This window comes from Homo sapiens, chromosome 12 (genome assembly GCF_000001405.40).
Source record: "Homo sapiens chromosome 12, GRCh38.p14 Primary Assembly".
NCBI lineage: Eukaryota > Metazoa > Chordata > Mammalia > Primates > Hominidae > Homo > Homo sapiens.
In genome coordinates, this window is record NC_000012.12 from 74,498,893 (window position 1) to 74,570,981 (window position 72,089).

At 36.2% G+C, this 72,089-nt stretch overlaps 1 protein-coding gene across 1 annotated transcript, besides 4 other annotated features; it reads left to right on the forward strand.

Annotated features, from left to right (window-relative positions):
- Positions 9,834-10,400: an enhancer, noted in NCBI's record as "NANOG-H3K27ac-H3K4me1 hESC enhancer chr12:74902506-74903072 (GRCh37/hg19 assembly coordinates)". NCBI's record gives its function as "activates a minimal SCP1, AML or CMV promoter by ChIP-STARR-seq in naive H9 embryonic stem cells {active_cell/tissue: H9 hESC(naive)}" and the evidence as "EXISTENCE:reporter gene assay evidence [ECO:0000049][PMID:30033119]".
- Positions 10,401-10,966: an enhancer, noted in NCBI's record as "NANOG-H3K27ac-H3K4me1 hESC enhancer chr12:74903073-74903638 (GRCh37/hg19 assembly coordinates)". NCBI's record gives its function as "activates a minimal SCP1, AML or CMV promoter by ChIP-STARR-seq in naive H9 embryonic stem cells {active_cell/tissue: H9 hESC(naive)}" and the evidence as "EXISTENCE:reporter gene assay evidence [ECO:0000049][PMID:30033119]".
- Positions 38,943-46,538, forward strand: ATXN7L3B (ataxin 7 like 3B). Its single transcript, NM_001136262.2, has one exon. The coding sequence runs from the start codon at positions 39,221-39,223 to the stop codon at positions 39,512-39,514; it is 294 nt and encodes a 97-aa protein (NP_001129734.1). The 5' UTR covers positions 38,943-39,220; the 3' UTR covers positions 39,515-46,538.
- Positions 39,158-39,207: an enhancer, noted in NCBI's record as "active region_6665". NCBI's record gives its function as "activates an Ori minimal core promoter by ATAC-STARR-seq in GM12878 lymphoblastoid cells {active_cell/tissue: GM12878}" and the evidence as "EXISTENCE:reporter gene assay evidence [ECO:0000049][PMID:35858748]".
- Positions 39,877-39,966: an enhancer, noted in NCBI's record as "active region_6666". NCBI's record gives its function as "activates an Ori minimal core promoter by ATAC-STARR-seq in GM12878 lymphoblastoid cells {active_cell/tissue: GM12878}" and the evidence as "EXISTENCE:reporter gene assay evidence [ECO:0000049][PMID:35858748]".
- Positions 46,539-72,089: the final 25,551 nt, after the last annotated feature.

Here is a 72,089-nt window from a genome sequence, read left to right on the forward strand (position 1 = left end):
TCCGTCTCTACTAAAAATACAAAAATTCGCCGCGTGTGGTGGCAGGGGCCTGTAATCCCAGCTATTTGGGAGGCTGAGGCAGGAGAATCGCTTGAACCTGAGAGGTGGAGGTTGCAGTGAACCTGAGAGGTGGAGGTTGCATGAGTTGAGTGCAATCATGCCATTGCACTCCAGCCTGGGTGACAGAGCGAGACTCTGTCTCAAAATAAAATAAAATAAAATAAAATATAAAATAAAATAAAATAAAATAAAAATTTTAAAAAAGCTGCTGGGGTATTCTGAAAGATGTGCAGTGTATGATTCTAAGTTTTGTTGGAAAGATCTCACCAACTGAGAGCTCTCTCCTTATAAGACAAATATAAGAAGTCTTAGCAAGAGAAAAATATCAAATTATTTTAGTAACAAGATTCTTGAATAGAGCGAAGTCTATTTAGAGCAGAGGAGAAGGAAAACCATTTGCCCAGCACCTGGAGGCTTTGTGGTCTGTGCAAAGTCACAGATATTATGTTAGGAGGAAGGAAGTCATTGGTCCTGTGAGAAGCTGAGTTAGACTACCTCCTGAATAACAGGCATGTAAATTAATCATGGTGGATCACAAAACCTAAAATAAATAAAAAATAATTAAATACCTATCCACTACTTAGGAATGAAGAAAATAAAGCAAAAATGGAAGGGTATTTTTCTCAGTTATTTGATAATAAATTTTAAATGGATATTTTCTTAGAACAAGATATACTGCTACACTTAAAATAGAGCACAGGAAAAGATTTCTAAAAACAAAATCAGAAAATTGGCCAGAGGTGAATGGTTTTGTGGGAGAATGCTTTATAACCTTCAAGATACTTTCAATATAATTCAAAAGTAAAGAGAAATAAAAGATTTTCTTTTCATTTGTTATTGAAACATTATTTTATTTTTAATTGCAAATATGAATTTATTTTTTCAAATATGTAACGCTTTGGCAAGGAATATGTATTTGTTTCCTAGGGTATTTTAACAATGTCCCATGAACCTGGAGGCTTAAAACAACAGAAATGTATTGTCTTTCAGTTCTGGAGGCTGGAAGTTCAAAATCAGGTTGTGAGGGGGGCCTTGCTCTCTCTGAAACCTGTAGAGGGGAATTTTTCCTTGCCTCTTCCTAACTTCTGGTGATGGCTGTCAATCCTTGGTCCTCCTTGGCTTGCAGCTACATTACCCCAATCTCTTCTCTCACCTGCTATTCTCTCCATGCAGCTCCACATCATTTTCTTATAAGGACACAAGTCATATTGCATTAAGGGCCCACTCTATTTGGGTATGACCTATTGTCAACATAACTAATTTTAGTTGCAAAGACCACATTTTCAAAAAAGGTCATATCATGAGGTACTGCCAGTTAGGACTTTAACATATCTTATTTTGAGGGTGGTGGTTGCACAAAACTAAACCCATTGTAATATGGTAGTCAAAATTACATACAAAGTTATGCTCTATTTCATCCTTATATTTTGTTCTCCATTCCACCTAGCCCCTTATAGGTAGTAATTTCTTGTTTCTACAGCCAGTGTTTCCATTTTCAAACAAAAGCAGAAATTGTATGTGTTTGTGTGTGTGCACGTATTTATCTTCTTTTTGCTTGTGTGTGTAGCATATTGATACCCTCTTCAGCAATTTGCAAATTTTCACTTCACAAATATGTCACTCGAAATCACTACAGAGACCTCTTCCTGTACAAGTAAACAACAATCTACTTATAATCTCACTACAAGTAAACTACAAGTAAACTACAGTAAACTACAAGTAAACTAAAATCTCACTTATAATCAATAATGTAAAAAAATTACCTAATGATGTTCATGTTATTTCAACGAGTATACAGACATTATTTTAATCATTCAAAAACAATTAATTATAATGGCATCTATGTATATGTCCTCTCATACAGCTAAAACAAGCAATATAGTATTGAGGTTATGACCAGAAAGGTTGACTCACCATTTTATCATGTAATGTTTAATTAATTTGACACATTAGCTAAATTCTATGATGCTCAGGTTCTTCCTCGATAAGAACATAATGGTAATCTTCAGAACATAATAGGTAATGTACCTATTTCAGAAGGCTACATTAAAGATCAAAGAAACAATACACAAAATTTATTTGGCTGATTCTTGGCCCATAATAAGTGCCCAGTAGTGATTAGCTATTATTATTTTAATAGGAGTAGTGATTATTAGTAGGACTAGGTAGTACAGTTATTATTTTTCATGTAAAATGAGAAAAAAATATGATTAGGTCAACAGAATGTGAAAAGGCGCTTACCAAAATACAACACTATTCCTGAAAACATTTTTTTAAAACAGTTCATGGGTAGGTAGATAAATCTGTAAATAGAAGCCAACTTATGTTTACATATAAAATACCAAAAGGTGATGAGTTTGCTGCTATTGCCACCAATAGCCCACCTGAGTTGCTAAACAAAGTAATCAAAGGAAAAAATAGAAGATACCAATATGGAATAGAAAAGGAGAAATAACCATTATTTTTGGATAATATATTTACTTTAAAAGCATCATATAATCAATAGATGTATACAAGAAAATGTCCATTAAGAAGAATAACTCAAAAATAAGACTCATATTTATGAATTTAACAAGACTTGCATAGGCTTATACAGAGTGAAAGCTGTACAACTTTGCTAAGGGATATAAACATTGATTTTTAATGGAGAGATGTGGCTTTTTTCTGAAGAGAAAAACATAATCTTATAAAGATGTAACTTTCCCCAAAATTGAACAATGAAATCAAACCAACCTGCATCGAGTATAGACAGGGCTTTGTTTTTCTTGGAAGAATATATTTTTGAATTCTGGGAAAATAAATGAGTTACAATATGAGTCCTCAAAAACATCAGTAACACTTCTATAATTAAATTGTGTAGGTCTAAGTAGAAATATGCAAAAGAGTATATGAGAAAGGTCTAAAAAAGTTCTCTTTGAGATTATTTTGTTCTAATATGAAGAAAACAAATGTCAATTATGTGTATGTACCAGTAGAAGAAATTACTAAAATTGATATACCCAAAACACACAAATCTTAAGCTTTGTGATATTTTGATGTAATAAGAAATGCTTTTAAAATGTGGAGAAATAAGGACCATTCCCAGTTATATTATAGCAGTCTTGGGGAATATGCAACTTGGAAAAACAGAGCCCTGCTTTTTCAAATTGGAGTGGGAAATTCAAGTAATAAACTTGTTTCAAGAATGTAAGTGAGATGCATAAAATACATCATTTAACTCTCTGACTTTCCCCATGAAGCCCCATGTTGGAGATCTAGTTCAACCAGGTCTCCACTACTAAACTCCTAAGCAAAGACCCCTAATATTAAGGAATTCCACTACCAGGACTAAAATGAGAAGATGGTATGAGTGTCTTTGCTTGCTTTGAACTACTATCACCCTCTAGCAATAGAATAGACTTTAATTGTGTAATTAAATATACACTGTATAACATGCTTTAATTGTTCCTCATACACAGGGGACCACTTCTTTTGCTAATAGTGAGAATTACTTGGACCACTCATGATGCATAGTAAGTGAACAGAATAGAGAGCTCAGAAATCATAAGTATTCACAGATATCTTATATACAATAAATGTATATATAAAATTTGTATAGATATGATTAATTATTAAATAACTGCAATTAAGGCAATGGGCTAGTTATTTTAAAAATAGAAGCTAGGTTACCATTTCACTGCTCAGTTAAAAATTATTTCACATTCATAAAAATGAGATTAATACTATTAAAATATCAGAAGAAAGCATTGGTAAACAAGTTTGTATCAATGGACAGTAAAAACTTAAAAGTGAAACCAGAAACAATATCGTGGAACACTGATATATTTGACTATCTAAAATCAAATGTCTTGGATTGGCACAATAAATACAATGAATAAAACTAAAATACAAATCGAAAGTAGAAAAACAATTGCAGCATAGATACATATATCAAAGAAAAAAATTTAAATTATAAAGGGTTTTCACAAATAAATTATGAAATCAAAAATATGATAAACATGGGTGAAGGATGAGAATAGGGCACTTCTAAAATTAAATCAATTAACCAACACACAGGAGAAGATACTTATTGTTGCTAATATTCAAATAATGGTGACCAATATTTGTTAGTAGAAAGGTAAATTAATACAATCTTCCCAGTAGGTATTTTGGCAACTTGTCTCAAAATATTAACTAAATGTATTTCTTGATCCAATACTCTTACCCTATGTATTAGTCCATTTTCACACAGCTAACAAAGATATATCCAAGACCGGGCAATTTGTGAAAGAGAGGCTTAATTGGACTTACAGTTCCATGTGGCTGGGGAAGCCTCGCAATCATGGCAGAAGGCAAAGAGGAACAAGTCACATCTTACATGGATGGCAGCAGGCAAAGAAAGATAACTCGTGCAGGGGAACTCCTCTTTTCAAAAACATCAGATCTTGTGAGATTTTTCATGGGAAAGACTTGCCCCAATGATTCAATTACCTCCCACCGGGTCCCTCCCACAGCATGTGGGAGTTCAAGTTGAGATTTGGGTGGGGACACAGCCAAATTATATCACCCTAGTAGTATATTCTTTCTTTCTTTCTTTATTATTATTATACTTTAAGTTTTAGGGTACATGTGCACAATGTGCAGGTTAGTTACATATGTATACATGTGCCATGCTGGTGTGCTGCACCCACTAACTCGTCATCTAGCATTAGGTATATCTCCCAATGCTATCCCTCCCCCCTCCCCCCACCCCACCACAGTCCCTAGAGTGTGATATTCCCCTTCCTGTGTCCATGTGATCTCATTGTTCAATTCCCACCTATGAGTGAGAATATGCGGTGTTTGGTTTTTTGTTCTTGCAATAGTTTACTGAGAATGATGATTTCCAATTTCATCCATGTCCCTACAAAGGACAAGAACTCATCATTTTTTATGGCTGCATAGTATTCCATGGTGTATATGTGCCACGTTTTCTTAATCCAGTCTATCGTTGTTGGACATTTGGGTTGGTTCCAAGTCTTTGCTATTGTGAATAATGCCGCAATAAACATACATGTGCATGAGTCTTTATAACAGCATGATTTATAGTCCTTTGGGTATATACCCAGTAATGGGATGGCTGGGTCAAATGGTATTTCTAGTTCTAGATCCCTGAGGAATCGCCACACTGACTTCCACAATGGTTGAACTAGTTTACAGTCCCACCAACAGTGTAAAAGTGTTCCTATTTCTCCACATCCTCTCCAGCACCTGTTGTTTCCTGACTTTTTAATGATTGCCATTCTAACTGGTGTGAGATGGTATCTCATTGTGGTTTTGATTTGCATTTCTCTGATGGCTGGTGATGGTGAGCATTTTTTCATGTGTTTTTTGGCTGCATAAATGTCTTCTTTTGAGAAGTGTCTGTTCATATCCTTCACCCACTTGTTGATGGGGTTGTTTGTTTTTTTCTTGTAAATTTGTTTGAGTTCATTGTAGATTCTGGATATTAGCCCTTTGTCAGACGAGTATGTTGTGAAAATTTTCTCCCATTTTGTAGGTTGCCTGTTCACTCTGATGGTAGTTTCTTTTGCTGTGCAGAAGCTCTTTAATTAGATCCCGTTTGTCAATTTTGGCTTTTGTTGCCATTGCTTTTGGTGTTTTAGACATGAAGTCCTTGCCCATGCCTATGTCCTGAATGGTAATGCCTAGGTTTTCTTCTAGGGTTTTTATGATTTTAGGTCTAACGTTTAAGTCTTTAATCCATCTTGAATTAATTTTTGTATGAGGTGTAAGGAAGGGATCCAGTTTCAGCTTTCTACATATAGCTAGCCAGTTTTTCCAGCACCATTTATTAAATAGGGAATCCTTTCCCCATTGCTTGTTTTTCTCAGGTTTGTCAAAGATCAGATAGTTGTAGATATGTGTCGTTATTTCTGAGGGCTCTGTTCTGTTCCATTGATCTATATCTCTGTTTTGGTACCAGTACCATGCTGTTTTGGTTACTGTAGCCTTGTAGTATAGTTTGAAATCAGGTAGTGTGATGCCTCCAGCTTTGTTCTTTTGGCTTAGGATTGACTTGGTGATGCGGGCTCTTTTCTGGTTCCATATGAACTTTAAAGTAGTTTTTTCCAATTCTGTGAAGAAAGTCATTGGTAGCTTGATGGGGATAGCATTGAATCTGTAAATTACTTTGGGCAGTATGGCCATTTTCATGATATTGATTCTTCCTACCCATGAGCATGGAATGTTCTTCCATTTGTTTGTATCCTCTTTTATTTCCTTGAGCAGTGGTTTGTAGTTCTCCTTGAAGAGGTCCTTCACATCCCTTGTAAGTTGGATTCCTAGGTATTTTATTCTCTTTGAAGCAATTGTGAATGGGAGTTCAGTCATGATTTGGCTCTCTGTTTGTCTGTTGTTGGTGTATAAGAATGCTTGTGATTTTTGTACATTGATTTTGTATCCTGAGACTTTGCTGAAGTTGCTTATCAGCTTAAGGAGATTTTGGGCTGAGACAATGGGGTTTTCTAGATATACAATTATGTCGTCTGCAAACAGGGACAATTTGACTTCCTCTTTTCCCAATTGAATACCCTTTATTTCCTACTCCTGCCTAATTGCCCTGGCCAGAACTTCCAACACTATGTTGAATAGGAGTGGTGAGATAGGGCATCCCTGTCTTGTGCCAGTTTTCAAAGGGCATTCTTCCAACTTTTGCCCATTCAGTATGATATTGGCTGTGGGTTTGTCATAGATAGCTCTTATTATTTTGAAATACTTCCCATCAATACCTAATTTATTGAGAGTTTTTAGCATGAAAGGCTGTTGAATTTTGTCAAAGGCCTTTTCTGCATCTATTGAGATAATCATGTGGTTTTTGTCTTTGGTTCTGTTTATATGCTGGATTACATTTATTGATTTGCATATATTGAACCAGCCTTGCATCCCAGGGATGAAGCCCACTTGATCATGGTGGATAAGCTTTTTGATGTGCTGCTGGATTCGGTTTGCCAGTATTTTATTGAGGATTTTGGCATCAATGTTCATCAAGGATATTGGTCTAAAATTCTCTTTTTTTGGTTGTGTCTCTGCCCGGCTTTGGTATCAGGATGATGCTGGCCTCATAAAATGAGTTAGGGAGGATTCCCTCTTTTTCTATTGATTGGAATAGTTTCAGAAGGAATGGTACCAGTTCCTCCTTGTACCTCTGGTAGAATTCGGCTGTGAATCCATCTGGTCCTGGACTCTTTTTGGTTGGTAAGCTATTGATTATTGCCACAATTTCAGATCCTGTTATTGGTCTATTCAGAGATTCAACTTCTTCCTGGTTTAGTCTTGGGAGAGTGTATGTGTCGAGGAATTTATCCATTTCTTCTGGATTTTCTAGTTTATTTGCATAGAGGTGTTTGTAGTATTCTCTGATGGTAGTTTGTATTTCTGTGGGATCGGTGGTCATATCCCCTTTATCATTTTTTATTGCATCTATTTGATTCTTCTCTCTTTTTTTCTTTATTAGTCTTGCTAGTGGTTTATCAATTTTGTTGATCCTTTCAAAAAACCAGCTCCTGGATTCATTAATTTTTTGAAGGGTTTTTATGTCTCTATTTCCTTCAGTTCTGCTCTGATTTTAGTTATTTCTTTCCTTCTGCTAGCTTTTGAATGTGTTTGTTCTTGCTTTTCTAGTTCTTTTAATTGTGATGTTAGGGTGTCAATTTTGGATCTTTCCTGCTTTCTCTTGTGGGCATTTAGTGCTATAAATTTCCCTCTACACACTGCTTTGAATGCATCCCAGAGATTCTGGTATGTTGTGTCTTTGTTCTCGTTGGTTTGAAAGAACATCTTTATTTCTGCCTTCATTTCGTTATGTACCCAGTAGTCATTCAGGAACAGGTTGTTCAGTTTCCATGTAGTTGAGCGGTTTTGAGTGAGATTCTTAATCCTGAGTTCTAGTTTGATTGCACTGTGGTCTGAGAGATAGTTTGTTATAATTTCTGTTCTTTTACATTTGCTGAGGAGAGCTTTACTTCCAAGTATGTGGTCAATTTTGGAATAGGTGTGGTGTGGTGCTGAAAAAAATGTATATTCTGTTGATTTGGGGTGGAGAGTTCTGTAGATGTCTATTAGGTCTGCTTGGTGCAGAACTGAGTTCAATTCCTGGGTATCCTTGTTGACTTTCTGTCTGGTTGATCTGTCTAATGTTGACAGTGGGGTGTTAAAGTCTCCCATTATTATTGTGTGGGAGTCTAAGTCTCTTTGTAGGTCACTCAGGACTTGCTTTATGAATCTGGGTGCTCCTGTATTGGGTGCATATATATTTAGGATAGTTAGCTCTTCTTGTTGAATTGATCCCTTTACCATTATGTAATGGCCTTCTTTGTCTCTTTTGATCTTTGTTGGTTTAAAGTCTGTTTTATCAGAGACTAGGATTGCAACCCCTGCCTTTTTTTGTTTTCCATTTGCTTGGTAGATCTTCCTCCATCCTTTTATTTTGAGCCTATGTATGTCTTTGCACATGAGATGGGTTTCCTGAATACAGCACACTGATGGGTCTTGACTCTTTATCCAATTTGCCAGTCTGTGTCTTTTAATTGAAGGATTTAGTCCATTTACATTTAAAGTGAATATTGTTATGTGTGAATTTGATCCTGTCATTATGATGTTAGCTGGTGATTTTGCTCGTTAGTTGATGCAGTTTCTTCCTAGTCTCGATGGTCTTTACATTTTGGCATGATTTTGCAGTGGCTGGTACTGGTTTTTCCTTTCCATGTTTAGTGCTTCCTTCAGGAGCTCTCTTAGGGCAGGCCTGGTGGTGACAAAATGTCTCAGCATTTGCTTGTCTGTAAAGTATTTTATTTCTCCTTCACTTATGAAGCTTAGTTTGGCTGGATATGAAATTCTGCATTGAAAATTATTTTCTTTAAGAATATTGAATATTGGCCCCCACTCTGTTCTGGCTTGTAGAGTTTCTGCTGAGAGATCTGCTGTTAGTCTGATGGGCTTCCCTTTGCGGGTAACCCGACCTTTCTCTCTGGCTGCCCTTAACATTTTTTCCTTCATTTCAACTTTGGTGAATCTGACAATTATGTGTCTTGGAGTTGCTCTTCTCGAGGAGTATCTTTGTGGCGTTCTCTGTATTTCCTGAATCTAAATGTTGGCCTGCCTTGCTAGATTGGGGAAGTTCTCCTGGAAAATATCCTGCAGAGTATTTTCCAACTTGGTTCCATTCTCCCCGTCACTTTCAGGTACACCAATCAGACGTAGATTTGGTCTTTTCACATAGTCCCATATTTCTTGGAGGCTATGCTGGTTTCTTTTTATTCTTTTATCTCTAAACTTCCCTTCTCGCTTCATTTCATTCATTTCATCTTCCATCGCTGATACCCTTTCTTCCAGTTGATCGCATCGGCTCCTGAGGCTTCTGCATTCTTCACGTAGTTCTTGAGCCTTGGTTTTCAGCTCCATCAGCTCCTTTAAGCACTTCTCTGTATTGGTTATTCTAGTTATACATTCTTCTAAATTTTTTTCAAAGTTTTCAACTTCTTTGCCTTTGGTTTGAATGTCTTCCCGTAGCTCGGAATAATTTGATCGTCTGAAGCCTTCTTCTCTCAGCTCCTCAAAGTCATTCTCCATCCAGCTTTGTTCCGTTGCTGGTGAGGAACTGCGTTCCTTTGGAGGAGGAGAGGCGCTCTGCTTTTTAGAGTTTCCAGTTTTTCTGCTCTGTTTTTTCCCCATCTTTGTGGTTTTATCTACTTTTGGTCTTTGATGATGGTGATGTACAGATGGGTTTTTGGTGTGGATGTCCTTTCTGTTTGTTAGTTTTCCTTCTAACAGACAGGACCCTTAGCTGCAGGTCTGTTGGAGTACCCGGCTGTGTGAGGTGTCAGTCTGCCCCTGCTGGGGGGTGCCTCCCAGTTAGGCTGCTCGGGGGTCAGGGGTCAGGGACCCACTTGAGGAGGCAGTCTGCCGGTTCTCAGATCTCCAGCTGCGTGCTGGGAGAACCACTGCTCTCTTCAAAGCTGTCAGACAGGGACATTTAAGTCTGCAGAGGTGTTACTGCTGCCTTTTTGTTTGTCTGTGCCCTGCCCCCAGAGGTGGAGCCTACAGAGGCAAGCAGGCCTCCTTGAGCTGTGGTGGGCTCCACCCAGTTCCAGCTTCCCTGCTGCTTTGTTTACCTAATCAAACCACAACTCAGCAATGGCGGGCGCCCCTCCCCCAGCCTCGCAGTTTGATCTCAGACTGCTGTGCTAGCAATCAGCGAGACTCCGTGGGCGTAGGACCCTCTGAGCCAGATGCGGGATATAATCTGGTGCACCGTTTTTTAAGCCCGTCGGAAAAGCGCAGTATTCGGGTGGGAGTGACCCGATTTTCCAGGTGCCGTCTGTCACCCCTTTCTTTGACTAGGAAAGGGAACTCCCTGACCCCTTGTGCTTCCCGAATGAGGCAATGCCTCGCCCTGCTTCGGCCCGCGCACGGTACGCGCACCCACTTACCTGCGCCCACTGTCTGGCACTCCCTAGTGAGATGAACCCGGTACCTCAGATGGAAATGCAGAAATCACCGTCTTCTGCCTCGCTCACGCTGGGAGTTGTAAACTGGAGCTGTTACTATTCGGCCATCTTGGCTCCTCCCCCCAACCCACCGCCCCAGTAGTATATTCTTAAGGAGAATAATCTCATTAGTACAAAAAGGTATGCCACTACAGTACAGTTTCTTATCATAAAAAGTTGAAAGAACCTATTTTCCATGAATTAAAGTTTAATTAAATAAATTATTAAACATACATGAGATACTATGCCTATGTTAAAATTCATAATTCTACTGGAAGGAAAAAGCAAAAAAATTTATTAAAAGAATTAATGAAAAATTTGCTTTTAATTCAAATTATCTGACAACATGGCAATAAAAAAATAGTTGAGAATATTCCTTCTGGAGAAGTCTGTCTTTTAATCTCCAACAACAATGACCATAAATTGAAAAGAAAATTCCAGGATCAAAGGTATTTAAATCCCCCTCTTCTCTCTCTCTGTCTTTTTTTTTAATTTAACTACATAGTTACACATGCATGTAGTTCTGCAAAAATTTTCACTTGCTAGGAATTTACTAGCTCAGGTCTTCTGTGTGCAACCTATATGCCAGCAGGGTTTTTCCTGCCTTGAGAGTTCTAAATAAACTGCAGGAAATCCCCAATACATTAAAAACACTACAAATTACTCTCTATAATGAAAAGAGTCCTGTAGGCTGATTTCCTCCAGTAGCCTTTCTATAGGTCCTATACATCATATGCTCATCCTGTTTTTCCCTAATATTGGACAGGATACAATATACAGCCCCTCTGCAATTTTCAAAAAATTAAGTTGCAACATGCATTTTATGAATTTAGTAACTTTACTTGAGTTTTGAGGTTTCATGTTAATTAGTCACCTTTACAGAATTTGTACCATGAACCTCTTCTCTAAAGAATTAAAAACTTCCTCTTATGCAGGGTAGTTTCCCTGCCCCCTTTGTTTGACATCTGGATACAAATTATCCATTCCAGAAGCACACTCACATTCTCAAGAGAAAAAAAAATCCTCCCTGCAAACTGAATTTCTTTATAAGAGAAAATTTTCTACCAGATGTGAAGTTGAATAGAGTAGCCCAAATGTAGCAAATGTTATCTATGTTTTTTATTTCTGACAATAGATACCTTAAGCTTAAAGAAGTCATAATACCATAGTTGGCTTATAACAGTGATGGCAGGCAGCGTGGACTTACTACCCCAATAGTAGACTCTTTTGTTTCTTGCTTTCCTTTATGTAGGTGGAAAAAGTAAATACTTACCTTTCCAGACTCGTCTGAAGTTAGGGATGACTACTTTTAATGAGGAGATGAAAACAGAAGTTCTTGGGTGGAGTCTCTGGGAAAACTGGCAAATAAGATGGAATGGTACATTTACCATCAGCTCTTTTATTCTTCACCCTTCTTCCTGCTTGAAAAACTAAATAAAATATTTGGAAATGCAGCATCATCCCTGATTCTACAGAGATGAAAGCCACACACAAATTGGCAGGTCAGGATGGCAGAAAGATACTCAGTCCCAGATGTCATTACTGAGCTACCATACAATTCTAAGACTCTGTGACTCTGACTTCTTGGTGAAGGAGACAAATAAATGCATTCTACTGTAAGTCCAGGCAAGTGGAAAAGATACAGTAGGTTTCTATAAATATGTAAAGATCATCATCTGAGGTTTAACATTTATCAACAAGTTCCTAGTTTCCCTTATTTTGTAGTTAAACTGGATAGTCCATTGATATGGTTTGGCTCTGTGTCCCCACCCAAATCTCATCTTGAATCATACTCCAAAAATTCCCACATGTTGTGAGAGGGATCCAGTGGGAGATAATTGAATCATGGGGCAGTTTCTCCCATACTGTAATCATGGTAATGAAAAAGTCTCATGAGATCTGATGGTTTGAGAAGGGGAAACTGTTTCGTTTGGTTCTCATTCTGTCTTTCCTCTCGTGATGTAAGACATGCCTTTTGCCTTCCACCATGATTGTGAGGCTTCTCCAGCCACGTGGTACTGTAAGTCCAATTAAACCTTTATTTCTGTATAAATTACCCAGTCTCGGGTATGTCTTTATCAGCAGCGTGAAAATGGACTAATACATCCATTCTTGAATAATGTTTTGCTTAATTAATTTTTTCCTCACAACCCTAACAAGCACTACCGGTCTTATTTTAGTGAATTGACTTGCTTCTGTGATTATTGCTGATTGTCAGCATATAAAATATTAATAAATGCATTAGTAATATTAGGTCATATACAATAATATAATGAATCATTTCATTTAATTTCAAAATGTAATGAACTGCACGAACTACAGAACCTCATAAAACTGTTCTCAAAAGTCGACATATTGTATGTTGGTTATTCTTTGAAGTAGCCTTGCAATAAAAGCAAAAATAAAGCTTAGTTTGTTAATGATTCTAATGAAATTTGTATTTTTATCTTCTCAAAAGCCTAGTAGTATAAGTTATAACAGGGAGATTGCCAATATCACTTTGGAAAGTCAGTCATCCTTTTCACTTCTATAAAAAATAATTTATCATCAAAATATATAATAATAAAATACTACATTACACCAGAACCTGTGATGAATTAGGTCAGATGTGCAATGTGTGAACATTAGGAATTTTATCTCCTCTTATTGTGTGATCCTATTATGGTTCATTTCTTAAAACAGACATTAGAAAATTATAATTAGAAAAGGAAGTCAACAAAAATCTCATTTTTCTGAAATTAATTTATCAGAAAAAAATCTATGTGAAAACCTAATATGTTTTCAGAAATAATCACACAACACAAACTGAAATTGGTGAGGGAAGATACATCATCATATCACCAAAGTGCTCTTGTTTTACAGTGCAAATCATAAGGTCTTCGTTATGGGATTAAATTTTAGCCATAATAAATGTAATACTTTAAGAACTTTTTTTAAAGAACTTTTACTTGTTTTTTCTGATTTTTTGTGGTTTTCACATTTACTGATTTATTAGGGTTTTTTTTCTTCTTATACTAAAATTCTCTTAAGTGATGAGATAGAAGTTTGCATAAAAGATATTAACTTTCCCAGTCTCATTTTATGTTTCCCGTTTAAAGCAGATCATGCACATAAAAATTCTATTCCTGCAGTGTATTCCAGGACTTTAAGAAGTAACATGACTCTCAGATGGTATTTTACGTGCATAAAATGAGAACATGAAATAATGGTCTCTACTTGTAGATTATTGAGCCTAGGGAAGTGATTGATTTAGTGGATAATGTTTTGATTTATTCTCTTGTGTATTTTTCTTTCTCAGTAATACCTTTGACTGTATGTTCCTTTTCCCATTTAAACTAGACTTTGAGGTGATGCTTATTATCCAAGGAAAGGGTATACTAAAAGGTATAAATATAAATAGTCTTGATTTCTTGGGTACAAATTCCAAAATAGTCTTGAAAATCATACTCACCTTTCCTGATTTTATGCAGTAAAATATGACTTTTTTTTCCACAATCACATACTGGCAAAATATAATAATTGTTTGGGATTCAAAGGGTTTGGCTTAGAATATCACAAACAAATTTTCAACGAATTAGAGCATAAATTTTATACTAAAAATCAGAGGTTTTTAAAACTTTTGCAACAGCACGAATATATTCCAAGGGTGGGTGATAAATATGCCAAAAATATTGATGACTATAAAACCTTTAGAGTGATAAATTAATAGTGATGCAAATTTACTTTTAACTAGTCAGAAATTTCCATCATTGAAATAATAATAAAAATATATTTATGTGGCAATTCAATGTCCATCCATCAATAAATAACTGCTACTTGACTTGCCCTTCCACTGTAAATAAGTGTAAACTTGGACAAAATATATGAAGTGATTATTTTCATGCATTGAACAATAGGCAAAGCAGGACTATAATCCTCGACAGAAGACATCAACAACATTCTGAGTAGGGGTACTTTCTCTACTTGTCTTACGGAAACGGAGCTCAAGTGACGCAGTGGTATTGCTGAGCCAAGGAAGCAGAGTTTGGAATTCTATATTGCTGAAGTAGACGGAATTTTCAAGGCAGGTTCCTAGAAAGAAAGAAGTTGAACAGAGGGGCCCCACATGTCTGTGAGGACTCACACTGGGGTATTATTATTATTATTATTATTATTATTATTATTATTATTTTATTATTATTATTTTGACTGAGGGCCTTGTTGTGTAATGCTCACAGAACGACTCAGCGACACTTAGCAGAAATGTGCTGGTGCTGGGCTGAGAATGAATGAAGATAACAGAGATCACACCAGGATAAAAATATTGCAATTCTGGCCCATAAAGAAATGAGACACATTGCTGAAGATTGCAGATATTTAATTGAGAGTCAGAAAAGACATGGCTTTGGAATAAAGGTGCACCCTCTAACTAATGACAAAATCAAAATCGACCTACCTTAACAGAGACTAAAACCAAGACTAGCAGAAGCAACAAAAATCCGGGGTAATTTAATCGTCTGACAAAATATAATTAATACCCTATAAAGAAAGAAAATATAATTCAACCATGTAAATTAGCAAGGAAGCATGGTCTATTTTTTTTAATTGGTCAATAGAAACACAACCTAATATTGCTTTAATATTGTCTTTATCACATGAGGAGAGAAAAACAGCTTTTTAAAATACGTTAAAAGACTTAAAATAAACGGTAATTATGACACAGAATTATTTCAGTGCCACTTCACCAGCTGGGAATCTCTGTGGCCCGTGGCACCTCTGCCTGGGCTTTGCTCCAGCCAGTTGGGCTCACTCCGCCCACTCAGTCTGACAGGCTGTCCTCTGGTCATGCTACCAGCCAGGATCCCACACTCAACATGGGGTTGCTGCGTTCAGCTCACGGCTGGTCCAGGGATGCTGCCACCGACTTGCTACTGCCTTGGGCGCCAGTGTCTGGACCAAGGGGATGGAGTGACACCCAAAAACTCAGAGACGCCAGTAACCACAGAGCCCCATGGGAGTGTCACAACTTCTGCTCACGAAGTTCTGTGGTCTGAGCCACTAGGGAATGCCACAGGTATCTCTCTCATTCCAGCCTCTAGCTGCTCAACAAATGGGAACATGTTATAGCTTGTTCCTTCCCGCCACTCATGGCTTGGTGAAGAGGGACTTGTTATAGCCCTGGCTCAGGGAGTCCAGTGGTCTGGGCCCCCAGAAGGGTCACAGCTTTTCACTTCTGTAGTACGGCAAACAGGAGTATGACGCAGCTCTTTTCATTCATGCTGTCCACAGCTCGGCCAGGAGCTGGCCGGGAACATTTTTCAACCCTTTTTGTCCCTGCTGTTCTGTGGGTTCCAAGTTCTTGTCATGTGACCAAGAAGAATGAGGTACATGGACACCAGAGAATGAGCAAGGCAGAGAATAATTTTATTGAGCAACAGAAAAGTTCTCAACAATGTGAGGGGAACTGAAGTGGGTAGCCTTCTGTGTGAGAGGGGGTCTGAAAGCGGGTAAACCTCTGTGTGGCTGAGTCCAGGGTTTTTACAGGCTTGCAATGAGGAGGCACAGACTGTATATAGCCTTGGAAAAGGCAACATTTGATTGGTTAAAAAGCATTATTCAGAAAGAACCAATCAGAAAAGAGTGGGCAAACAGGAATAGAAATTCTCACTGTGGTCGTGGACTTTATCCCAGACTGGCAACTCAGTTTTCAGGCTTTAAATTGTCTTTGGTTTGAAGGTAGGTTTCACTGGGAACCCACGCCTGTCTGCCCATGAATTTATCTGTCTCCTGCCACTATCAATTATAATAAGTAAACCAATGAAAGAATCAAGATACAGAATATAATCTATAAAGAAATAACTACTTGAAATTCTAGAACTGAAAAATAGAATACCTGTACAGTGTGTGTTCTAAAATGTGACTTTATTTGTAACAGTATAGAAAACATATAAAAGAAATGAACTTGACCCAAAAAGTACAACACATTTAAAGAACACCTAAGTAAATGAAAAGACATAATATGAGCTAAGATCAGAAAATTCAATATTGTTAAGATATCAGTTCTATCAAAATTGATTTGTACGTTCAATGAAATACAAAATCTAATTTCATCAGAGGTTTTTATAGAAATGGACAAAATGATTCTAAAGCTTATATGACAATGCAAAGGACATTGCAATGTTGAAAAAGAAGAATAAAGTAAAAAGATTTATGCTACCTGATATCTGGAATTACTACAAAGATATGTGATAAAGACAATGTAATATTATTGTAAAAATAAAGAAATATATAAATAGAACCTAATAGAGTCCAGAAAGAGAAGGAACATGACATATGCAATACATTTTTCTTTTCCTCCTTTCCCTCTCTCATCAATATTTATCAACATCATTTATCAACTTTCTTAACAAGAAAAGAGTCTTACTTTGTCAACATAGTGCAGGGAAACCATTCTTAGGCTAAGGCAACAGATAAGTTTCAACGGAGGGAGTCTTTTGCTTCACCTCTCATACCGTAAACTGGGGAGACTAAGGATTCTTTTCAGATGCCTCAAGTCTAGTGTTTCACCAGAGAAGCAGAATAGCAATGGTTAATTGCATTGCCTCAGGCTGAATCATTTGATAAGAAACCTAAAACAGAAGGTCACACCCTGAGAAAGGCAGCCTGTGCCCCAGAAGAGCTAAAGAAGTGCTTGAGAGAGTCAGTAGAAAAGAAGAAGCTATTAAATCTTGCTAAGGAATCTCTATTAATAGACAGAACAATGGTATTTACAATACTGACTATAAATGTCAAAAGCAGATGTATGAGGAAGTCAAAATTACAGAGACAAATAAAAATGAATGGCTGCCAGGTATATGGGAATGGGGGGAGATGAATAGGTGAAGCCCAGTGGGTATTTTTAGGACTGTGATACTAATTCTGTATAGTTCTCTAGTGGCAGATACACAACACTATCCATGTGTGAAAACCAATATAATGTTACAGTGCAAATATTAAACCTTAATATGTGATTTTTTTTTAGAAAAAGATCAAGTGGAGGGTGAAGGATTACAAATGGAATGCAGACTATGGCAAAAAAATCTAATGGTATTAAAAATACCTGACATAACCTAACTGTAGGATGTGGATAAAAAGAGGTGCTGATCTCAATAACTTTGGAAACTAGACTGGACTGTAGGACTAAAAACAAAATAAAATGTTCATAAGCATTATTCTAGTTGGTAAAGTTGCCTCCAGTGGTGGTACAGGTTAAAAGATGTGAAGTCACTATTCATGTATATTGAAATTGAACCAACAAATAAATACACAGAGAACAGTGAGAGTGAGGTTTTTATTCTTGGAGAAGTTATAGATAAGCAAGATGGAAGGGTTAGAATGAATCATGTGGTTCTGGATTAGAGCCATAAAAATCTGTATAAGCTCATGTTTAGCTTAATAAAGATACTGAAGGATACGCATACCAATAGTTATAAGTATCTCTTTATGCACAGGTTAGTTATATATACATACATGCCTTAGCTCTGTTCACAAAGAGGGCCAAAACCAAAGACACCTCAATAGGAATGAGCACATCTAGAACCCAGAACTTGATTTTTAAACTCGTTCTTCAATAAAAGGAACCAGGAATACTTAAAATGGCTGAGTTTAAAGTAGCAAGTATTAGACAAAATGAGCCTGGAATAACTGTATGCCAGAAAATGAGTGCTTAAAAAAATAAGATAATTGGGTTAAGTCAAAAGGGCTTTGAAAGTTCTCCCAATAGCCAAAGATGAAACAATCTGAGCAACAAAATAAGTGGCATATTATATTAGTCAGGGTTCTCTAGAGGGACAGAATAGGGTAGATGTTTATACATATATATACAGGGGAGTTTAATAAGGAGTATTGACTAACACAATCACAAGGTGAGGCCCCACAATAAACCATCTGCAAGCTGAGGAGCAAGGAAGCCAGTCCGAGTTCCAAAGCTGAAGAACTTGGAGTCTGATGCTCGAGAGCAGGAAGCATCCAGCACAGGAGAAAGATGTAGGCTGGGAGGTTATGCCAATCTAGTCTTTTTATGTTCTTCTGCCTGTTTTTATTCTGGCCGCACTGGCAGCTGATTAGATTGTGCCCACCCAGATTATGGGTGAGTCTGCCTTTCCCAGTTCACTGACTCAAATGTCAATCTCCTTTGCCAACACCCTCACAGACATACCTTCAGTCCAATAAAGTTGACACTCAATATTAACCATCACACATAGCATTGGATTATAATCTAAAACAAAATAAATATCCACAATTCAATACTATGATCAATCAACCAAGGAGTACAAGTCTACATGGAAGAAGTCCAACTAATTTATGTAGATACTCCCTTCTCTACCAATTATGTGGGTTTAGTGACTTAGTTCCACAGAATAAATTATGAAAAGTGTGTGTCAGGGGCAAGGGTAGGTTTACAGTGAAGAAACCTAGCAAATATTACCTTAGACAAGTAATCACCATTAACATCAATGGTAAATCAAGTTGATAGCATGTGCCTTTTACGTGATATGCTATGGTCTTCCTCACAAAAACTCCAAAGCCCTGTCTAGCCATGAGAAAATAATCAGGCAAATTTTAATTGAGAGGCAGTCTTCAAAATATCTGATCATTACTCTTCAAATCTCTCAAGGTTGTCAAAAAAAGGAAAGCCCAAGGAAAAACTGTCACAGTCCAGAGGAGCCAAAGAAGACATAAGGATTAAATACAAAGTGCTATCTAGAGAGGATCCTCTATCAGAAAAAAAATTAGAGAAAAACAAATGAAATCTGAAAAACAGCAAAGAGAGTAGTTGATAATAATGTATCAATTTTGGTTCATTAGTTGTAACAAATGTACCACACTAACATAAGATCTTAATAATAGGAGAAACGGTGTGGGGTATATGGAAACTCCACTATATTTGCCACTTTCTGTAAGTTTGTAACTATTCAAAAATTTAAAGTTTGTTAAAAATAGTAAACAAAAATATATATACAGAAGGAGCAGTGCTTGGCAGTACTGTAATACAGATAGAATAAGCCATACCATGGTTGCAATTAATGAGATCAGAGACTGGCCCAAAAAACAAATGTTTTTCCCATAAGAACATCCTGGAATTAGGTGACTTTTGGGCAAAAGAGAGAGAGAAATAGGAGAGAATCAGAATCATCATAAAGACCACTATTTTTAACTGGAAGAAGCTAATTTATCTTGATTGCACAATTATGATTTCTATGACCAAAGTAATAGAGAACTCAAAACTACATTTACTTCAGCGTTAAGTGATAAAATCAGGCTTATATTGGATTTTGTGGGCAGTCATAAATTTGAAAATGTATACCTTCTTACTCAGATATGAAAGGAACAATTCATGAAGGGTGCAAAAACAGAAAATAGAGGGTACCATAGCATCAGAAAACAGAGTTAACTCACTGTGGGGATTCATTAAAGATCTGCCCTGTTTCTTGGATGGAAAAACATAGGTTTAGCACCAGATGAGCTATATTATTGGTGCAAGTTAAATAAATATATTGAAATGTCTCAGGAAAGCAGAATTGAATGTACCTAGTGATATAAATTAGGACAATAATAGGCTGATGTGCAACATGAGTAATCAAAGACAGTGGGAAGGTGCAGGGAAGCAGGCTGCAATTTTAAATAGGGCAGTCCAAGTAGAACTCATTCTTGTGGACTAGAGCACATTGAAACAGGCTTGAAGAAGATTTAAGTGTTAGCAATGTGTGACAGCCAATGAAAAAACACTAAGTCAAAAGTGAGTTTGCCATGTTTAAAGAACTGCAAGAACAGTGTGTTTTGAGGAGAGCAAGTGTGAGTGAGAGTAACTAGCTATGAGTTCAGGTGGGGGTTACAGACTGTAGAGTCTCGAAGGCAAAGTAAAAATCCCAGCATTTACTCATAGATAGAAAGTCACTGCAAAGTTTCTCAACAAGAGTATCATAATCTAACATTTCAATAGAATTATTAATTCCACAAATGATTTAGAAGAGTTTAAGGAAATGCATGTAGAAAACATGAAGAAATGACCTATGGAAGGTTTCATTTAGAGTACACAGATTATGAGCTATGGATATATTTAACTATATACACCTTGAAATGTATAATGTATAATTTCCATGAACAAGAGGAATCTTTTCTTCACAAATAAATGTAAATGGTCTGCCACTGTGGGCTTTATCTTCAACACTGTCTCATCTCTTCCCAAAATGAGTTTATTTGTAAATTGCTGATTTATTTGGAACATTGTCCCCGTAAACTTTTCGTAAAGCATCAGTGATTTTTATCATTTTCTGCCCAAGCTTAGCCATAAATTTGATGTTTGCTCCTTCTTCAATTTTAGCAGACTTCATGTTGCTCTGATAAGGGCTTTGTTCAAACTGTTGTCTTATCCTTCTTAGTGCTACAATCTGGATTCTGTTCAAATATGTTACAACAAGTTAGTATGAATTTATTTTGGTACAAAAAATTTTAAAATCTATGCATAGCTTTTTTATGATATGTATTTTCCATGAACTTTTTGAAGACCCTTTACATGATAATGCTTCAACGATTATTTCTGTCCTAAAGTTAGTGTTTCTATCATGCTGCATTGTCTTTACAGCTATATTTAAGAGATAATAAATTTAACATAATAAGTTTAATTCAAGTTGCCACCATAATAACAAGCTCAATTTCAACATATTACTATAGTATCTCCCTAAAGTTCCTGAAAATATTGAGAAATTATTTCATTGGTAATTTCTCCAAAGAGAACAAAGCTTTCAATTTGTGCTATTCTTTGCTTGAATCTTAAGGCTGAATTTTCTGAACTTGTTATGAGAACCAATGATCAGGAGACATGGAGCTAAATAAACCTTCTCATGGAAGCTTATACTCACAAGTCTGGTTTTCAAAAGGTGATAAGTCCATTTCCTTACAAGTTCATTTTTAAGCCACACAGAAAATGACTCCTTTAAACTCTGAGTCAAGTCATGACAGACTAAGGTAATGATGTCTAATATCAGAGGCCCATTTTGCAAATTGTTTTCATGGAAAAAATATTTATGAAGACAGAAACTTTCAGAAGAGAAGTACATTGGGAATAGGAGTTAAAGGTTACTAGAATACTTGAAAAGTCATATTTATAACTGTATTAGTCCATTTTCATGCTGCTGATAAAGACATACCTGAGACTGGGTAATTTGCAAAAGAAAGAGATTTAATTGGACTCACATTTCTGTGTGGCTGGGGAGGCCTCACAATCATGGCAGAAGGCAAGGAGGGGCAAGTTACATGCAACGTGGATGGCAGCAGGCAAAGAGAGAGCTTGTGAAGAGAAACTCCCGGTTTTAAAACTGTCAGATCTCATGAGACCCATTCACTATCATGAGAAGAGCACGGGAAAGACCAGTCCCAATGATTCAGTCATCTCTCACCAGTCCCCTCCCACAACAGGTAGAAATTATGGGGGCTACAAGATGAGATTTGGGTAGGGACACAGAGACAAACTACATCAACAACAAATCTTCCTACTGGGAGAAGAAATGTTAGTCAGCAGAACTTTTAGCATTCTCAACAAGCAGCCAATGAACTATATGGCCTGACGTGTTATGTAATAGAGTACTTTATCCTTAAACAGTATTTTCCTATTTTATTTTCTCCATTTCTAATAAACACAAAGTTGTGTTCTAAGTTTTATGGACTTTGGTGTACTTCACAAGACAAGAATTTTAATACACATTTAACCATGATATTACTAACTTTCTCTCATACATAGCCAACATTTTTGAATTTTTTAAAAAAGTTTTATTTTAGCTTTTAAACAAAAGTTAATTTCTTATGTCCCCAAAAAGTATGTCTATACCATTCAAAATGAAGAAAATAAGGCACAATGATGTAATTGACATACTTATGGCCACAGGAAATACAGAGGCAATAGCATCTGTCACCTATGCATACTTCACACAATAAACATACCTGATTAATACAGTCAAATGTTAGAGTAAAAAATGAGAGCAGAAAGCAGAAAACACAAATTCTAGATGAAGTACAAATTATTCAGTTATGCATGCATTCAGCACTTATATATTCAGTATTAGGTGTGTTCCAGGTTTTGTTCTGGATGCTGAAAATATAGTAGTTAACCAAGACGGTGTCTGATCTTCTGGTACTTATATTCTAGTGAGAGAGAGGAGTGATAATTATATAAATTGTAAATCATATAGAAATTGGACATATTTAAGCAAGATAAGTTGAAAGTATGCAAGGGGAGAGAAAATGGTGATAAGGAGGTTATATTCGATAAGTCCATTGAAGATGACCTCTCTGATTAGATATTTGAGAAAAAACCTGGATATTGAGAAGGAGGGAACCTTGGAAAAGTGTGAGAGAAAAATATTTCTCACTAAGTGGATAACTAGTTTAAACTAAGGTGAAAATGAGTTTATCAGGAATAACAAAAAGGCCATTGTGGCTAGAGCACAGTGAGTAAAGGTCAAGAGAATGAAGTTGGAAAGGGAGCCAATAATCATATCACGTGAGTCATTGTAGGCCAAAGAAGAGTTTACATTTTGCACTAAATTAAAGGAAAAACATCACAGAGTTTTACATGTTTGTGTGTGTATGTGTGTGTGCGTGTGTGGGGGTGTGTGTGCATCACTTGGGTTGGTTGCTGTAGGTCAAATGAACTATTAAGAGGAAAGAGTGGAAGCAGAAATACCACTTAGGGGAAAATTGCCCCAGTTGAGGTGTGACATAATGGTGGCCGGGTCATAAGGATGGTGATGATTTAGAAAGTGAAGAATAATACAATTTGGCATATTTTGATTTTCGAGCCCACAGGATTTTAATAGATGGATATAGATTGAACAAGTACAGAGAAACCAAGATTGACTCAGATGTTTAGATTGTTTATCTGGTTGAATGGTAGTGAATGAAATGGGATAAGAAAAATGGGGAAGAAACAGTTTTGTGGAAAAGGTGAGAGGAAATCAGCACAAAGTTATGTTTTAGATATGTAAAAGTATTTGAGACACTCAATAGATATCCATACTGGAATGTCATCTAGACTTTCAAGGCAGTGAGACTTTCAAGCCTGGAGCTCACAATAGTGATTAGAGCTCAAGATCTAATTTAGGAATTGCTTGTCAAAAAAATTGGATACTTAACCTAAGTTTTTTAAACACACATATGAGAGTTGACTATGTGCTCAAGTGCATAGATTAATTGGAAAAAATACAGGCCCTATTTGGAACTCTTTTGAGTTTAAAAGACAAAGTTTTGTTAAATTCTAGAACAGCATGTCAGAATAAGTGTGCATGGGGAATAAGAGTAAGTGTGCATGTGTATATGTGTGTAGCTAATAGGAGGAGCTGTTTCACCATAGGATCTCTAGGAAATGTTCTATTTTATCCAAAGTTAGTTAACACAATTTTATTTCAAACATATTCACATTATTCTAATTTTCTACTTCCTTATACTGTGTCTTAAGTAGTACCAGGTATTACCACAAATTTTAAAACATATTTTACATTATTATCTTATGGATATAAGTGTATTTCTACATTGAGGATTAATTTTAAAAATCTAGCTCCTTTGATGCACATTAGATTTTATACGGAGGTAATATGAATATAAATCCAACAAACCTGTTTATATAGGAAAGACTAATAGCATTTCTTCTAAACTTTCCACTGTCTCAGTAGATTGAAAAGGTGTTAGAGCAGTCGTTAAGGATAAGGAAGGAAATCTAATTAAGAGAAATTTTTTGACCTGTGGATATGATTAGGAATTACTTCAATCAATCCAATTAGGAGCCATTCCTCCTAGTTGGACAGAATCAAACTCAGTGGAAAAATACCTTAATATTAATACAACATTGTACACAAATCTTGTCAGCATTTGAAAAAGGAATTTATAAAAATATTTTTATTAAAAAATCTTATTTTAACATATGTATGAGGATATTGCTTTCTGTACACCCTAATCAATTAATATACGTGTTTTCTATAATTTAAACCAATGGATATAGTATTTGCTTAGTCTCATATGAAGACTCATTTATTGGGTAATTGTTACCCGACAATCTGTCTTTATTTAGAAAGCTGTTTTTATTCACATCACATCTTAAAGGCTGAGAAATAAAAGTCATAAAAATATCAGTGACAGATAAAACAGAGAAAATTGCTCTGAACAAACTCTTCTAGAATAGTGTGGTGCATATAAATTATGAAAACACTAAGACTTGATCAAAAAGGAAGGTCTTTAACTTTCATTTAAATGCATGAACAGATGTGGCAGACCTAATGTCAATGGATAAATGGCCCCAAAATGTGGAATATGAGAACGAGATCTCTGAATGTTTTTAAACTCATGCCAGGCATGGCTGGATTCCTCCCACAATAAATGAAAGACCTAGGGTGCATGTAGGGCAACTGTCAAGGCTTATAGAGCTTTGGCCACGAAAGAAAATTGAGATGGCTTTGTGAAGAGAATTATTATCACTTAAAAATTAATTTACTGTTTCACAGTCAACTGTACATATGAAGCATATAAAGACAAGTTGAACCCCAATTAAAAAATGCATATCATGTAAGTCTATTTTGAATTATGTCTCCAATTGTATTCTTTATTTCCTGTATAATTTCATATATGCTTGCAAGCTAGCTAAAGCACCAGAAAATCTATTTGCAGATTTACTACAACAAGAATTCCTTATGTTTGCCCCAATTGTTTGTGTTTGTGTGCACATTGTATCTTCTGGTAAAATTTTCAGGTTTGGTTAGTCTGACCTGATGTTATAAGTATACTAGAAATTTTAATTCTGTGGAAGCACTTGTGTCACTATGGCATATGTTCCTCCCAATACAAGGATTATTAGGACAGTCTCCAGATGGATTTAAAAGTTGTTTTAACAAAATTCAAAGCCTTAAAATGCTTAATTTTAAGAGCAGGTAATAGTTACATTTGTAGTGCAACATACTAAATTGTGTCTTTAGAGGCACTGATTATATATTCTTAAAAGTAGATAACAACTGACAATCATATGGCACTTTATTTCTTATAAAGCAACTTTATTTAAATTATTCCATTTCATTTTCTCTGTCATTCTGTGAGGTTATTACTACTGTGACCCAAATAAATTGTATCAATTTGACTCCCTCTGCATTACCATAATCATTCCCTTTTCTCCATCTTCAATGCTGTTGTGTTAGTTCATGAATTTTTGATCTCTCACCTAGACTAGAACAATAGTCTATGAGTTATTTTTCTGCCCACGGTTTCATAACATTCCATTTCATCTTCCAATTGATGCCAAATAATCTTTCTAATCTATCTGGAAAAATATTTAAAGGACCACAAGTTTCTTTTTTCCATCTTCTCCTTTATCCCATCTTCAGACTTTAAAACCCATATTTCCTTCACTCCAGGCTTAAGGAGTAATTTACGGATAATAAGCATGGTGTGCTAAGCCATTCTTGTGTTGCTATAAAGAAATACCTGAGACTGGGTAATTTATAAGGAAAAGAGGCTTAACTGGCTCATGGTTCTGCAGGCTGCACAGGAAGCATGGTGCTGCATCTGCTCAGCATCTGGGAAGGCCTCAGGGAGCTTTTACTCATGGCAGAAGATGAAGCAGGAGCACGCACATCACATGGGGAGAGCAGGAGCAAGAAGGTGGGGAGGTGCCACACTTTTAAACAACCAGATCTCCTGAGAACTCATTCACTATCATGAGGACAGCACCAAGCCATGAGGGATCCTCCTCCATGATCAAAACACCTCCCAGCAGGCCCCGCCTCCAACACTGGGGATTACATTTCAACATGAGACTTGGGAGGGACAAATAACCTAAACTATATCACATGGTATGTAATTTCATACCTCTATACTTTTCATCATGCTCTTCTGTCCATGTAAAATGTCCCTTATTCCACCTATATTTGCTGATAAGCTATATTCTTTTCCCAATTCCTAAATAAAGGGTTTTATTCCTATGAAATTTTTCCTTCTCTGTACATAGAATTGACCACTTCATTTTGGATATGCCTACTGAATTCTACACATACATTTATTGTAGTTCTCCTAATTATTGATTTGATTAGTTTATGTTTATTTCTCTATCTCCACTAAGTATCTCTTTGGAAGAGAGACTGGACTCATTTATCATTGTATCTCTAGTTCCAAACACACACATACACAAACCTCAATATTTACTGAACATAGGAGTAAGTGAAAACTGGGGTTGTTTGAATTCAGAGACTAATATTTCCTCCACATCATTATAAGAAATAAAAATATGATTATGTTTAATGCACAATGCTCTTTTAAACAATTTACACTTTATTTTATTTCACAATACCGTTTCATGAAAAAGTGCTATTTTAATGTCCATTTTACAGATGATGTAACTAAGTCCCAGCTGTTACTAAAATTGCCTAGGGCTATACAAATAGTACATAGCCAAGGCTCTAACTTCAGAGTCTGTGGATTTAAATGCTACATTATGCTTTTACATAACGAAAGTGAAGATAAAAAGTTAAAAATGAATGAAATCAGATTGTAGATGTAAAAAATTTATTGTTTTGAGACCTTAATGTAAGATGGATATTGGCATCAAATCTGAACTCAGCAAGATCTCTGCTACCTTTCTCTTTTCTCGTCTTCTTCCATGGCACTGTTCCCAAAGAAAAATCTACATTATACAGATTTATATAGAATTGCAATTAACTCTATGCAGGAAAAAGTAGATAAAAATGAGAAAATTTGGGGCAGTTTGCAAACTGCCAAATTTAAGCCTGAAACAATTAGCCTAACTTCTTTCCCCTCTGCCACCGAGTTTTAAAATGCACAGTGTGTCACAGATCAACTATTGACTTAAATTATTTAGGGTATAAAAAATAAATTTTAAGCATTATGCTTTTTTTGTTTATCTTGATATTGAGAGTATTTTTATTTATTGTATGTTGTACCATATTTATGTATTTAGAATTTTATGAGGGAAATATTTTGGTGTTACAAGTATAGCAACAACAACAAAATGCTGTCTTGTTATTTTCTTAAAAGTTCCATGAAAAAAATCATCAAAGAACCAAAGGTAAGCATACTATAATTTGGCCATGAAAACATCTCCTTGAATTGGAAATACAGCGAAAAGGCAGGAAAAAAAAGGAAAAATTACAAATCAAAAAAATAACTCCTGGAACTTGACATTTGCTTTGGAGAAAGATGGTAAGAGCATCTATGTTTAAGTGGAAGATAATCTCACTGCACTAAACTGTGTCAAAGACACATTCCAATTGTGTGTTGCGTAATGAAAGTTGTTTATTAAGCCAATTTATATATGTTTGAGATTTTGTTTGTGAAACAGAGACAGGCTCACCCTCCCAGAGAAAAGCAATCACAAAATAAAATATAAAAAATACATAGATTAAAACCACTAATTCTACCTTGCCTAAGTGTATTTCTTCTATTTGTTTTGTGTATCTTTTCTGTCACTAATAATTAACCTTCAAGGTATCAAGAAAATCATCACCATCATTTGCCATTTGGGTTCAAAAGGAAGCCTTTTAAAAATAAATTGGTGTTTTAATAAATAATTCATAGAAGTAAGAATAAAGAGTGGAAACACTATCTTATTTATATTAGAAACTAATATAAATACCTAATATAATTGATTTATAATTATATAAGTAATATAACTTATATGAACACTAATTTGTATTAGAAATTTTAAAATAAATTTCACCATTGCAGACCTCTTTATAACAAATAAACTTTGGCATGCAAACATCATAATGGCTAAAAAAAATACCATTACATCTCCCTTTAACAAAGCAGCACAGAACAGGTCCTTGCTGCACAGCATTGCCTAATGAAGCCTTTTCTATTTAATGCCTAAGTAGAATAAATTATTATATTCCTTTTTGTCCTTGGAAATATGTTTTTCACTTATAGATACTTGAGTTTGAGAAAATTCCTCTTGTTATTGTCACCTGAAGACTCATTGTATCATTGCCTGAGATTTTACTTACATTATCCATTTCACCATCATCATTAGAGTATTACTACCTATTTATTTGAATAAATCTTCTGATTCACTAATAATTGTAAAACATCTTATTCATCAATTTTATTATATATCCCATCAGGATAGAAAATGAAAAATTCTGAATTCTCAATTATGTTCAATAAAAGCTAAAAGAAGACTATAAAGATGGTATCTCCTGACTTCTTTTATGCCTTTTTAAAAGATGACGCAACATTTTGGGCAACAGAATAAAGAAACTAATAAGTCTTTCACTATTACTTTATCCTTCTAAAGGAAACGTAGCACAGGTAAACATTTTCTGAAAGGGCCATATGATAAATATTTTAGGTATATGGGCCACATGTTCTCACTTGTAACTGTTCAACTTTGTCATTGAAACAAAAGCAGCTATGAACAAAATAAATAAATAAATGTAACTGTGTTCAAATAAGTATTTTTCAAAATCTGTATTGGTCAGAATTTTCCAGTGAAACAGAATCAATAGAATGTGTATTTGTTTTGTATCTACATAAAGATGTTTATTATAAGAAATTGACTCATGTAAATATTGAGGCTGAGAAGTCCAGACCCAGGAGAACCAATGGCATAAGTTTCAGTTCCAGTCCAAGTCCTAAGGCAGGAGAAGACCTATGTTCCAGCTCAAAGACAGGCAGAGATAGAGAGCATTCTAACTCATCTTTTATTCTATTCAAACCATTAAGGAATTAGATGAGGCCCACTCATATTGAGGACAGTCAGCCTTACTCAGTTTACCAATTCAAATGTTAACCTCATTCAGAAAAATTATCAGAGACACATCCAGATTCATGTTTGATCAAATATCTGGGCATCCTGTGACCCAGTGAAGTTGACATACAAAATTAACCATCATAAGTCCAACCTTTATCAACATGACACCCATACACATCTCCTTAAACCATATTTAATCTTCAAATAAAGACAATAACAAGGTCATAATTCCCTCTAGCATGATTCAACTTTCTTATGTACAACCACAAACATATTATGTCCCTTTCCCAGAGGACATAAAGTCTTTGAGTGATGTTTACTCTCCTCTTGGATATCCTGTAACTTAAGTACTATGATAAAGTTGACACATCTTATGTTACATGACAAGGGAATAAGAACAATTCATAAGAGTTTAATAAGAATAAGGAAATTTGGCCCTCAATCCATATCATTTCTGTGGATATAGATAATTCCATCATTCTTCTTTTTTTTCTGTTTTGCCTTTTAAAACACAACTAAGAATAATTGATTAATGATGAAAGAGTTCCTATAGTGATAAAATAGCAAAATATTTCAAGATATAAAAATTAAGATTGCCAAGATTTCATAATGTTGCTTAGATTTAGAGATATGTACAATAAATTCATAAGATAGAATAAGTTTTATTCTATTCTAAAATGATTAAATTTTGCACTTTTCTTTGACAGAGTGCTTTAAAAACGTGACGAAATATCAATTTTATCAATAGTTGAAAATACTAACATATGAAATTCAAATCTAAATCCTGGGACAATAAACTCTGTAGGCACATCAAGTGTTAAGAATCTCCTATATATATGACATCGTGCTAAGTGCCATTGGTGATATACTCATCTATGTTTGTATCTTTTCCATAAAATGCAAGGCATTTGCCTCTTCAGAAAGCAAAAGCCACTCAGTCAGGAAGTGAGAGAAACTATCTAAGGGCTACGTTAGGGATTTACTGAAAGTTGACTAAAAACACTTTTAATAGCAGTGGAGGCTGGCTAAGGAAATTAGTGACAAAAGTAGATGCTAATGTGAATAAAGATCAAAGATTGGTAAATTATAATAATATAACTAAGAAGGATGTTTTAGGAACACACAAAATCAATGAAGCTAGAATAAAACTAATAATCTCTTATAATTGGAATAAATCAAGACAAATTATTTCGAGAATTAAAAACTAAAGAACAGGTTCTTTACTTTTGTTCTGCCTAAATAAACAAAAAAGAGGCAAAATGCTGGCAGATTAAGTTTCAAAACAGTAACCAGTGTTACTTTATTTATTTATTTATTGAGACAGAGTCTCACTTTGTCAGCAGGCTGGAGTGCTGTGGCACGATCTCGGCTCACTGCAACCTTTGCCTCCTGGGTTCAAGCGATTCTCCTGCCTCAGCCTCCTGAGTAGCTGGGACTACAGGCATGCACCACCATGCCCAGCTAATTTTTGAAGTTTTTTTAGTAGAGATGGGGTTTCACCATGTTGGCCAGGATGGTCTCAATCTCTTGACCTTGTGATCTGCTCGCCTCAGCCTCCCAAAGTGCTGGGATTACAGGAGTGAGCCACTGTGCCTGGCCCAGTGTTACTTTAATAACAAGTATCTGTAATTAATATATGAGAAATTCTGAGATAAAATCACGTTAGTACCTTAATTTGCTCTTTATTTTACATTTACTAGAATTTTTGCAAGAAAATTAATCTCTCACTTGGTGGCACTTGCCAGATGCCCGTCTGTGGAACACAAAACGTAAAAGCATCCCACCCACCAGTTTAACAGCTTGACTTAAGAAAATATGAGACAGCTCTTCATGAGAGAAGAAAAACCAAAACAAACCTAATGGACATTAGTAAAATTAGAATAAAAAAGTGTGTTCAATTATTTACATGAGTTCTTCTTTATAACTTGAAGGCAAATAACTATGGAAAAAGAAAGGAATAAAGAAAGATAAAAAGAAACTTAATTTTTCACCAAACAACACAGAACCAATTTGGCCAAAAAAGTTGTAAAAATAATACTACTTTTGGGCAGAAAGAAATTCTATGTGAAAATCTGATTCTTAAAACTCTCTCAAGGTATGTTCGTAAATTAAGTTTATGTACTTTTTGTGGAATGGATGGTTGGTCATCTGAAAAATGTTCCTTGTGAATCTCCAGCATAAAAGAATTAAAGAGCACATTGTGTACAGCAACACTGTATGTGTTTTAGCACCTTGTGGATAGGCAAAAAGTGCATAGGTTGTATTTTAGGACTTCAGTCACTGGTACATTCTACATTGGCAGTAAGATTTTGATTTATGATATATTAAGATGATTCTAAAGTGGTTCTATTTCAAAATGCATTATAGAAAGTAGTCATTACTGAATATTAAAAAGTAGACATTATGTAAAAATAAGCCAGTAAGTTACAGAGGGAAAAAAATATTAGGAGTTAGAAGTCTTAACACTTAGTCCTAACTCTGCCTCCAATTCACTTAACATATCTGACCTTAGTTTCTTTATCAGAAATGAAGATATTATTTCAGTTTCCTCCTTTTTCTCTCAGATGGGAGAAATGAAAAAATGCCATGAACTTCTCTCAGGGTCCTGTATTCAGCTGTCCCTTGCCATTGGTTCACTCTGACATGTACTAGCAACTACTAGGCATGTTTCACTAATCAAGACAAGTCCAAGAAATAGTTTACATGCCATGGTAGAAATTCCTCACCAACTGTGAGGGTGCATGATTGTGTTTGACAAAACTAGGGTTAGCTGGATCAAGATCTTCTAAAAAGTTAGCGGTGGAAAAAGCAATCAGTATAACGCCATTAAACATATTAAAAATTGATCTAAAAAAAGTTCCAGAGGATATTTATGTCTAGAAGAAACCTAGGTTGTCAGCCTTATAAACCTACTCTAATGCCTGAACTTTCTTCAGAATCATCTTTGTTTTTTAATAATACAGCATCCTAATCTACTAAGATAAATTTTTACCCCAGGTTTTAGACATAATAGGGTATTATGTCTGCAACTTACTACCAAATAGATCAGGAAAAAAATAGTTCAAATTTGTGATAAGGAAACTTCAGTGAGAGAAATGGAAAGACATAAAGTAAAAGTGGCAAAATGTTCATGAGTAAATCTGAGTAAAAGATAGGTATATAGAAAGTATATATTAATATTCTTGCAATTTTTAAAAGTTTGAAATTCCTTTAAGATAAGGGTTTTTGGTAGTCTCCTTTAACTGTTACCTATTATGCTGCCTAATCATAAATTATTTTCAGCATTCAAATGTACACTTTTCTAGGCCCAACCTTATATCTACATAAATTATAAACAATTATCTTTTTCTATACTACTATGTAGACTTTTTCACAGAAGAAGAGGACATCAATAATAGTCTATTTTTATTTAACAAATAGCTTATCACCTTCAGAGGCAGTTTCATACGCCATTTAAAACATATTTTAAAAATGCAACTCATCCCCAACTAACAATAGTTCAACTTATGATTTTTCAACTTTATGATGGTGTGAAAGTGATAAGCATTCAGTAGAAATGGTACTTTGAGTACCTATACAACCATTCTGCTTTTCACTTTTAGTAGGGTATGCAATAAGTTACATGTGATATTTAACTTCATTATAAAATAGACTGTGTTGGATAATTTTGCACAACTGTAGGCTAATGTAAGTGTTCTGAGCACATTTAAGGTAAGCTAAACTAAGCCATGATACTTAGTAGGTTAGGTGTATTAAATGAATTTCTGCTTTGTAATATTTTTTACTTATGATAGGTTTATAATGACATGAGTCTATCATAAATCAAGGAGCACCTTTATGCTTATATATACAAATACATAGAAATTTTTCTAGAGATCTTTTGAAGCCCTTTTATAGATCAAAGTGGCTCTGAATAACTGATACATTAAAATATCAACTTTTAAAAATATTTTATTATGCAAACTATTAAAATTGCCACATTAGTATAATATTCTACTTACTAACTACAGGTAGCTTGGAATTACTGTTTCTTTCTCTTTAGCAGATTATAATCTAGAGTTGTCATAAATACCAACATTCAATAAATTGCCTTGATTTCAATTTAATAGGGCAGATTCAAATCATAAATTTATTTTAGACATTGTGATAGTAGCATGATACCTCAATTTAATATAAAATTGTGGCACTCTGAATTTCATGTAAACCTTAATAATTATTTCCTAAATGCAAATTTTGAAAACTGGATTTCAGCAGAGGATGAATTTGAAACTTCAAGCTAGCTATGCCTGGGAAGATATGCCAGTATTTACAGTTGAGTTATGACACACATACATATATTTTACCAAATTATTGACAAAAAGGCATAAAATGCCATAGCTTATTTCTGATATATAGTCTAATGAAAAAGTACTGTTTAAAAGAGAAGATAATATGGCAAAATATTCCCTCCTTCTCTGATTTACTATTCATTTATCTTAAAAAACTTAAGTAAAGAAACATAAAGTTTTATAAATATTCTATAAGTAAAAGTAAAAATGGGCTTCCTAAAAGTCAACGTCCCTAGATAATTTTTTTTTAACTAAAAATGATCATTCACAAGCAACACCATTGGATGTTAGGGAAGCTAATTTCAACACACAGTTGGTATTCAGTAGCTAAATAATTCTTTTAGCCCTAAAATATGGAGGTAATTCAAGATGCTCTAGGGAGCAGAATAGATTAATTTGATAAAGAAATCCTTAGACACACAGTTTAGGGTTCAACATTTGAGCTTCATGGACCAATATACAGAGGAATTTACTTGCCTTTTAACTGGGTGGAACCCATTTCCTCAAATTCCTCAATATATAGTTATTTAATTTTCAAAGAAAAATTTAGAAAACATGAGTCAGTCAGTCAGTTTATTGCAAAAGTGAATTTACCCTCTTGCTCATGGTCACCTGGTTAGTTAGTGGCTGAAATAGGCCAGCAATTAAGGGCTTTGACTCCACTCTCAGGTCTATCCCTTGAAGCACTCTGCTGCCTCACTCTATTTCATGTGAACACAAAAAAGTGTGGCTTTTATAAACATATCTTTTATGGAATTTCAATCTTTAAAGAAAACCTTTAAGTAACAATTTAAAATGTGTTTCTCTTTGAAAGAGCTTATTCTGTCAGTGCATATATTACAATTATTGAATGGGAAGAGAATAATCAAAGACAATTAAAATGTCATAATACATTCATTTTACTTGCCTTAATTTGTGCACAATTTTAAGCAATATTTTTGAAGATTATTTATAAAGAACTAATCTATGTTACTTTCTTTGTATTGAGAAAATCATTTAGATAATAAAAAATTTCTAGGCTGGGCGCGGTGGCTCACGCCTGTAATTCCAGAACTTTGGGAGGCCGAGGCGGGCAGATCATGAGGTCAGGGGGTCGAGACCATCCTGGCCAACACGGTGAAACCCCGTATCTACTAAAAAAATCCAAAAAATTAGCCGAGCTTGGTGGCAGGCGCCTGTGGTCCTAGCTACTCGGGAGTCTGAGGCAGGAAAATGGCGTGAACCCGGCAGGCGGAGCTTGCAGTGAGCCGAGATCGCACCACCGCACTCCAGCCTGAGAGACAGAGTGAGACTCTATCTCAAAAAAAAAAAAATAAAAATAAAAAAAAAATAAATAAATAAATAAATAAATAAATAAATAAATTTTATTTTTATACTAAAGGCTTAAGTAATACCTTCAATCTTACTAATTGTAAGAGAACTAAGGAGTTTTTCTCAACTTTTTTTGTGGTATGTTATTGATTTAAGGCTGATTTAACATAGAGTTTCAGTGTATATCAATCAGAAGTAAGATAATCTAGTTAAATTATATAAGTAGAAAAGAGGTGACAAGGTGATAATGAGTGTTATTGCAAATATTTGATGTCATGATAGTGTTCCTTTTCTAAGATTAAATGTAATAAAATACTGACAAGAAGTCTAAACCTAGCCATGATCCAGATTATTTGAATATCAATTAATATGAACATTTTCTGTATATATTTTGAAGTAAATTTTAGTGATGACCCCTCTTAATAACATAAATTGAGTACTTGTATTCCAGCTCTCACAACACAAAGAGGATTTAAGGGATAATCTTCTTCTCTTCTGTGAAAATCAAACATGCAAAGACTCTCATGATAATTTCCAAGAATAAATTATATGGGAGCCAACTATAAGGAACATATGTCCACTATTAAGCCCTTCTAATTCCTTGCTACTTATAATGTGGTCACTAGCACATATCAAAGTATGTTAGAAATACAGAAAAGGAGGCCCCACCCTAGATTTACAAAATCATACTCTACGTTTTTAAAAGATCTCTGAGTGATTCATATACATGGTTTTAGAAGCACTGCTTTAAATTTGGAGAAAGCATGAGAAAGAAGGAATTTGTGTAAACAATTGTATTTATATCTATTTTCTCATGTAACTAAGTATGCCACAGTACTAGTTATACAACACAATATTACATACTACTGTATTTGTCAAGCACGGTGTGAAGACATTCATAAAATTTATTGTCATGTTTTAAATCTCACCACAAACTTATATGATGAGAACTGTTATTGACATTTTATTAAAGGAAAACTGAGATTTACAGAAGTTGACAGGACAAGATCACACAGACAGTAATGGGTAGGAGACAGTCTGACCAAAGAACTTGTACATTTAATCATAATATGGGCTAGCATGTGGCTATGTGGAGATTTCAATTTATATCAAAATATGATGCCAATTTTTGAATGTAGAACATATAAATTATACAAAGACTACGATGAATAAAAAACATCCTGCCTCAGGCGGGGCGCGGTGGCTCACGCCTGTAATCCCAGCACTTTGGGAGGCCGAGGTGGGCAGATCACGAGGTCAGGAGATCGAGACCATCCTGGACATGGTGAAACCCCGTCCCTACTAAAAAATACAAAAAATTAGCCAGGCGTGGTGGTGGGCACCTGTAGTCCCAGCTACTGGGGAGGCTGAGGCAGGAGAATGGTGTGAACCTGGGAGGCGGAGCTTGCAGTGAGCCGAGATCGTGCCACTGCACTTCAGCCTGGGCGACAGACCAAGACTCTGTCTCAAAAAAAAAAAAAAAAAAAAAAAAAATCCTGCCCCATATTTCAAGAAAAAAAAAAGAAAACTTACAGTACATAAGTCTTAAAGTCTAGGCTTTCAAAATGCTCCCTATCAGCCAATTTATGGTTTTTTAAATGGTAAAATACGCAATCAGAAAAGTTTGGATGGGTACAAGTACTGGCTACTCATAAACCAAATAAATTTAATCTTCTATTCATGAAAACAAAGAGTGAGTGATATGGTTTGGTTATTTGTCCCCATCCAAATCTCATGTCTAATTATAATCCTCACATGTCAGGGGAGCTGGTGGGAAGTGATTGGATCATGGGGGGGATTTCCCGCTTGCTGTTTTTGTGATAGTGAGTGAGTTCTCACGAGATTTGATGGTTTAAAAGTGTGTGCCACTTCCCCTTTCACTCTCTCTCCCTCTTGTCACCATGTGAAGAAGGTCCTTGCTTCCCCTTCACCTTCTGCCATAATTGCAAGTTTCCTGAGGCCTCCCAGTCATGCCTCCCATTAAGCGTGCAGACCTGTGAGTCAGTTAAACCTCTTTTCTTCACAAATTGCCCAATTTCGGGTAGTTTTTTATAGCAGTGTGAAAACGGACTAATACAGTGAGATATTAAGAATGAATACTAGGCCTGGCAAGGTGGCTCATGCCTGTAATCCTAGCATTTGGAAGGCTGAGGCAGCAGGATCACTTGAGTTCAGGAGTTCAAGACCATCTGGGGCAATATAGCAAGACCTCCTCCGCTAAAAAAAAAAAAAAAAAAAAAAAAAAAAGAAAATAGTTAAAAGAAATTAGTCTGGGGTTGTGGTGCACCCCTGTAGTCCCAGCTGCTTGGGAGGCTGAGGTGGGAGGATTGTTCGTGCCCTGGAGAGCCATGCTGCAGTGAACTATGATGGTGCCACTACATTCCAACCTGGGCAATACAGCGAGACCTTGTGTCAAAAATAAAAATAAATAAAGAATGAATAAATTCTAAAATATTTAGATGTTCAGATGATCTTATACATTAGAAAATAATTATTTGTATCTGATTAAAAGATACATGTCTCTCCTTTAATCTGGAAGGGAAAGTACAGAATCAGACAGATATAAATATGTATTTTGTATTTTTCTTTCTTTGGTTAACAATACTTTTAAAATAAATTATAAAGATAATACAGGCTGCTCTATTTCACAGCAGTTCTGGGGACCAAATAATGAGCAAAAAATAAAGGATATACTACAGCGATTTTTCTCATATTCAAGTTCATAACTAATATGATTAAAAATAGCTTACATTTACTGAACCATTGCTTACATGTAAGGCACTGTCGCAAGATTTTTAAAAATATAATTTAATCTTTTTTTTTTTTTTTTTTTTTTTTTTTTTTGAGACGGAGTCTCGCTCTGTCGCCCAGGCTGGAGTGCAGTGGCGGGATCTCGGCTCACTGCAAGCTCCGCCTCCCGGGTTCACGCCATTCTCCTGCCTCAGCCTCCCAAGTAGCTGGGACTACAGGCGCCCGCCACTACGCCCGGCTAATTTTTTTGTATTTTTAGTAGAGACGGGGTTTCACCATTTTTTAGCCGGGATGGTCTCGATCTCCTGACCTCGTGATCCGCCCGCCTCGGCCTCCCAAAGTGCTGGGATTACAGGCGTGAGCCACCGCGCCCGGCCAAATATAATTTAATCTTAACCATGAAATAAGAATTAGCTTTTTTTTCAGATGAGGAAACACTAAACTGTTAAATGTTGGCTTCAGGATTTAAACTTAGGTAGACTGGCTCCCGTTCTCACAAATCATGCATATAATTTTAGGAAAAATTTTATCTCCCAATATATTTAACATATTTCAGATTTCCTTCCTCTTTAAGTCAAAATGTACATCTAATTTTCTCTCTGAATTATTTTAGAGGTGTATGTTATCATCTCTTTATAGTCACATTGCCTTAATGATCTCATAAGTGAGATAGATGCCATGGGTTTATTTGATCAATATATACGAATTATGACTTTAGTACCAAGTTTCCAGTTTTTCCATTCAAAAAAAGACCGAAAGATAAACTATACTGTAATTTGTTTCCTTGCACCATCTAGTGGATTTAAATGACAACTGCAGCATTGCTATAAACGATTCACCAGTCAATCATGTAAGTCAAATTTTCAAACACCTCCGGAGAACTGTTCCTAAAATGATGTTTCGAATCACACCACAACAGTGCATATAATTATTAAAATTTTCCACTTTTCAGAGGATATCAATTAAGCGTGGCTGCTGAATTCATTAGCGAATGTTTAAATTTACAAATAAAGTAACATAAAATAGCATCCTCGCAATTTTTTAATAATCAGAGATAATGGAAGTCATACACTAAGTTCATCCTGTTCCTTTTCATAAACTCAAACGCTCTCAAAGCAGCAGCGCGTTGAGAAGCCCCAAGAGTCTGCGCGGAACCAGTGCGCAGGCGCTCTGAGGGGCGGAAGCGGAGAGGCGGGGCTAGGCCCGACAGGGGAGCGGAAGAGGCCCAGGAGGCTGGGTGAGGCGCTGAGACGGTTTGGCGGTGAGTCCTGGGCCAGGCGCAGCTGAAAGGCCCGCAACCCGGGAAACGTCAAAACAAACAGAAGGACTTGGGATTCCGGAGCAGTCGCCCCTATCGCTGCTCCTGCAGTTGCGGACGCCACCGACCCCGCCGCCGGAGGACTGGGCACTGAAAGGCCTCTAGGCCTAGGCGCGGCCCGCGGAGCCAGACGTGTTGCTGCCGTGAGTAAAACGAGCGCCCTCTCCGCACTCGTTTACAAATTAAAATGGAGGAAATTTCGTTGGCCAACCTGGATACTAACAAGCTAGAGGCCATCGCTCAGGAGATTTACGTAGACCTGATAGAGGATTCTTGTTTGGGATTCTGCTTTGAGGTGCACCGGGCAGTCAAGTGTGGCTACTTCTACCTGGAGTTCGCAGAGACTGGTAGCGTGAAGGATTTTGGCATTCAGCCAGTGGAAGACAAAGGAGCGTGCCGCCTCCCGCTTTGCTCCCTTCCCGGAGAACCTGGGAATGGGCCTGATCAGCAGCTGCAGCGCTCACCTCCGGAATTCCAGTAGCTGCAAAATGAGAGTCTGAAAGTGGCCAGGACAATAACATAGACTGGTCCTGTGGCTTCGAGGAGTAAGCTAAGTAGAAAAAAGTAGAAAAATCAGACAAAAGTTTTAATTCCCCCTTGAAGATCCTAGCATTTAAAAACCCAAAGTGGATAATTTAGGAATCCTTTTTTTAAAGTGTATTACCTGGAGCAAGCTCTGAAGCCCTGGGCAGGAGGAGCTGCACAGCCTGCGGGCCATGCAGTGCCTGTTGATCTCTAAACACACCAGGATGTGCGCAAGATCCTGTAGTGCCCCCAGTGCACAGGTGAGCAGTTGTGTGCCCAGCATATAAAATTTTTGGTTCCTCAGCCTTTCTGTCTGCCTGATGTCAAGGGCTTCTTGGACAGTTTGGACGTTACAGTTCGTCAGGCCGTGATCAGTGGCCTGCAGTGGGACTGCTCCTTTGATATCTGAACCTCTGTTATGGGCTTCTCTGAGACAAGTAAATGTCAGGTGCAAGATCTGGATACTAACAGTTTCAGTTTGGGAAATCCAAGAAAAAGAATTATCAAGTTTGATAGGGAAGCTCTGTAGCCTTGACTCCAGCAAGAAGAAAAGGTCAAAACCACGTGTTTCCCAAAAGTCCAGACTACAATGATTCAGCTGACTTGAGGACAAGGCCTAGCATTTGGCTGAGCAGAGCCCTCTTCCTTGCCCTCCAACCTGGTGGCATAGGCTTGGCAAATGGACAACTTGGTTGTCCAGACAGGTTGAGGATTCGGTTATGATCCCCTGGGGAGGTAGCAGGGACCTCTGCAACTATGCATGATTTCTCAAACTTCAAGATTCATGTCTGGATGTATTATGCTGTGGATATAAGTTTAGTAGGGCGGTCATTTCCTACTCTGAGTTACTGGTTACCTAGCCAGTCCATGGGTGTGACTTGGTCCTTAAGTCAGGTCACTATCTGCCTCCCACCCTGGGGGCAGGACTGAAGTATGGAAGAGCATCATGGCTGTGCAGGAGGCTGTGGTTTGAAAACTGAGCCCAGAGGGCACTTTCAGCTGCCCTCAATAATGTGAATGGATTAGTGCTAGGAGCCAAGGAGCAGGACTGGATTATCTCATCTGACTGTGTGCAGAATCCTGTTGAATGTCCCTGTTTTCTTTGGTTGGGCAGTCAGAGCTCTGCTATGGTGAACATCCAGACTGTCACCACTTTCTGTCTGCCGCTCGAAAGGGATAGTCCTTTCCACTCGGTCCCCTTTGGATCTTCTTGACAACAGGAGCAGTCCTTTTATTGTTAGAAGTCAGAGAAAGACCTCCAGAATCTCCTGACTTTAGGGAATGGTATAGGGGAAGATGGGAAGTAAGAGTCACATATCAAAACTACCCTCCACTTTATTCCCTGAGCGAGGGTTTATGAAGTATAAAGGGGTGGGAGCCCCGAGGTGAGCGGGAACGGTGCTGCTTTATTTGAAATGTTTTCTTACCTCATTCTGTGCCCCAGTAGGGGGTCCAGCCTCATCTGTCTGGCTTGGCCCTGTGTTCCTCCTGTCCCCTGCTCCACTGCCTATCTGGTGCCCCAGGTGCTGCTTGCCACTCCAGCTGTCACATTGAACAGTTTCAATTCAGCTCTTAATGCTCCTGCTTCCGAAGCCTGCCCAATTTCTTTTTTCTTGGCCTCTGTTTTTTTTTTTTCTTTCTTTTTCCCTTGTTTTTGTAGAAGACTCAGAGGAGAATCTTTCTTATGGCTCCCTCTGTTGAGATTGGAATTGGAAGAGAACTTAATTTTTTGTATTTAAAATGCAGTGTCATGCCTATAAGCATTTCTCCTATATAGGACTGCTTTGCTAGTGTGCCCTCTTGCTGTGTCTTACTTCATAAGGAGTTGTATCTTCCCACCTCCATTTCAATACTGCCGGTTAGGACCTAAGTAGAAGAGCAGTAAAGGCTGATTGACACACAGGGGGATGGAGTTGGTCCTTGTCCATTCTCTCACCCTTGCTGTGCATGTATCAATCCTTATCCCAGAAGGTACTATTTAGACTGTATAGACTGATTTAGATTACATACTTTAGAGGATTAAGGAAACCATAGAGTTTGGGCCTTGGAACTGTTACTGCCTTGTCCTAGAGTTGTCCTGATCAGGCTTGGGGCCTAGTTACAGATTAGTCTTAAAGAATTGCATTAACTTAAAAAAAATCAAACCTTGGCAAGAGCTAAAATAATTTGGAGATATCTTTGCCCTTGACTTGTAGACGACATCTAAGAGGATGAAGAAAGGAGAGTCTAAGTGAGACTCTGGCCTACTTCCTAACAATGTCTTGGAAGTGGGATGATGGTAAAGGAGAAAGGCCACAGTCCAATCCCTCTGCCTTCAGATAGGGAACTCAAATCCTGAAATTACTGTTTTCTTTCTGGCCTTTTCTCCTGGTTAGAGGAGGAAGCGGAAAGTAGTTTTGAGTAGTATTTTGTTCATATTACCCCCCTTTTGTTTTTTGTTTCTGGCCCCTCTACCAATAGGGCAGTAGCCTCCTGCCCTGGATGGGTATAAGGTGGGCTTGGTCCAACAGGTGCCCAGAGGGTACATACTCCTTTCTGGGGAGAGAATGCTCCCTACCATATAGTTGACAGTGGTTAGGAACTCTCCCTTTCCCTACCTACCTTCCTTTTAATAGCAGAATTCCTATTTTTCCCTTGATTATGTGTATTGATCACCCTGCAATCCTATTATGTATCTGAGTGTGTGTGTGTGTGTATGTGTGTGTTATGGGGGAAGGGGGGGGTTCTTTAAAATTTCTGTGGTTTGTGGCTTTTTCTTCCATACATTAGTTCCCACCATCGCATGCCCAGGGACCACTGCCTGGCATTATCGCATGCTGGGATCATCGGGGGAGGGTAGTGAAGCTCACCACTGTCCTTTGTTTTGGAGATTTTTATTTTTGCATAAGTAGTCCATCCTATACAGATAGCTGATTAACTGTATTCCCCTTTCCCCTATGGCTGCTGGTGTAAATAAACTGCATCTCCCCATTGGTAAACAGTAATAAAATTTTAAAAAATGACTACTTGGTCCTTGGACTCTGTATATTCATCTTTTAAAGCTGTATGTTTTCAGGCATTGACATAATGAGATAAACGTTGAAATGCTATTGAACCTTAATACTTCCTCCCTAACAGGAGTTTTATCAGAACAGAGAAACTGTCCAACCTTGTTTCTCAATTTGGCCTGCAAATTTAACTGTCTGTAGCATCCAGTGAAAGAGCCAAACCGTATACAATCATCCCTTTTCCATATGAGGTAAGAAGGTGGTAAGATAAATCCAGTCCTGTCACTAAAAGCCCACTGTGACAGATAGTTCCATTTGAATTGAACTCAATATATCTTAGTAAGTACATTTTACCATCATTTTAAGCTAATATCCTTGTTCTCAAAAGGTAAAGTGATTCACAGCAGACGATGGTTCTGCCTAATTTTTTTCTCAATACTTAAAAAATTACCTCAACACTTTAGATCTTTCATTTCATTTTTAATAGTAATTCTGAGGTTTTTCATCCCATTCCTAACCCAGAGTTTGAGCACTTCCCCTAGAAACTACTTAGTGATCCTGTGTCCTAATCAGTCTCTTGCTATGTGTTCTAATTTATTAAAGTTTCGTATTGGACATAATACTGAGATTAATAAAAATTACAGAAATGAGTCCAGAGAAGAATCTGACTCAATAGGATACCTCAGGGAAGCTTATAGATGTGTAACATGGTATTGAGTCTTCTCTTCTAGGAGCACTCGATGTACTTGTCACTGTCCAGTTTAAATAGGCCAGGGCCAACGTGGTGATTTGAGAAAACTTAAAAATTTGACGTGTGAAACCCATGATGTAACCATAGCAGGAGAAATTCTTCAAATGAAATTTCACCAAGATTGGGTATTTTGCCTTAAGTAAGATTTCTACTACTTTTATTAAAATTCACTGTAGGGATCTACTATCAATTAGCTTTCAAATACATCTGCAGCAAATACTTTTGGTTCCTGTTTTGTAGGTTTGGAGTTTAATATATTTAGTGCTAAGCTAATTAGTTTTCTAAAAAGATAATTGCAAGACCCCTGCTTTACCAAATACTTGACAATGGGACTTTGAAGGTTATTTCTTATGTTTTCTGACTAGTATGATCTTTAAAGAAAAAAAAAAACACATTGCATACCTTTTAACTACCAATGTTTAACCTCCTAGATTTAGCATTTAACTACAGCATGTACCATCAGGTCAAGAATCTGATAAATGATTGCTTGATGTTGACAAAGTGAAAGACAAAATGAAGTGTACTGAAGTAACTAAAAATTCAGGAAGAACTTTCTTGTGCACACATTAATAAGTAACATTGCCTTCTCTTAAGACCTATCTGAAGTGTTGTGAAGTTTTTCTTACAATTTTTTAAAAGAGATTTATGAAGAAACTATGTGCTAAAAGCACAACAATTATTAAATTTATTTTCATGTTGTTGTTTAATTATGGTTAACGAATTGCCAGTTTTCAAGTCAGCCAGAGATAATACCAGATTTCAGAAGTTTTACTCTGCTGTGAAGGATTACGAGCTCTCTGATTTTCATTTATGTTCCAAAAGATGCCCATAATGTTGCTTTGGAGGACAGCATTAGAAGTGATGTTCCTATTCAAAAAGGTTTTGTGGATAAACCTTAAACTCTTGGCGGTGTTTTTGTTTGTATTTGTTTTCCCATTTTTGAAAACATTTTCAATCATATTTCTTGAGACTCATTGGAAATATGTGAGCTAAAAAGGAAATACTAAATTGATTTTAGAGATGAAAAAAAAATCTTCAGCAGCAGTGACTTGCCCATAGTTCAAAAAGCAAAAATTTACAAGTGGTGGAAGCAAAAGTAGAATGCTGCTGTTGTGACTCCTAGGTCAGCGGTCTTTGTTGAAGCAATGGAGTAATAAATCAAACGACTAATTAAAAACAAAACAATGAAAAATCCATGATGCTTATGAACAACGTTAGGGCAATGAATTTGAAAACAAAAAAAGGGAAGTCTATTTTAAAATAGAACTCAAAAGTAACTCAAGGAATTGTTAATTTTTTAAGTAAATGAATACATCTATAACTTTTAAAACACCACACAATTAGAATTTTATAGAGAATACAGTAAATGAAACAACAACAACAAAAACAGGCAAAATAATACCAAAATAGATTTTTTTTTTAAATGAAGATGTTAGCAAACCAACTCCTTTAAAATAACAAAAGTAAACATCAACAAGTCAGTTTAATCACAGGATGGCAAGATTTCATCTCAAAATCATCACATTACCATTAGAGAAAATCCATGTGAAAATTTGAACTGATACTGAAAAATAGTTTGAAAAAATTCAATACGAATTATTGCCTAAAAAACAAAGACATTAACAATATAGAAACCAAAGCTCAAGAACTTGTACACACTGCAAAAGGGTATGTACCAAAAATCTACACCAGTTACTATACTTATTAATGAATACTTGGAAGCACTCCCTTTAAAAGCAGGAATGGAAGAAACAAAATTTTTACTGTTCTAAGATGATATTTACATGAACAATTTTATAGAATCTAGAAACAGTTGTTCTCAGATGACATCTACATCTACATGGATAATTTTATAGAATCTACAAACATACCATTGAAAGTAGTGAGAAAATTTAGCACAGTTACTGGATATAAGATCAATATCTAAAATCAGAATACCAACATTTAAAAAGTGTTATTAAATTTAGAATGTAATTCAACAAGTTATAACAGTCCTATGAAATAATATCACAAGAACTGTGTAAGATTTTATAAAGAAAATAATATTTTCTAATATGTTGGGAAAATCCCAAGTAAATGGAGAGAAGATGTTCACGCACAGAAAATGCAATCAATATCATTGCTCCAAATTATGTGAATCGGAAGCAATCTGTATTACAATCCAAATAGATGTGCTCATGGAACTTGACAAATTAATTTTAAGATTTATATGAACACCAGATGCTAGAATAGACAAGATCTTTTTGACAGATGTATATTTTAGTTTTGGTGCAGAAACAATGGAATAGAATAGAGTTTAGAATTAGATCGAAACACACAGATTACACGTTTATGTCTTGATGTGTGGTTAAATTTGTATTATAATCAGTGGAATATAAACCAGTATTGTGGAACAGATTATCCATAAATAATAAAACTGTGCTCAGACACAAAATTAATTCCTATATGGATTAAAGATTTAATGTGTAAAAGTAAAAAATGTCAAATCTTTCTAGAAAAATATAGGAGGATGTGTTCATAATTGTGTATAAGGGGAAAATTTCTTAAAAGTACAAAACATAGAGAAAAGATTGATGTGTTCGACCATAATAAAAATAGAACTTTCTGTTCATTAAATCATACTAGAAACAAACAAACCAATAACCTGATGTGCTAGTTGTTTAGTTCTTATAACTGATTAAAGATTACTAACAAAATAGTTGTACAATTGCCAAATGTATAAAGTAAAAGAACAGCTCATTCTTACAAAAAGAAATATGAATGGCCAAAAAGTTGTAAAAGTTCCCTTAGGTTCAAAGAAATGCAAACTAAAAACAAAATACCAATTTACCCTACTCAGTATGATTAAATTTTTTTAAATGGTGATGACATCAACTCTGAAAGGCATATGGAGCAATTAAAACACTTAAACTGCTAGTAGGCTGTAAATTGGTAAAAAATGTTTTTAAAAGCAATTTAGAAATACCTGTTGTGGTTGAAGACAAAAGTAACCAATATCCCAATATTTCCACCTGTTGCAGCATTATATGTAATAGGGAAAAATTGAAAGTAATATACCCATTTGGAATACATATAGTCACTATACTGAAGTGAGAATAAATTAACCAGAGCTGTACAAATAAAATAGTAAACCTATGTTCTTATACTTTGTTGCCTTTCTTTTGATGTTTAACAATAGGCAAATCAATGCTGTATGTTGTTTAAATAATTGTGAATATGAAATAAAAACTATACCAAAAATATTGGATGAGACTTCCACTTTCATGGTTATGTTCCTGTAGATAGCAGACTAATTGATATAGGACATCAGTATGCTAAGTAAATTGAGGTAAAGATACTCTTAAATGCATTACTGTGTTCCCAAGGAAGTGAAGGAAATACCCAGAATACCCAGGTCTTTCTTCTAACGCACACACACCCCAAAGATACAAATGAAAACAGAAAAGGAGAGTGCACTGAGGAAAATATAGATACCATATGATACTGGGAGATTAGACCCTGATCATCACAAATTGAAACTGTAAATGCAAGATGCCTGAAATAAAGTTTATATCCTTGGTGAAAGGATGGGCAGAGTAAAACTAGATAGATTGATAAATGATTGATTAATGGGTGGACAGATAAGAGAAACCTTCATTACTTTAGAGAGAACAGATGAAAAAGAAAGACTCTGCTATTGCCTGAGGTGAAATGAATTGACTAAAATAATAACAGTCATGCCATTATCATCAACATTTACTTTGGGAATGTGTACCCATACACTTGGTTTCACATAGCTACCCTACCCTGCCAGTCAGAGAAACTTTGACCTGAGAATTTCATAATGTATTGAAAATGATATTGTACCTCTTGGCTACCTGACAAAATTTTGTTCCTTCAACATTTTCACAAAATATAAGTTTGCAATAAAAGAAGCATCTGTTTCTTTAAAGATTTCATTTATAGCCATCATACTTTTTATCTAATAAATCTGTTTACAAGAAAGGAATTCTAACTCTATAGTTTATTATTTCTGCTGACTATATATAATTAGAACTTTCTCAGAATTATTAGATACAGAATATGGCCTTAAATGAAATCTGTACATTAGTAGATGGAATTTTAAACGAGCAAAGAACAGGAGAAAATAATGCAGTTTTAAAAATTAAAGTAATAGAAATAAAAGTGCAAAGAATGTATTCCAAAAAAATTTAACGTCATTGTATAGGTAAAATCTCAGTTTAATCAAGCTGGAAAAAGAGAAGGAATGAATCAGAATGAAGCAGTTCATGCACAGCAGAGTAGTTGTGTTGCCTCGTCTCCCAGTGATAAACTTACATGCTATTTTTTAAATAAAATAGATAATCAAAAAGTGAAAGTGCAGCAAAGAAAAAAAGTGATAACACTTGAATTGCAATTGAATGTAATTAGAAGATGGCTGATCTTCAGAATGGTGACACAACATTCTAGAGGCCCAAGATATACAGCCAGAAGAACTCAGTCAATGAGAACATTGGCCGTAATGAAAAAGAATGAAGATGTTTCAGAAGAAACAAAGCTGTCAATAAACGACATTAGGTGTTATGTCAGATATTTCAAGATACTGAAAGTGCAAAAGGTAAGTTGTGGCCGGGCGCGGTGGCTCACGCCTGTAATCTCAGCACTTTGGGAGGTCGAGGTGGACAGATCACTTGAAGTCAGGAATTTAAGACCAGCCTGGCCAACATACCAAATACAAAATACGATGTAAAAATACAAAAATTAGCCAGGCTTGGTGGTGAGTGCCTGTAATCCCAGCTACTTGGGAGGCTGAGGCAGGAGAATCACTTGAACCTGGGAGATGGAGGTTGCAGTGAGCTGGGATCGTACCACTGCACTCCAGCCTGGGCGACAGAGTGAGACTCAGTCTCAAGTATGCTAAGGAGAATTCTAGATTCCTGTCCCCTGGTTATTCAACCAAATAGTAATCTGCTGTGAAAGGATTTTGCAGATGTAATTAAAGTCCCAAGTCAGTTGACCTTAACATGTGGTGATTATGTAGGTGGTCTTGACCCAATCACATAAGCACTTCAAAATCAGAGTTTTCTTCATCTAGTAGTGGAAGAAGACAGATTTTAAGTGTGGGAAAGATTCAGTGCACCATGGCTTGCTTTGAAGATGGACTGGGCCACATGAGAGGAATGTGGCTGCATCTAGGAGCTAAGAGTGGCCTCCAGTTTACAGATAGCAAAGAAATGGGGATATCAGACCTAAGGCAATAATAGGTTGTGGATTGCATTCTGCAAAAAACGAACAAACAAAACCCTGAATGAGCTTGGAAGCAGATTCTTTGCCAGAGCATCCAGATAAGAGCCCAAACTAGCTAACACTTCGTTGTCAGCCTTGTAAGACCCTTAGCACAAAGCTCAGCCTAGCAGACTGTGACTTTAGAACTAGAGAACTGTGAGAAAATAAAGGAAGGTTTTAAGAAGCTAAGTTTGTGATGTCATTATACAACAATAAAAACCTAATACAGTCATAAGCTGATCCAGATTTAGGAGTATGTCAGTTCACCAAGGCACAGAAAAGGTGCTTGCTCTATATCTTGATTTACATATGAGAATATGAGAAGAAGGATAGCAACGTTCAAACTATTCTTCTTCTTTTTTTTTTTTTTTTTTTTTTTTGTGTGTGTGTGACAGAGTTTAGCTCTGTCACCCAGGCTGGAGTGAAGTGGCATGATCCCGGCTTACTGCAACCTCCATCTCCCGGGTTCAAGTGATTCTTCTGCCTCAGCCTCACCAGCTGGGATTACAGGCACATGTCATCATGCCCGGCTAATTTTTGTATTTTTAGTAGAGAGAGGGTTCCACAATGTTGGCCAGGCTGATCCCGAACCCCTGCCTGGCCTCAAGTGATCCACCCGCCTGGGCCTCCCAAAGTGCTGAGATTACAGGCATGAGCCATTGCGCTCGGTCAGTTCAAACTATTCTTGATAAATTTTGTACAAATAAAATACATTTATTCTCAATGTTTCTAATGTTTAAAATCACAGTGTATGTAAATACTGCTTTTACTATTCTTTTATTTCCCTGTACATTCATCACGTTTATCATGTTTATTAATAAGAAAGTTTCCAATATTGCAACAATATTATTTTTGTTGCAATATTGTCACCAAATGATCTTAATTATTCCTATTTATTATTAACATTGCTTTGCACAATTTTGGTTTGCATGATCATTTTTATAGTCCCTCACACCGTGCAAAACTAGGGCTGACTATGTCACTATTATTTATTTTCTTAAATATTTCAAGAGATATTAATACTGTATCTCTTCTGTTGAATTAATTCCAAGTAAAAAAAAATAGCAGTCAAGTAAACAGTACTTTCCAGGGATAACTTGGGAGGTTTAGCTTAAAACACAAAACATATAAGTCTCCCAGATAGCACTGACAGAAGAAGAAAAATAAGGAAAGCAGTTGGTAGCAAAAGGAAAGAAGAATATAGACTAAATAGGGCATAGTTAACCAAGAATCAAGAAGAGGAGAAAGGTAGTAAGTATCTGCATTAATGAAAAATCTAAGTGAATTACGTGAATGAGAAAAAATACAAAGTATAAGAAGAAGGAAAAAGTTTGTAGGCATCATACTCAAATATATGCATTCTAATCTTCATCCTTTCATTTATTACTAGAGTGAATTTGGGAAGGTAAGTTATTTTTTATGAACTTCAACTTCATAATAATGGAGATAGCAATATACCTCACAGTGTTATGTGACCTACTGCATGTAAGTTTAATCTAGTTTGGGTAATGAGTGATGAAGAATAAGGCTTTCTTGAGAAGATGGTATTTAAACTGAGAACTGAAGGATGACTTGCCTAGGCAAAATTTGTCAGAGTACATGGAGAGTGAATTAGCGGTGGGTTGTAAGGGAGGGATGGAGGTGAGGAAAAGGATTAAAGCTAGTATGTTAGAGATAACCACTTAAATTGAAAATTTAAAGCTCTGGAGAAATGATTATGCCTCTTGGAGATTTAAAAACTCTCAGTTTTTAACATAAATTCATATATCTTCTCCATCCCTATCAGGAGGTGTTTCAGGATGCTGTTTAATGGAATTGTCAATAGATGGTGATATTTATAATTGGCATGAACTCCTTACTAGTATCTTGTCAGGTAAATAGATAGGTCGTAATTAGGAATGTTATTCCACAGGGCTCTAAAAAGGCAACCTCTCATTAATACAATAACACCTTATACCCGCCAGGTTAATCTTAATTTTCAAGATGAAGTGCTGTCTTAAAGACACAGTGACCTTCCCACTTTTAATGTGCTTTTATTTCCTAAATTTGCTCTTCCGCTGCATTCTCCTCAGTCTCCCAGTTCTCTCCATTTTCAGACACAAACACATACACACACATGCATGAACAACACAGACATACACGAATGAGATATAACTTTAAATCAAGTCCTGAGGTCCTCTCAGTTCAGAGTAAGGTTAGCTAATCTGCTTTTGCTCTTGCTGCTGTATGATTATTACAGTTCAAGGATTTACTTGCACTCTAGCCACTTTTGCAGTTTGAAGGTGGATTAGTGTTGCCCTCTTACTTAAGTACTTCTCTTATAGCTAAACTTGCTTTTTGAATTTAAACTGCTTGTGTTATTTCTGCTTGATATTGAATTCAACAATGATTCAAAAATTGATTTAGATTTTGTGTAATAGATTGGAAATAACAAGCTTAGTCTTGATTTTACAAGAAACTGTGTGACCTCAATCAGATAACTTCATCTCTTTGGGCCAAGATTTCTTATTGATAACAAATAAGCTTGAATAAAACAATGTCTTAATTCCATTCAACACTCTATGAGTCTATGAGCTAAAAAGTTGGACAATCACCGCCAAAACCATCATATTCCCAGGATTAGCTTACCATCTAAATACACGGACTTTATTATACATAGACTATAGGTTCCATTACATCAGTCTGTAATTCTGTTTTATATATTGTTCTAGGACTTTGCTTCAGACCTCTTATGACCTCTTTGATTAGAAATATATCTTTCTAAACCATGATGTTATCTTTGTTTCACATTTATGTATCCAAGGACAACCTAGATATCTCCAATTATAGGTATCACAGAAAACTCACATCTCATATTATGCAAAACTGAAGCCTGGTGAGCCTGTGCCCCAGTGAATTTTATTCATTCCAAATGTTGAGAACCGCTGTCATAGAGAGAAAGCAAAATGTAACTGTTAATCCTATCAGTCTCCTGTAGGACATTCCTAGGAGGTTAGAGACCTAGGACAATTGGTTTTCTCTTCTGGATGAGTTCCTATACATGTAAACTGTTTGACTTAAAAATGTATTACAAAATTAATAGAACATATGATAAATAGTGATTTATTGATAACAATAGATAGAGAAAAGCTACTTCATCTTTGTTTATTGCCCAATCAGTGCATGAGGATTTCATATTATTGAGGAAATATTTCATATTCCTGGACCTATTTGGTCCAGCAATGACATTGCTCTTTGGAATCTTGTTTATATTGAAATAATATAAATGTCTTGCCTCTGCAATTTCCTAATACCCTTGATTTAATGCTTATTACATTATTCATGATGTGGAATCATCTGCCATACAACTATGAACATTCTATTCCAATGGCTATCTCACAGTTTATTAATATGTTTTGTTGGTTATGATCACCAGTGTAAGTTTTACCCACGATATACAGTGAAATTTGCGCAATAATTAGATTTATGGATATATTAAATTTACCAAAAGGAAATTTGTATAGTGTAAATGTAGAACAACACATCTTCCAGTAGCATTGGAAGAGTCTCAAATTCTTCAGGCCATAGTCACTAAATTCCTAGAGTGTGATATTTTTCAATATTCACTAAATCATACCTACCACTCCAACCCACGAGTAGGGTGGATAGGTAAGGGGCCGTCAGTAGAGAGAGAGCAGCAGTCTTGTTCATACAAGGAGGATCCATCCCATGTACTGTAAGGCTGAAGATCATGCCAAGAGAACATAAGGCCACCACATAAATTGGAGGCAAAAGAGAACAACTATCAGAAGGGCCATTAGGATTATGGAGTTATAGTCTTAAAAGCCCCTGGAGAAGATATATGCAACTGTCCCTGGAGAACTGCCTGACATGCTGTACATAGAAGGAGTTTGGAGTAAGCAGCGGGGTTGCTAGCAAGAGGAGCAACAGTGGATGCCGCAAGGTAAAAACTACTGCTGCTACCCCTGCCATGTTCTGGTGGTAAACAAAAGAGACAGCCCTATAATTGGAACAGACACCAAGATGGACAAGAGCCAATATATAACTCTCACATACTTGGTTCAAGTCCAAGTGTTGGCATTGGACCAATGGTAGGCTAGAGCCCTGAACTTGCCATGCCCATGAGTGACTGTCACACGGAATCAGTATGACAGTAACTTTCTGGCTGCATAATCTTGTATAATCCAAATAAAACAAATAAATATAATTTAATTATATCTAATTATATTTAATTATATATATCCTACTCTGGATAGGAGGAACTGGGGCCAGACTACAATTACTAAGCTCCTTAAGACATACCCAATGTAGAGGGTTCTGATGGTTAATTTTATGTGTAAGCTTCACTAGGCGAAAGGATGTTCAGATAGCTAGTACAACATTATTTCTGGGTGGGTCTATGAGGGTGCGTCCTTCCTTAAGAGATTAGCATTTGAATTAGTAGACTAAGTAAAGAAGATCCACCCTTACCAATGTTGACAGGCATCATGCAATCTTTTGAGTGTCCAAATAGAACAGAAAGGTGGTAGAAAGGTGAATTTTGTCTTCTTGAGCTAGGATTCCTGCCCTCAGACAACCTGCCTTCAGATTCAATGTTGCTGCTTCTTGGGCCTTTGGACTCTGAAACTTACACCAATGGCTTCCTGATTCTCAGGCTTTATCCTTCAGTTTCCAGCCAGAAGTTATACCATCAACTCCCTTGATTTTCAGACCTTCAGACTTGGACTGAATTATATCATCAGCTTTCCTGGCTTTCTAGCTTGCAGAGAGCATATTGTGGAACTTCTTTGCCTCTATAATCATATGAGCACATTTCCATAATAAATCTCTTACATATCTATATGTATCCTATTAGTTCTTTTTATCTAGAAAACCCTGACTAATGCAAGGGTCAAAGATCATACTGCAAGGATCTGGTCCAGGATAGTACTGCCACCCTTGGCCACTCCTAGGTACTGGAGGGGGCTTAGAACATTTTGAAGAAAGCACCCTGATGCACCAGGAATGCCCTCAGATGTGGGCCTATAAGAAGGACCCACTTTTCCAGACTAAGCGTGGTTCTGAACCACCATATAAAAGTTGTTTCCTTCTGGTTCTATCTCCTAAATATTTACTTCATTCTTTTTCCATTCAACGACAGCTCTTCTATCATAAGCTGTATACTGTACACTTCAGGCAAAATAAATGTATGTGGCTTTTTGTTTGTTTGTTTTTAGTTCTCTAAATTTCATGACTTTGCTCATTTTGCCCTGACTTACGTTCTGTCCCTTAGCTTAGCTAACTCTTAAATATTTTTTAAGTTTCAGTAAACATAGAATGATTTTGGAAACTTTGTTAAAATTATATGTGTTTGGGTTTATTTCTGGACTTCTATTTCTATTCCCTGAGCCTATATGTCTATCCTTATGTCAGTATAACAATGTTTTGATTACTGTAGCTTTACAGTAAGATTTGAAATCAGGAAGTGAAAGTCTTTCTACATTGATTTTCTATTTCAATAATGTTTTGGCTATTTGGAGTCCCTAATTTGAAGAGATGTTTATCCATTTCAGCAAAAAAGGCCATTGGAATTTACAGGAATTATATTGAATCTGTATCTCACTTTATGGGGAAAGAATAGTTTCTTCCACAAATGGTGCTGCTACAACTGGATAACCACATACAAAGAATAAAGTTGGACCTCTAGATCACTCCATATGTAAACATTGCCTCAAAATGGATCAACAACCTACATGTAAGAGCTGAAACGATATAACTCTTAAAAGAATGCATACAGGTGGGGCCAGGCGCGGTGGCTCACGCCTGTAATCCCAGTACTTTGGGAGGCCAAGGCAGGTGGATCACGAGGTCAGGAGATCGAAACCATCCTGGCTAACACGGTGAAACCCCATCTCTACTAAAAATACAAAAAATTAGACGGGCGTGGTGGCAGGCGCCTGTAGTCCCAGCTACTCGGGAGGCTGTGGCAGGAGAATGGCGTCAACCCGGGAGACGGAGCTTTCAGTGAGTGGAGATCAAGCCACTGCACTCCAGCCTGGGCGACACACCGAGGCTCCGTCTCAAAAAAAAAAAAAAAAAAAAAAAAAGTGCACACAGGTAAATCATCCCAACCTCAGATTAGCAATAGATTCTTAGGTTTGGCACCAAAAGTATAAGCAACAAAACAGAAAATAGATAAATTTTACTTAAACCAAATTTAAAACGTATCAAAAGACATTTAAAAAATGTAAAAAGACAACACAGAGAATGGGAGAAAATATTTGCAAATCTTATGTCTGATAAGGTTTACTATCCAGAATATATTAAAGAACTCTTACAACTCAAAGACAAAAAGATGAAGAACCAAGTTAAAACATGGAAAAAGGACTTGAATAGTCATTTCCCTAAAGAAGATATACAAAAGATCGAAAGGCAAAGGAAAAAAATGTTCAGCTTCATTGGTCGTTAAAAAAATGCAAATCCAAACCACAATGAGATACCACTTCATACTCACTAGGATAGCTTTAATAACACACAAACAAACAAACTGGAAAATAAATATTGATGAGCATGTGGATAAGTAGGTTGCGTGGCGCATTGTTAATGGGAATGTAATATGACACAGACACTGTGTAAAATGCTTCGTGGTTCCTTAAATAGTTAAACATGGAATTACCATATGACTCGGCAATTTCACTCTTAGGTGTATATACCTAAGAGAAATAAAAGTGTATGTCCACAAAGAAACTTGTACACAAATATTCATAGCAGCATTATTCATAATAGCCAAAATGTGAAAACAATCCAAATGTCCATCAGGATGGATGAATGGATAAATACATTGTGATATATATATACACACAATGAAATATTAATTAGCCATGAAAAACAATAAAGTCCTGACAGTGCTATAATTTAAATGAACCATGAAAACATTATTCTACATCAAAGAAACCAGATAGAAAAGGCTTCATATTATGTGATCCTTTTTAAGTGATATATCCAGAATAGGTGACTCTACAGAGACAGAAAACGGTTGAGGTCCCTAAGGAATCAGAAGTGGGGAAAATGGAAAGTGATTACTTAACAGGTACAGAATGTTTTGTGGGGTGATGAAGCAGTTTTAAAACTAGAGAGAGCTGGTGGTTGTACAACAATGTGAATATAGCAAATGCCAGTGAATTGGGTACTTTGAAATAATTAAGTGTATGCTATGTGAATTTCACCTCAATAAAAGAACAAGAAAAAGGCACAATCATGTATTACCTGTACCAGAAAACATAACTAGAAGGCAGCCTGGATTAGCTGGTCCTACTCATGGCTTCTATAATATTCCTTGCCTATCACCATATAACACCTTGTAAAATTGTGTTATAATATTATTTTAATATGTCAATTTACATATATATCATATGCTAGATTATAAATTCTTGAGGGCAGAGACCATGTCTTACTCTGAAAGTTACCTGGTGCCTCACAAATAGTAAGTACTCAATGTTTAGTTTACTTTGATGGTATCCAGGCTGCTAACATAAGATGTATGTTTAAAAGAGTTTGTCTAGGTTGTTTTAGAAACCTAATAATCGGTTAAATATTTCACTTGAATTCTATTGATTTTCCTGTAATTAGACTATCTTTTCTGGCTACTATGGTCTTTTATTATTCGGCTGCCTGTTTATTCTCTGATTATAAAAATTTTAAACACATGTAGCTTATATTTGTCAAATGTTGCTGCATAATTTTGAATGATGTGCCTTTACATATTTATACTTTGCAGTACATAATAAGTTTGTTATGCTATAATGCAGAGCTTTTTTTGATGAATTATCACTTAAGTCCCACTTCCAATAATGAGTCTGAAACCTCAAGATCCATCTGTTGATTCCTTATGACAGAAACACCATTGCAGTCACATTGTTAAGTATACAAATGCTCCTTGACTTACAATGGGGCGATGTCCCAATAAACCCATCATAAGTTGAAAATATACTAAGAAGAAAATTTTTTCAAAACACCTAAACTACTGAACATCATAGCTTAGCTAAGCCTACCATAACAGTGTTCAGAACACTTACACTAGCCTAGAGTTGGGCAAAATCATCCAACAAAAACCCAGTTTTATAATAAAGTATTAAATGTCTCATGTAATTTATTGAATTCTCTACTGGAAGTAAAAGACAGAATGGTTGTGTGGGTACCCGAAGTACCATTTCTGCTGAATGCAAATTGGTTTCACATCATTGGAAAGATGAAAAATCTTAAGTCAAACCATCATAAGTCAGGGAATATCTGGACTTACAGAAAAATTGAAAATTAACATTTTTTGGTTAATACATAGTGAAAACTATGGAAGGAAGGAAAATATTTAATTATTACAAGTGTGTGATGTCATTTTTAATATTTTTTCCAAAGGCAACACCCAAATATGTATCCTACACAATAACTATTTTTTGAGAATTAGTCTCAATTCTTCAGCTAGCTTAAGTTTATCTTTTATGTTCTATATTCTGTGTCACCAGTTACTAAATCTTAATACTTTCCTCAGTGAATTGCATACACATTTAGTTCTTTTTCTCTCCCAGTATCAGCCTATGCCAACCATACCTAGATTACCAATATCTACTTCTAATTAATCTTAATCATTTCATCACCCATTTCTCAAATCAGAAACCTACTCCTACTATTTTCTAAAATATAAAGTCAAGATACTTTAAACTCACATAAAAAATTCTTTACAATCTGATTCTATACCATCTCTTTAAGTTTTTCCAACTTCAGCATTCATTATTTTCTCCAAAACTTTATTATCAAATGTTCCTCTCTTCATTTTTAAAATAATGTCTGTTGACTTCCAGGACATTCTCCCACCCTCCCTAATGTCTCATTTACCTGGCATGTATAGGTAAGCACCCTCTGTATGGCCTCATTCTTGGTGACTTGAAATATAAAGTTACACCTTTTAATGACTAAACCTGAGTTCTTCCACTTTCTCAACTCTAGTGTTCATATGTCCAGACTCCATGTCAGTTACTCACTAATCAGCCATATAGTGATTTTCATCATGACTCAAAACTCTTCAATATTCGATATCACACAATTTTAAATTCTGATGATATTCTTTTATCCTTCCACATCAAATTCTGATCATATTCCTATTCTTCTACATTTCTAGTGCAATTTTACTCTTATTCAGGCAAATGGCCAGATGGAAGTTTTGTTTTACGATTCATTGGAAATATGAATGTATTGCCTCCATTTTTGGACAATAGGGCCCATCAGGCACACTGAGGCCAAGGCCATTATATAAACAGCTATAGTTTATTAAGATGGTTAGGTATAATAGTGGATGTGCAGAATAAACTTGTCAAACTTTTGAATAAAATCTATCCTATCATCTATATGGGAAGGCCACCCCATTAAACCAGCCAACTAAATTACATTTACCCACTGTCATAAAGTCTGATCTTATGTTACATTTCAAATAAATATGTTAAAACACATTTTGATAAATACTATGAAAACACCGAGAAAAAAGAAATTATTAAACTTCTCTGGTATGCTAGATTCTAAAAACATTTCACTTAAGAATAAATAATGTGGATATCATATAATTAATTGTTCTATTTTCTATCGAGTGGTTAAAGTGGGTTAATGGATTCCTCACTACCTAATTTTTCATAATTCAATGTAATATGTAGCTAATATAATATAAAGCATGGTAATCTTTTGGAACATTTATATGTTTATCCTGTTTGTTAAGTGGCACAGCAATTTCCATAACACAGCTAATTGTTTGAGTTTGGATTAGTTATGGAACAAAAAGTACTCTATCAAATATAAATATATTAATAAAGCTTCATTAGACCAGGGCACTTGTCACCTTCTTCACTGTAGCCCATCCCTTCCACTCAATAGACAATGTCCATATATTCTTTGTGTTAGCATAAGATGGCACTATTTTATTTTTCAATACGTTGAGATTATTTTGAATAAAGTAAAAAAAAAATGACTAAAAAGCATATTTTCATGATTTTGCAATTGGTAAATAACTTTATTTATTTTATTTTATTTATTTATTTTTTTGAGACAGCGTGTTGTTCTGTTGCCCAGGCTGGAGTGCAGTGGCGCGATCTTACTGCAAGCTCTGCCTCCCGGGTTCACGCCATTCTCCTGCCTCAGCCTCCCGAGTAGCTGGGACTACAGACGCCCGCCACTACGCCAGGCTAATTTTTTCGTATTTTTAGTAGAGACGGGGTTTCACTGTGTTAGCCAGGATGGTCTGGATCTCCTGACCTCGTGATCTGCCCGCCTCCGCCTCCCAAAGTGCTGGGATTACAGGCGTGAGCCACCGTGCCTGGCCGGTAAATCACTTTATTTATGATCAACTTGAACATGAATATTTTTCACCACTTCTTAAATATACTTTCAGAAGTGGTGATAGGTTTTGTGTAAAATAAAATATATTTTCACAGCCTTCATTAAAAGAGATATTTTATTGTTAAGAAAACATGAAAATGTTTATGATGGCATGAGGTACTGAAATAGTATTTTATTATTTTATAGTTAGTTCTATATGTAATTATTTAACATTCTATGGATATATTTATGCATATGTTTATATATACACACATCATTTTGTTTTTACCATTTGTATTTAAATATATGAAAAGCACTTTCTTCCTCTGCATTAATGTTGAAGAAAAACTAGAGGAATAAGGGTGAAAAAGAATATATATTAGCTGAATTACTTACATGATAAAGACAGTTTTATTTTTCTTGGGAAAATAAGTAGTTATATGTCAATTTAAATTCAACATAAAATTTCTGATATATTCTTGATATTTCCATGACTATGTATTAGTTCATTTTTACACTACTATAAAAAATACCTGAGACTGGGTAATTTATAAAGGGCAGAGGTTTAATTAACTTACAGTTCTTCATGGCTGGGGAGGCTTCAGGAAACTTACAATCATAGCAAAACATGAAAGAGAAGCAAGTACCTTCTTCACAAGGCCACAGGAGAGAGGGAGATTGTGAAGGGGAAACTTCCATCTTTTTTTTTTTTTTTTTTGAGACGGAGTCTCGCTCTGTTGCCCAGGCTGGAGTGCAGTGGTGCGATCTTGGCTCACTGCAAGCTCCGCCTCCCAGATTCACACCATTCTCCTGCCTTAGCCTCCCGAGTAGCTGGGACTACAGGCGCCCGCCACCACGCACGGCTAATTTTTTTGTGTTTTTAGTAGAGATTTCACCATGTTAGCCGGGATGCTCCCGATCTCCTGACCTCATGATCCGCCCGCCTCTGCCTCTCAAAATGCTGGGATTACAGGCGTGAGTGAGCCACCGCGCCGGGCCGAAACTTCCACTTTTAAAACCATCAGATCTTGTGAGAGCTCTCTCACTATCACAAGAACAGCATGGGGGAGATTGTTACCATGATCTGATCACCTCCCATCAGGTTCCTCCCTTGACACATGGGTGTTACAATTAGAGATGAGATTTTTTGAGTGGAAACACAGAGCCAAACCGTAAAATTCCACCCCAGTCCATCCCAATTCTCATGTCTTTTTCACATTTCAAAACCAATCATGCCTTCCCAACAGTCCCCCAATGTCTTAACTCATTCCTAGTAAGTTAACTTAACTAATGCTTAAGCATTAACTTAAAAGTCCAAGTCCAAAGCCTTATCTGAGACAAGGCAAGTCCCTTCCACCTATAAGTCTGTAAAATCAAAAATGAATTAGTTACTTCCAAGGTACAATGAAGGTACAGGCATTGGGTAAATGTTTCCATTCCACATGGGAGAAATTGGCCAAAACAAATGGGCCAGAGGCTCCATGCAAGTCCTTAACCCAGCCAGACAGTCATTAAATATTAAAAATCCAAAATCATCTCCTTTGATTCCATGTCTCACATCCATGGCACACTGAAGATAAAAGGGGTGGGCTCCCATGGCCTTGGGCAGCTCCATACTGTGACTCTGCAGGGTACAGTCCCTACAGCTGCTTTCATGGGCTGGCAATGGAGTGCCTGTGGCTTTTTCAGGTGCATAGTGCAAGCTGTTGGTGGATCTACCTTTATGAGGTCTGGAGGATGGTAGCCCTTTTCTAACAGCTCCACTAGGCAGTGTCCCAGTGGGGACTCTGTGTGGAGGCTCCAACCCTACATTTCCCCTCCACTGTCCTAGCAGAGGTTCTCCATGAGGGTTCCACCCCTGCAGCAGAGTTCTGCCTGGATATTCAGGCATTTTCATACATCCTCTAAAATCTAGGCAGAGGGTTCCCAAACCTCAACTCTTGTCTTCTGCACACCTGCAGGCCCAACACCACATGGCAGCCACCAAGACTTGGGGCTTGCACCTCTGAAGCAATGGCCCAAACTGTACACTGGCCTATTTTAGCCATGGCTGGAGCTGGAATGGCTGGGATGCAGAGCACAATGTCCCAAGGCTGCACAGAGCAGCAAGGCCCTGGACTCCACCCACAAAACCATTTTTCCCTCATAGGCCTCCATCTCTGTGATAGAAGGGGCTGCCAGGAAGATCTCTGACATGCCCTGCAGACATTTTACGCATTGTCTTGGCTATTAACATTCTGCTCCTCATTACTTTTGCAAATTTCTGCAGCCAGCTTGAATTCCTCCCCTGAAAATGGGTTTTTCTTTTCTGCCTCGTGGTCAGGCAGCAAATTTTCCAAATCTTTATGCTCTCTTTCCCTTTTAAACATAAGTTACAATTTCAAACCATCTCTGTGAATACATATAACTGAACACTTTCAGAATAAGCCAGGTCACTTCTTAAATGCTTTGCTGGTTAAAAATTTCTTCTGCCATATATCCTAAATCATCTCTCAAGTTAAGCATTCCACAGATCTCTAGGGCAGGGGCAAAATATCACCAGTCTCTTTGGTAAAGAATAGCATGAGTGACCTTTACTCCACTTCCCAATAAGTTATTCATCTCAATCTGAGAGCACCTCAGCCTGAACTTAATTGTCTATATCACTATTAGCATTTTGGTCAAAACCATTCAACAAGTCTTTAGGAAGTCCCAAACTTTCCCACATCTTCCTGTCTTCTTCTGAACCCTCCAAACTCTTCCAGCCTCTGCCTGTTCCCCAGTTCCAAAGCGGCTTCCACATTTTGAAGTTGTCTTTATAGCACACCCCACTATTCCATTACCAATTTCCTGTATTAGTCCATTTCACACTGCTATAAAAAATACTCAAGACTGGGTAATTTATAAAGGAAAGAGGTTTAATTGACTCATAGTTCCACATGGCTGGGGTAGGGGGGCTCAGAAAACTTAGAAGCATGGTGGAGCAGCAAGTACCTTCTTCATAATGTGGCAGGGAAAACAGAGTGTGCAGGGGAAACTGCCACCTTTAAAACCATCAGATCTTATGAGAACTTCTCACTATCACAAGAACAGCATGGGGGAAACTGCTCCCATAGTCCAATCATCTTTCTCTGGGTCCCTTTCTCAACATGTGAAGATTACCATTCAAGATGAGATTTGGGTAGGGATGCAGAGTCAAACCATATCAGACTATAAAAGTTTAAATTTCTTCTATGTCTTTTGACATAATATAAATTTTAAAATCTTAGAAATATTTTATATGGCATACATTCTATATCTATGTAACTAATAGTTTGAGATTCAACACATTACCTTAATAGAATTTTCATAGGAAGTTTCACTAGTTTTTTTTAAATATGTACTTATTATATATTTTAGGAAGAGTGATAAGAATTAGAAAGGTTTTAATTGATGGGACATATTTCTAGATTTTTAAATAATATTCTACATATGGTATGGATCCTTTAATATGAAAGATCAATAGTTTTCTGTTTTTTATATTTTCTTTTGTTGAATTTTAGTGATGGCCTGGTTTGCCTAAGCTAAGAATATATTGCTTATTCTTGACAATTTTATGTAATAAACTATAGTTTAAAATTATCAAATATTTGAAACAATTGTGTGGCATTTTATAACCATCATTCATAATCTTGGAAACCCTTTATGGTTATGTAACTTGATCCTCACTGTCCCAGTCTTTTAATAAAGAATTATCCAAATATGTCAGGTTAAAATATAACAATTGATTTCTTTATTTAATTATCATTTGCAAAAGCTTGACACATTCAATGTAATAGCTGTTTTTCTCACCAATCTCATCAATATTTGATAGAGACTTTCAAACATAAAGAAGATACACTAAGCATTGTAATTTTACCTTTTATCAATTTACGTTACTTAGCTTGAATACATAATAAGAATTGTTTTTCCTGTTTAATTACTTCCCATTTTCCCCCTTCTACCTGTGATTTCTTTCTTAGAGCATAACAAGTGCTGTAATTTGAATGTGCCCCCTCAAAGTTTGTGCTTTGGAAACAATCCCCAATGCAGTGGTGTTGGAAGGGAAAGCCTAATGGGAGGTGTTTAGAACTGTAAGGGTTCTGCCCTGAAGAACTGATGAATGCCACTACTACAGCAGTGGGTTCCTAATAAAAGGAAGAGTTTGGCCCACTCTTGCATTCTCTATAGCCCTATGTTTGCATTTCCTCCATGGGAAGCATGTTTGCATTTCCTCCAAGAAAGTCCTCACTAGATGACACCCGCTGTATTTTGGAGTCTGTAGCCTCTAGAACTGTGAGCCAATCAATTTCTGTTTATTGTAAATTATCCAATATCCTGTTAAAGTAGCATGAAATAGACTAAGAGGTCAAGGTTACAAAATGTAAACTTGGTGAAACAGAATATTATTTTATCAAAATCATAATATCTTATTTCATTACATCAAATAGTAATTGACCAAATGACTGTCTAAAAGACAGGCTCTGTCACCCAGGCTAGAGTGCTGTGGTGTGACCATAGCTCACTGCAGCCTCAAACTCCTGGGCTCAAGCGATCCTCCTGCTTCAGTCTTCTGGATAGCTGGGACTATACACATGCACCACCACACCCAGTTAATTTTTTAATTCTTCATATTATTTTTTGTATAAACAGGGTCTTGCTATGTTGCCCTGGCTGGTCTCAAAATCCTGCCCTCAAGTGATCCTCCTGCCTCAGCCTCCCAAAGTGTTGGGTTTATAGCTGCGAGCTACCATACTCTGCCAGAATTTTTTTATTTTTATTTTTGAGATAGGGTCTCACTCTGTTTCCCTGGTTGGAGTGCAGTGGCACAATCACTGCTCACTGCAACCTCAGCCTCTTGGGCTCAAGTGATCCTCCCACCTCAGCCTCCTGAATAGTTGGGACTGTAGGTGCACACCACCATGCCTGGCCAATGTTTTTTATTTTGGGTAGAGACAAAGGCTCATGACATTGCCCAGGTTGGTCTCAAACTCCTGAGCTCAAGTGATCCTTCTGCCTTGGCCTTCCAAAGTGCTGGGATTACAGTCATGAGCACTTGGTCAGAGAAATTCTTAAACGCACAAAATTGATGGACTAAAGATTGTAAACATTTTCTGAAACATTTTGTGTTTACAAAATGAGATGTTTAATAAATTTAAAGGCAATTTTACATGTGAGAAGTCAAAGACATGACGTGTGAGGCACATTGTAGTGCTTTTACAAAGATTGAAATTTTAGAATTATTTCTTTCTCAAATTATGACCCTGAGATATTTTACTTCCGGAATGATATGAGAAATATACTATTACCTTTGTTCCTGAGTATTTAACAGCAACATGCATTTCAGTAGATGGTACTAGTCTTTTGTTTGCACATCTTTAGATCAGTTGCAAAGCACTCTTCCTTTACTTTAGGAGTTTAGTGCTCATTTAAAAAGGATTACAACATGAACAAAAATGGAAAACTAAAATAATAAGTGGAAAACGAAGTAATTCAGTTCATCACCTCACTGTTTCAGAATGAAGATCTATAATAAACTATTTGGTTGCATTTGTGGTATAGCAATTAAAGTATTTTTAAATTTCTATCAGGTACAATCTCCCAGTCATTTTGTCTTTATATCAATATTTTCCACACCTCCACTCAGCTAAAATTTTGATTCAAGAACATAACACTTACATACAGTGATTTACCCCCAACAAACCTAATAACTATTCATAACATTTAAAAATACCTTGATTTTTCTCATTAACTTATCATCATTAGCTGTAGTAGCTCTTTCCTTCTGGGTAATGACAGCTGGCCACAAGAATAATAGATGAATACAACTATCTTTTATGATTTACTTCTAACTTGACCTTGAGATGTCTGTCTTGAGAGTCGTTATAAGCCAAGATAGACACTTTCTAGGGGAGCTATGACAGGGCAGAAGGTTAGATTTAGGTGTGTATGTCAGATGAGACACGTGAGGAAATAAAACTAAAATGTATGAAGCAGAAGAAATGTATTATTAACAAGTCCTAGAAAGGTTGGCGGTGCTGAAGGGAGGCCAGGAAGGCCAATAGGAAGTCTAGAGGTGGCAGGGAGCTCAATCAGTGAGTGAAGGGAGGGGGTAGAGAGAGAGAGAGAGAGAGAGAGAGAGAGAGAGAGAGAGAGAGAACCTGTGGGACTAAGCCTTTGTTAAGGTCCATGGCAGGCCATTATGCCTTAGACTTTCCAGAGGGAGTTGTGAATTGGCTGGTGTAATGAAAACACTCACAAAGATGAGAACTAATTTGCATGACTCTGGTGTTGACCTTTAGGTTTTGTTGTAGTCAGCAGCTGTGGGCTGTCTTGGGTTGTTTTGAGTTAATGAGATGAGGAACAAACAGGCTATATTGCAAACAACCATACAGGGAGGAGTTTCAGCTAGGCTAAGGGTGATGGTGTGTTACTAGGTTTCAAACTTACATCAGGCCTAGAAATGGATGCCAAGGCAGCAACTATTAATACATTAATAATTATCAATACATTAAACAAATTGATGACACCATTTCTGTCAGAATAATATTCTTCTAGTGAAAAATTTGAAAGAGTAAACACTCCAATTGGTCTATCTAGAATCAATTATAGGTTTCTAATCATTAACAGGGAAAATAATAATTTACAGAAAAATCTAAAATTTTCCCAAGAAGGTAATACTAACTGTTTTGTAACAGTTATCATTTCTACTATTGGAAAATCTATGAGATAGGCCTAAGGGGTCACTGGAGGCCCAAAAAGTGGTATATTAAGGGCATTAATTAGATACCAATGGAAAAAGATAATTAAGCGGCTTTATCTTGTGGATATATGTAAGCAATTATTAGACCTCCTGCCTTAACAAGGCCCAAAGAGTTATTACGAGAGTGACCATACATCCTAGTTTTCCTCGGAGAGTCTTAGTTTACAACTGTTATTCAGGTGTATTATTGGTAGTGCCTTCTTATCGTTTCAAAAGTGTTGGTTTTGGAAAATAAATTATGTGGTTACTCTAATATAACTCACAGAAGAACTGAGATTTTTGAGCTTGAAGGTCAAACTGTAATGGGGGGTATAAGATCAAATCTTCAAAGAGAGCATTAAATTTACCTGGTATATAATATATTGATAATAGTATGTAACTAATCAGATGTTAGAAATAAAAGTATGATTTACATTGACATGCAGTCAAAACTGTGTAATGGATTAGCTGGTGGTATAATTCAGAATAGAAGACAGAAGAAAATCAAAGGGATAAAGATATTTGAAACTGAATCTTCCATGCCTTATTTGAGTTGGAGCAAAGAATAGACAAGGGAAAAACTGGAACAGTGAAACAATAAGTTATTATTATGTACTCCAGGAGTTCCATTTGAGGCACTTGTGAGTGAGAGCAAATTGTCTCAACTTCAATCTTCACCTATATGACTAGGTGACAACACTTTGGGCAGTTTGCAATATGGGACCAAATCTTCAGCTTTGAGGCAATAGTCATAAACAATGCTATACAGCACTTAGCATGCAGCAACTCACCAGTATTAGCAGTCAGCATCATTAAACAGAGGATGAGCAGGAGTAATTCAGAGTGACTTGCTATATTTAGTTTATAGTTAGTCATGGCTCTTGGGTAGGAATAATGTTCCTGGCCTTAAAAGTTTCATGTTATTTATAAGCATGCAATACTACAGATTGGTGCTATTCAATAGAGTTCTCTTCAAGGTTAGGGATGTCCTAAGTCTGGAGCTATGGATAACTGAAAGAATGCAGAACAGAGGTAATGCTATCATATCAATAGAGAAGTGGGTCTTCCCTAGAAGAGATCAGCCTCTTAGTCACTCTTCCTCCACCCCCAAAAAGAGGAGGAAGAAAAGCCAGATGATATATGTCTATCTTATTTTCAATCTTTTGTAGATTCTATATCTCTTTATGCATCTGTGTTGGTCTGTCCTAACTCCTAGCAAGCATTCTCTCTCTCTGGTTCCATTTCATCCTGCTTTCCTGTGTTCAGGATGGAAAAAAAGAACAATTAACAATAACCGTATTTTATTAATGCCAATTTATGTAACTGAATAATTCAGCTACAGATAATACAAGAGTCTAGACCCTATAATTTAGGGTTTGGTTAGTTTTTTGTAGTAATGATAAACATGAGAGTAAATATCTTTAACTGGTAATCACCAACTGTTAACAAAAAACATAGAAAATTTCATTTTCTTGTGGTGAATATGATCATCATTATCATCTACAGTTTAGTACACACATATAGAAAAGGGAAAACAATGTTCTCCTACTTCATTGAATTCCTTAAGTGTTCTGTAGTTCCTGTCACTGACATGTACGCAGAAGGTGTACTCAGTACCTTCTCTGCACCTGTCATGGAAGTGTGAGAAATTTAAAAAAATTACATATATCTATCTCTATGTGATGTTGTGCCAGGAATAAAAATGATAAAAATTTCATGTAATCTTTTTTATATCATTTTGAGTGATACATATATGTTCTGAGGAAGAATAAATTTTATCTCCATAATGATAGTAAAACCACAATATCTTTGTAAGGACATCACTATTTCATTTTTTAAATGAAGGAGCTGAGGGACAAAGAGATTAAGTAACTTACATAATAAGGTCACATAGATTTGATTCATCCATTGAATCAATTTTTCTATGCTACATAACAAATCACTACACACTTAGCAGCTTTAAATAACAAAAGTTTATTATTTCATCATTTCTGTGAGTCATGAGTCCAGGTATCGTAGATTAATACCTTCTTCTACTCAGGGTCTCACCAGGCAGAAATTAAGCTGTCAGCCAGAGCTGCTGTCTCATTTGGAGCACTGGATCCTCTTCTAAGCTCATTGGTTGTTTGCAGAATGTATTTCTCTGGTGTTGTATGCTTGAGATCCCTGTTTTCTGACTAGTTATCAACCAGGGACTTCTCTCAGCTTCTGCAGGCTACCCTCCAGTCCTTGCCATGTAACCACCTCCTCACAATATGAAATCTATAGTCAAGAGGAAAGAAGCTCTCTCATGCTTCACTCTCTTTTAAGGACTCTCATGATTAGGTTAGACCCACACTGGGAAAGCTCTGTTTTGATGAACTCGAATTAAAAAGTAACATATCATAAGAGTTATATCTCATCATAATCACAGCTTCTTCCTCTGCTTACCACCACCACCACCACACACACACACACACACACACACACACACACACACACACATCCATAAGGTTGGTCATATAGGGTATGTATAATAGAGGGTGGGCAGTTTAGAGGCTGTCTTAGATTTCTTCTTGCCACACCCACTTACTGACTCTGCATTCCCTTCATTCTTCTACTCCTAAAATGCCCTGATGCTAAGGTATTATGAAGTTGAAGGTGGCATTCCCCAGGTTTTCATCCCCCTTGTTTGCTCTTGCCTGGTCTTCAGGGAGAGTAAACTGTGAGATAAAACTTGGGTGGAGGGTTATGCAAGTTCACTCTAAGTATCATATTAATAATCCACAAAAAACCCTATCTCACAAATCGTGGAGTTTTTCCAGGGTGTTTAGTTCATTCCTACGAAAATGCAACATTATCCATGGACCTGCAGTCTTAGAACTATTTTCATCAAAGCAAGTCAACATCTGATATTTAGGGATGCTGGTTTGTGACTTGTATTCTCATTCATAGGAAAATCCTATCAGTAATATGTGGAATACGTATTAGTAAGGGTTCTCCAGAGTGATAGAACTAAGAGGGTAGGTATAGATATCCCTATCTTTATCTCTATCTCTATCTCTATCTCTATCTCTATCTCTATCTCTATCTCTGTCTCTATCTATCTATCTATCTATCCATCTATTTACCTGTCTATCTCTATCTCTCTATCTCTATCTGTAGAGAGAGATATGTATAGACATACATATAGGCATATATATAGATGCAGATACAGATAAAGATATAGGTATAGATACAGATACAAGAGAGGGGATTTGTTGGGTGAATTAGCTCACATGATTATGGAGGCTTAGAAGTTACACAAGTCAATGGCAAACCGGAGACTCTGGGATGCTGGAAGTGTGGCTCCTTTTAAATCCAAATACTTCAAAACCAGAGAAGCCAATGGTTGAATTCTCAATCTGAAGCTGAAGGCCTGAGAATCCAGAGGCCTGAACTCTAAAGGATGAAAAGCCTGGAGTTCTAATGTCCAAGGGCAGTAGAAGGAGAGTGCCCCAGCTCCAGGGGGAGGGAGGGGGAGAGAGAGAGAGAGAGAGAGAGAGAGAGAGAGAGGAAATCACCTGTTCTCTCCTTTTTTTTATTCTATCTGGGCCCAGACCAACAGGATAGTGCCCACAAGCATTGAGGGCAGATCTCCACGCGGTACAGGGACACACATGCCAATCTCCTATGGAAACACCATCACAAGCATTCCAGAAGTAAGCTTGTCCAGCTCTCTAGGTATTCCTTAATCCAAGCAAGCTGACACCTAAAATTAACCATCATAGATGTGAATAACAGAATGATAGTCTCCCTCTTTCTGGCACTTATTTAAGCACATTTGTCATCCAGGTAGTTAGGCACTTGTGACTTACCATTCCCCTTCGCCCTCTTCTCTACCTCAGTCTCAAACTGCCCACCTACCTCACCCTCACTCTCCCATTGCCAGTGGAGATAAGCAGAATAAGCACACTTCTTGAAAGTAAAGACCAGTAACCCTAACACAGCTCTTTACAAAGTATAGGATTTTCTGTTGGAATGTAAGTTTCATGAGAACTGACCTTGGCTGTTTTATATACTGCCCAGCACAAGATCTGGCACTCAATAAATATTGATGGAATAAATTACAGATCTAAATAAATATTGAATTGAATATTATTGTTGTGCTAATTCTAAGAGTAAAACAATGAATTCATTTTGGTCCTGGAAAGGAGGAAAAAAATTCTCATCACAATTTCAGCTACAAAATCTGCTTTCTAAATATTGGTGTATTTCAGCTTTTTATTCGGCAGAATTTTAAAATTTTATTTTTTAATATACTTTATTTAGTTTTCTACAAATGTAAGATCTCACAGTCTTAAGAAAATTCAAAATATGTAAGAATTATGATTTTTAAAACAGCAATCTACTCCTTGTCCTTTCTTTTTTGTTTTTTTTTGCCTAGTATATTGTTACTTCAAACAGTAAAATGTGAAATGTTCTGTTTGGTTGCAAAATGCAAATCAAATCGATTAATATTCATCTCATAACTTCCATTTTCTAGGAAGCATCTTGGCAATTAATTTATTTTCTCTTTTTGGGGGGAGGCAGCATTAATGAAATCATCCCAACTTTTGTAAAAAGCAAAAATGCTAGGTGATAAAGGTGGACAACTATATGATGAGTTAGTCACAAATTTTTTATGTAAATTTTACATAGAGGGACAAACTTGTGATTTGTAGTTTAATACAACAAAAGAAAAGTTTATAATAAAACTTACAACACCATAACAAAAGTATCTAACACATCTTTAAGAGTTAAAGTTAAACTTAACTACCAGAACAGAGAAAAACCCTGGCTTTAAAACATTTCTCCATATATCTGCATTGATCATATATCCTATGATTTATTTTCACTGTTGGGCTTGCTAAAAGTAATTCATCCTAAGATTTTATCAACTATAGCATGTCTATTTTTGCCATCATGGAAACTGCATAAAAATTAGAATCTTGATTAATTTCTTTCAGCAACCAAAAAATAGTGGTCAAATCTCAGGTCTATTTAGAATAGTAGATAATTTAATAGGGCTGATACATGTCATGCCTGAATGGATTTTTTTTTTTAACAATCACTTCAAAATACTTCACACATTGGAAATGTCATTTTTGGATTTGAGAACAAAGACAGTTCATTTATTAAGAAAATAACAACCAGCCTATAAATCACATAAGCTATAATTTTAAAAGCCACCCACTCTCCCCACAATGATTTTGTTCTTTGTTTTTAATTCTATGGTTTTCCTACAGGTCAACCAATTACTGAGCAGTTCAGCTAGAGAATCAGTAAAATGGCTTCTGAGCATCATTTAATGAAAATGCCCTTTGATCTAAAAAAGAATTCAAATGCAATCACACAGAGGGAACAAACCAATTTATTAGATGATTTTTAAGTAAACTTTTGGAATTAAGTTAAAGCCCCAGACTAGGAAAAAAAAAAAAAAAAACAGGTGGCTCTACCAGTTCTACTGCAAAAGTCCTGTGATGTTTGGCAAAATCATCTCTCAAATTCGTTTTCTCACATCTAAAAAAGGAATAATAATTTCTACCACAGTACCTTCACAGTGATGTTGTCAAAATTAATTAAGGTCAGAAATATATGAGGCTTTTTAAACATCAATGTGTTTTATTCAATTTGTCTCAGACCAGTCAGTGCACATGAATATTGCGTATAAACCGAAAGTTCACTGGTATTTTCAACGAAGAGATGTTGTGGAACATTCATAAATCATCCTCTGTTTAATGTAATGTTATGATAGTGACTTTTAATTATACTCAAAGGATACATATCAATTATATTTTCTGGAAAAAAGTTACTTCTCTGTAATTTGTTATTTCTTTGTCTTTTTGGTAACTAAACCATGTATCCAAGTACTACAATGGGTCGTAGTAAGATCGTCTAGCATTCTTTGAGAAAGGTAAAATATCCTCCACTAAAATATAATTAATTTTTATAATTATACTTACACATTTATGTGTCCTTTTAAAGACTATTTTAAGAGTAAAATAAATAGTCACTCTCTGAAATTATTTTAAAATTACATGCAGTTATCAATAAAATTTATTTTCGTAGTCAGAAACTTTCTAAAACCTCTCCAACCTGTCTCTCCTTTTTACTGCATGACATGTGAAGTAGCACAGCTTATGTTAAAGAGAGTTTACTCAAGAATCACAGGTTTACCATGATTTTTTCTTAATTATGTACTTTGCTTATTCTGAAGGCCTATTTCACTATTGCTACAAGGTTGCCAATATCTATGCTATTCTCAGTGCCTGGTTCAAAATAATACTAAACTTTGGAAGAATATAACAATTTGGCTGTCTTTTTTAACATATTTTTTTGTCCAGGCACATTTTTAAAATATGGAAAAGAAAACCATTACGTAATTTATGTAGCTTCTTTCTTGTCTGCTTCCTCTCTTTTTCTCTATCAACTTGGGTTGTACAGAAATCCTCCC

Bases quoted from the DNA above. Each gene is read 5' to 3' on its own strand.
- ATXN7L3B (NM_001136262.2), top strand. From the start codon at position 39,221: ATGGAGGAAATTTCGTTGGCCAACCTGGATACTAACAAGCTAGAGGCC.